At 40.1% G+C, this 72,089-nt stretch overlaps 2 protein-coding genes and 1 long non-coding RNA gene across 5 annotated transcripts in view; 2 read left to right on the forward strand and 1 right to left on the reverse strand.

Annotated features, from left to right (window-relative positions):
• Positions 1-38,440: 38,440 nt before the first annotated feature.
• Positions 38,441-42,906, forward strand: LOC147611995 (uncharacterized). The gene is made up of 7 exons (XM_086783851.1): positions 38,441-38,694; positions 40,912-40,973; positions 41,072-41,145; positions 41,331-41,425; positions 42,042-42,119; positions 42,266-42,362; positions 42,712-42,906. Exons 1-7 carry the CDS (start codon positions 38,581-38,583, stop codon positions 42,759-42,761), a joined length of 570 nt encoding a protein of 189 aa, XP_086639977.1. The 5' UTR covers positions 38,441-38,580; the 3' UTR covers positions 42,762-42,906.
• Positions 42,907-44,748: 1,842 nt separating this feature from the next.
• Positions 44,749-50,874, forward strand: LOC147611996 (uncharacterized). Its single transcript, XR_015263697.1, has 3 exons — positions 44,749-47,137; positions 50,071-50,257; positions 50,651-50,874. It is a non-coding gene; the product is annotated as an uncharacterized LOC147611996 (long non-coding RNA).
• Positions 50,875-71,263: 20,389 nt separating this feature from the next.
• Positions 71,264-72,089, reverse strand: part of PMS1 (DNA mismatch repair protein) — a 76,169-nt gene continuing 75,343 nt past the window's right edge. For 2 of the 3 annotated variants that reach the window (XM_086783853.1, XM_086783854.1), the window contains exons 11-12: positions 71,814-72,031; positions 71,264-71,692 (exon numbers count right to left, since the gene is read on the reverse strand). In XM_086783853.1, coding sequence (XP_086639979.1) covers positions 71,582-71,692; positions 71,814-72,031 — 329 coding nt within the window. In that variant the 3' untranslated portion in view covers positions 71,264-71,581. The remainder of the gene's footprint in view (positions 71,693-71,813; positions 72,032-72,089) is intronic. The other variant, XR_015263620.1, reaches the window with a different exon arrangement.

Genomic DNA, 72,089 nt, shown 5'->3' on the forward strand with positions numbered 1-72,089 from the left:
CAGCTTATGCATAAACCAGTTAATTCGTGAGACTGCTTATTTCATGAAATATCTTGTTTCGTGAAAGTGAAAAATGTAATTTTGGCGTGAAATAGCACAGTCATCATTTTTTGAATTATTTTTTAATTAATTTTTTCTTTTGGATCATCTAGGTCATTACTTGCAAGCAACCGCTTCTTATGCACTTATTTCTCACATCCAGAGGGGTGACAAGAGCATTGTTATTTTGTCCTTGATGCACTCATAAGTCTCCGTTTTGCAGATGTGGGTATTGATTCTGGAATTTATTGCTCAGATGTTGTCGAGGCAATAGGGAAGACTACTGATGAAAGAAAGTAACAGGGGTGGGTTAGTCCCTCACCAAGGGAGTGGCTCATGAAGGAGTCACCACTTAGCATCTCACAGGAGAAGCTCACCATTGATTCTTGGAACAGATAACATTATCATGAATGAGCCATAATCCCATTTACATTGGTATTTATACTCCACCCAAGAGTTCACACCTACTTACTAGTTGTCCATGGCCTTGGGCCCATAATGCTTTCTTACAAACCATCCCTTCCCCAATGGTTTCGTCCTTGAAAACCTCAAATGAATACCCCAAATTCGGAGAAGAATGTTCCATGTGGCTGAATTTACACCAACCCATATTGCTCTATCAATGCTTCATATCCCTCCAATGTTGAAATAGGTTGCCATGAAGCTTCTTCCTTAGGTAAACCTTTCCATTGAACAAGATACTCCACCAAGGTACGAGTGCGAAGTACCTTTTTCCTTGTACCCAAGATAGCTTCTGGAATGTATTCAATCATTCCCTCTTCATTCATTGGAGGTAACTCATCAACCATTTGATCGATCATACCCACATATCCTTTCAAGTGAGAGACATGAAACACATCATGAATCTTTGTTGTAGATGGAAGTAAGAGTTGATATGCAACCTCCCCAACTCTTCGTATCACTTGATAAGGACCATAATAGCGATGAGCTAGCTTGGTGTTGGTGCTTTCCTTCAAAGACGCATATCTTGACTTTGGTATTCTCAAAAGAACCCAATCTCCCACTTTGAATTCCAATGGTCTTCGATGAACATTGGCATATTGTCTCATTTTCTCTTGTGCAACCTTCAAATTACTTTTGCATCGTTGCAACAAAGCTTGCATCCTTTCAGCTTCCTCCTTGGCATTATGGTTAGAAGTCTCATATGTACCCACCAACATAGGCAAATTGACCTTGTAACCATATAAAGCCTCAAAGGGTGACATGCCAATGCTCACATGATATGTTGAGTTGTAAGCAAACTCAGCCAAAGGTAACCAATCATCCCATGTGCTTTGAGTATCATGACAATAGTGGCGTAGATATGTTTCCACCCATTTGTTTACTCTTTCTGTTTGACCATCGGTTTTGGGATGATAGGCGGCGCTTGGAGTAAGCTTGGTTCCCATATATTTAAACAATGTTCTCCAAAAAGTGCTCATGAATTTGACATCACGATCACTCACAATTTGTGATGGCATACCATGCAACTTGAAAACCCCATCAACAAATTGCTTGGCAACATTTTGGGCTGAATATGTGACCTTGGAAGGAATGAAATGGGCCACTTTGGTCAATCTATCCACCACAACATACAAGTTGTCCCACCCTTTCTTTGTGCGCGGAAGGTTAGTAATGGAATCCATTGATATATGACTCCATTTGCCTTCGGGAATGGGCAATGGCTGAAGCAAACCTCCCGGTTTATGTGTAGGATCCTTGTTCAATTGACATGACCGGCACCCACTTACATAAGCATGAATGCTCTTCCACATCCCCTTCCAAAAGAAACTTTTCCTTATTGCATCAAAGGTTTTGTAGACACCCAAATGACCAGCCATAGGAGTACAATGCATCTCTTCCATGATCTTCTTGATAAATGATGAAGTAGGAACCAAGTAGACTTTTCCTTTGTAGTAGAGGAGACCATTTTTCAGCTCATAATGGGGTAACTCTTCACATACACCTTGCTGTAATTTCTGCACTATTTGTGAGGTTTCTTCATCAAACAAGTACTCTTCTTGTATCTCCATGATCCAATCTTTATGCACCTCAGAAATAGCATACAATGAGCAGGCCCACCTACGAGACAAGGAATCGGCAACCACATTTTCTTTGCCCTTTGTGTATGTGATTTCAAAATCATAGTTTTGTAGTGTTGCTACCCACTTTCTTTGCTTAGGAGACAAATTGGGTTGTGTGAGGAAATACTTCAGCACCCTATGATCATTTCTCACATAAAAATGACTCCCATATAAGTAATGGTGCCATTTCTTGATAGCATGGAGTATAGCAATCATCTCTTGCTCATACACATGGAGTTCTCTTTCTTTGTCATTCAGCTTTCTACTTTCATAAGCAATGACTCCATGGTCTTGGTAAAGTACCGCACCAATCCCTCTTCCACTTGCATCCGCCCTTATTGTGAAAGGTTTGGTGAAGTCTGGACATACCAAAATAGGTGCTGATGTGAGCATCTTCTTCATATCTTCAAAGCTTTTGTTGGCAATGGCATCCCAAAAGAAGGTTTCCTTCTTCAATTTGTCCGTCTCATTGGGGCTACAATTTCTGCATAGTGGGCAATAAAGTGCCTATAGAATGAAGATAATGTTACCATATTATAGTAGTGATGTGTGTGAACACACTTAGGACCGCCGGGGCACTTTTTCCCTCACTAGGAGGTTTTTTCCCCCGTGCATTGTATATACGCCCATTATCTTCTAGGGCTTGTTATCTTTCATTTTTGGCACTCATAATACACTACTGTGTTGTGCTCAAGCTTCCTCATCTTCTTGAAGTTGTGTGTGCATTCTTGCAACCCTAATTCCAACAATTGGTATCAGAGCAGGCTTCCTCCTCCCGGGCAGCATCACCGGCACCTGCCGCTTCATCTCCTCCGATTGCGACGAGGTTTCACGAGCGTCTGCAGGTTAGTATATGCCGTGGGTCGTTTCAGAATTTTGATCTGAAGTCATTTCGCCCTCCGTTTTTGCATTCCAAGTACTGCGCAGGCAATATCGTCCTACTGTGCAGATTTTCTGTCAACATTGAAATCTGCAGGACAGGTGCCCATTCGTCTGTTTTGGGCTGTGCTACATAGCACAGGTCGATTTTATACAGGTTTACCTCTTACAGACAGCATTTACATCTAGTAGTACAGTCATTGGCCATGGCTGACAACAATGATGTATTCCGCATGTTGGCTGCTGAGGATAAGTTGGATGGCACCAACTATCCATTGTGGGCATATATGATGCGACATGTATTGGTAGCAAAGGGGTTATGGAACATTGTGCAGGGTATTGATGCATGTCCTATTATGGCTGGGAATGCTGCAAACACATCAGAAACAGGTACTGTTGATGATGGTGCAGGCACAAGTGCTGTAGCAGCTGTTCGAGAACCACCACTTTCAGCAGAGCAGATTCGTTGGGATGGTAGAGATGCGCAGGCTCATGCCTTGATTGCGCTGTCTGTCAAACGTACCATTATCCCACATATTCGCTCCTGCAGGACTTCTAAGAATGCTTGGGATGTACTTGCCACATTGTATCAGGCAAGAAATGAGGCTCGTGTTGCTTACCTCCGAAAACAGTTGGAGAGTGAGCATATGAACGAAGGTGATTCTATGGATAGCTTTTTGACAAAGATCAAGGATTTCAAAGAGCAGCTCATTTCTGCAGATGAAATCCTGTCAGACAGTTCACTTGTGCAGACTGTTTTGAATGGTCTACCAGATTCTTATCAGGGTTTTGCTTCCACTCTTCGCTTGATGATGAAAGGCAATCCCAATGCCTTATCATTTGAGGAGTTAGTTTCTGTTTTGCTGCAAGAAGACCAGTCAAGGCAAAACAGGAATATTATGCGTGTCGCAGATCAAGCTTTCGTTGCTAGTCAGAGAAGCGGGAAAGGTAAAGCTGGCTTTTCTTCTAGTAAGCAGAAATCTGCAAATGCTGCGCAACCAAAGAAGGAAGACAAAGATGAGAAGAAGGGTGACAAACAGAAGACATTTTGCAAGTACTGTAAGGGAAATGATCATGTCATCAAAGCGTGTCCTAAGCTGGCTGCGAAAGAGGCTAAGAAGAAAGAGGCTGGTATGGCTGTTGCAAATGCCTCTCCTTCTAACAATGAATCTGCTAATGTTGTGCTAGATACAGAATGGGCATTCAATGCGCAGTGCAGTTATGACCCATCTTTGCATGACACATGTATGTCTGCAGTAGATTCAGATGTATGGTACTTCGACAGTGGTGCCACTAAGCATATCACCTCGCAGCGCAGTTTATTCACTTTCCTTGAGTCTGCTCCCACAGGGAATACTGTCACTTGTGCCAATAACTCCTCTTAACCCGTTAAAGGAGTTGGACAGATTGTGCTGAATGTTGCAAATGGCAACACCTTTACACTTTTTGATGCATTGTATGTGCCAGGGATCAAAAAGAATCTGCTGTCAGTCTCCGCATTTGCCAAAACAGGTTTGGTTGTAAAATTTGTGGATGACAGATGTACTGTTCATGATCTCTCTTGTGGTGACATCATTGTAGCATCTGGTTCACTATGTCGAGGGCTGTATAAGCTCAATATGGATGGCAAATGTGTAGAGGATTCAGCATGTGCTATTATGGATACGCAGGCTATTTCAAATGCAAAACTGTGGCATGCACGTTTTGGTCATCTGAATTTTGCAAGTTTGCTGCGCCTGCAGAAATCTGAAATGGTGTCTTCTTTGCCTAAGCTTGAGGCACCTGTCAAGCATGTTTGTGAGGGCTGCATATTGGGTAAAATGCAGCGTGCTTCCTTTCCCAAAGATGGATCAGTGAGAGCTGAACGCAGATTGCAGCTTGTTCACAGTGATGTTTGTGGTCCCATGCAAACTCCATCATTTGGAAACTACCTTTACTTCGTGACTTTCATTGATGATTTTACCAGGCATGCATGGGTATATCCTTTGAAGGCAAAGTCCGAAGTGTTTTTGTGCTTCAAGCAGTTTTTGGTTATGGCTGAAAATGTGTCAGAAAGTAAGATGGGCACCCTCCGTTCAGATCGAGGGGGGGAGTATATGTCTTCAGAATTTAATGCATTTCTGGCTGAGCGTGGGATAAAACACCAATGTACAGTGCCGTATACACCACAGCAAAATATGGTGTGGCTGAGAGAAAAAATAGGTCTCTCATGGAAATGGCAAGATGTATGGTAAAGAGTCAAAGTCTACCACATGGTTTTTGGCTTGAGGCTGTCATGTGTGCCACTTATGTACTAAACAGGTGTCCCACCAAAGCATTACAGGTTGTCACTCCATATGAGGCTTGGCATAGCCGCAAGCCATCTGTTGGCCATTTACGTGTTTTTGGTTGCCTGGCATATGCATTAGTGCCTGTGCAACATCACAGAAAATTGGATGACAAAGCTGTCAAATGTATTTTTGTTGGATATAGTGCTGAGAGCAAAGGCTATCGTTTGTATCATCCACAGACAAAGCGCATTTTGGTTAGCCGTGATGTTGTATTTGTGGAAGATGCAGTTCAGCCCTTGGTTTCATGTACTAAGGAGACAGATATCAGCTCACGTGATGTCTATGATACATTGTTGCCTCTTTTCAGTGGTGCACAGTCAAGTGCAATACCTCATGAGGCAGTTTTTCAGCCTATGCAGGTTTTAAATGATGGCACAGATCAGCCTATATCTGATGCAGATGTGCATGATGCACTTGAGGATGAGAGACAAGAGATTGAGGGCTCTAGGAACATGCCTAGATGGCTGGTGCAGACTTTGCGTGACAGCAAGTTGGATGCCCCTTTGTCTAGTCGCACTCGTTCTGGCTCTCATGGTGCCTCTTATGCATCAGATTGTTATGCATTGGCTGTTTCTAGTATGTGCGATGAAAGTGAGCCTGTTTCATTTGATGAGGCACAAAGTTCAGAAAATTGGATGGCTGCTATGCAAGCAGAATACGATGCTATTATGAAGAATGGTACATGGTCTTTATGTGACTTGTCCCCTGGCAAGAAGGCCATTGGCACTAAGTGGGTATACAAATTGAAGCGTAAGCCTGATGGCACAGTGGATCGCCATAAGGCTAGGCTTGTTGCAAAAGGTTATGCTCAAGAGAAGGGCATTGATTTTGATGAGACTTTTGCTCCCACATGTCGTATGACCACTGTTCGTAGCATCTGTGCATTAGCAGCTCATAATGGTTGGAATGTACATCAGCTGGACATAAAGACTGCGTTCTTAAATGGAGATTTGCATGAGGAGGTGTATGTATCGCAGCCTCGTGGTTTTGTTCAAAGAGGGCAGGAAAACAAAGTGTGCAGGTTAAAAAAGGCTTTATATGGTTTAAAGCAAGCTCCACGAGCTTGGTATGAAAAAATACATGCATATTTGACTGCACATGGGTTTCAGAATAGTCCAACAGAAAGCACTTTGTATGTTAAACGTGTGGATGGTGTACATCTAATCATTGCTCTCTATGTCGATGACATGCTGCTCACAGGACCAAATGAGAGTCATATTGCTGATTTTAAGGCTGATTTGAATGCCTCTTTTGAGATGTCAGATTTGGGGCATTTGCATCATTATTTGGGGATACAATTTAAGCAGTGTGATGGAGGTATTGCTTTGTGTCAGACAAAGTATATTGAAACATTGTTGCGGAGATTTGGCCTTGAAGACTGCAAGCCTATTGCTACTCCAATGGAGACAGGTTTGAAGTTGAGTCTTCATGATGCTGGAGATCACTTTGATGTCACACTCTATCAGACAGCTGTTGGTTGCCTCATTTATGTATGCATTACGAGGCCAGACATTCAGTTTGCAGTCTCACAGGTGAGCAGATTTATGCATAGCCCAGGCATTAAGCATTGGCAGGCAGTGAAGCGTATCTTTCGCTATTTGAGTGGTACACGGCATCTTGGGTTGTTTTATCCCAAGGGGGGATCATTGCCGCCAGATTTACATGTTTTTTCAGATTCTGACTGGGCTGGTTGTTATGACACACGCGTGTCCACGAGTGGTTTTTGCTTCATGCTTGGAAGCTCATGCATATCATGGTTGAGCAAGAAGCAGCCTACTGTGGCCACTTCTAGTTGTGAAGCTGAGTACAGGGCAGCTTTCACAGCTACGGTTGAGTCTGTGTGGCTCAGACGCCTTATGGCTGATTTGGGTGTTGGGCAGCCATCTGCCACCACCATCTTCACTGACAGTCAGAGCGCATTGGCAGTTGCGCGGAACCCAGTGTTCCATGCTCGTACGAAGCACATTGAGGTGCACTACCATTATGTCAGGGAGAGACTCTCTGCAAGAGAGATCAGTTTGGCTTATGTGCCAACACAGGATAACCTTGCAGACCTTTTCACAAAGGCTCTGCCTCGTGAGAAGTTCGAAGCTTTTCGCAAAGCTTTGGGCTTACTCCCTTTTGTGGATTCGTCCACATAGCTAGACACTTCCCTATACATGAGTGCTAGCTCTTGTTCACCGCATCACTCCAGGGGGGATTTGTTACCATATTATAGTAGTGATGTGTGTGAACACACTTAGGACCGCCGGGGCACTTTTTCCCTCACTAGGAGGTTTTTTCCCCCGTGCATTGTATATACGCCCATTATCTTCTAGGGCTTGTTATCTTTCATTTTTGGCACTCATAATACACTACTGTGTTGTGCTCAAGCTTCCTCATCTTCTTGAAGTTGTGTGTGCATTCCTGCAACCCTAATTCCAACAGATAACCCCAAAAATCCCCTCAATTGAGTAGTGTTTGAAGGAACCGGCCAATTCCTAATACATTCCACTTTCTTTGGATCCACACAAATGCCATCCTTGCTCACAATGTGACCCAAATATTCCACCTCATGTGCCCTGAAGGTACATTTTGTCTCCTTAACATACAACTTGTTTTGCCTCAAGACCTCCAAAAACTCTTTCACGTGCTTCAATTCACGTGCTTCAAATGCACTTCCTCATCTTTGCTATAGATAAGTATGTCGTCGAAAAAGACCAATACAAACTTGTAGAGGAAAGGTTGAAGCACTTTGTTCATCAATGCTTGAAAAGTTGCCGGTGCATTGCATAATCCAAACGGCATAACCATGAATTGGTAAAGACCCCTTTCCGTACGAAATGCTGTTTTGAACTCATCACCACTTTTCATCCTTATTTGATGGTATCCGGAACGCAAATCAATCTTTGAAAAGCATGTGGCACCCTTCAACTCATCCACTCCTCATCCACCCAAAAGATCATCCACCCTTGGTATTGGAAATCGATTTTTGATGGTGATCTTATTCAAATCACGGTAATCAATGCACATGCGGAAAGTACCATCCTTTTTCTTCATAAGTAGCACCGGAGAAGCAAAAGGAGATTGACTTGGTTCAACCGATCCCATGTCAATGAGTTCTTTGACTTACTTTGCCACCTCTTCCTTTTCAACCTTTGACAAATGATAGGGAGGCTTGTTGATTGGTTTGGCATTTGGTTCCAAATCAATAGCATGATCAACACTCCTCTTTGGCGGCATTGATTTTGCCATGGTAAACATATCTTCATAATCCTTGAGTAGCTTAACCATGTCCACATTTTCGATGCAATCCTTTTTGCTATTATCTTCCTCTTTGCAAAGCTGTAGTACATAAACATAGCCCTCTTTCTTGAACTCTTTCTTCAATTGAGTAGCATTGATCATGAAGAGCTTGGACCCTTGCATTCCATTCAATGTAATAACCCCTCCATGATGCACAAAACTCATGAAACTTTTCTGTAAGTTCATGGTAAAAGAGTTCAAAGTGGACAGCCAATCACATCCAAGTACTATGTCAATTGGTCCCAACTCAATCACCAAAAGATCAACTTTGCAAGAGTAGTTCTTGGACAACTCCAATTCTGTACTTTGACACTTCATATTGCAACCCATTGAATCACCATTGGCCACTTGCACCATGTGCTTGTTTGGTAAAGAAGTTGGTTGCATTTTGAGAGTGTTTAAAGACCTTTTATTGACAAAACTATGCGTGCTTCCAGTATCAATGAGTGCATATGCTGTTCTTCCATTCATCTTGATCTTCAATCTCAATGTGTTGGCACCCTTACTTCCCACATAAGCATCATGAGAGATTGTACACAAGGTAGTATGTGCACTATTGTTTTCATTCCACGCGCATAGAGGCATCCCATCATCCATTTTGTCATGAGCAAACTTTAGTTTCCCACCCGGATCAAAAGGAAACTCGGGATTTTCTTCATCAAAACCATCATCATGAGAACCTCCACCCTCATGAGGATCTCCCCATCCTAAGGCATCATTGCATTCAAGGAATTCCTCCTCCTCATGATTAGCATTGTCCTCAATGATAATGTATCTTATGGAAATATCCTTGGATTTGCATACTTTGAAGTGATCCTTGTTCCATTTTTCTCCACATTTGAAACATAGACCTTTGAGCCTCATTTCATGCAAACGGTCCTCCTTGATAACCTTACTTTTTGAACCCCCATTTGCTAGCTTGGACTCATTGTATGTAGCTTTGTTGGACATAAATGGTGGTTTAAATGGAAATCTATTAGACCCTCTACCATACACGGTAGGAAATCTTGGAAGATTAGGTCTTGTGTTTGCATGAGAACCCATTTCAGTCCTTGTGATCACTTCCCCTTTGATATTCCCTTTGCTAGCCCACTTTGTCAAGTACTTCTCTTCATGGATTTCTGCAAGCATCATCATTGCCTTCTTCAAAGTGGCGGGTTCATGAGACTTGACATCACCACCAATAGGAGCTTTCAAGCCCCTTATATACTTGACAACAAGATAATGCTCATCAAAGTCGTCCAAGTATAATAGAAGCTTTAGAAACTTGTGAGAATATTCCTTCACGGTAGTGATTTGCTCTAGCTTGTCCCATTCCACAATGTGATTGTCCCTTTGCATGCGAGAAGTAAACTCTTCTGCCATGTCATTCTTGAATTCTTCCCAAGTAGTGATGACATAACCATGAGATTGCTTCCTCCTCCACCAAGTGTGAGCAAAACCTTCAAGATGAAGTGAGGCGAAGTAGACTTTGGCAATCTCGCTCCTTGGGCTGATTTCGAAGTAGAGATCCATCTTGTTTGCCCACTCTTCAAAGTCTTCGATAGAATTTGATTCTCCTTTGAGCTTATTAAATATGATTTTGTCCTTCACAGCATTGTCAAAATCACCATGCATTCTTGAACCCCTCTGCCGTGCTCTTGGATCATCAAATCCTTTGAGCTTATTAAATATGATTTTGTCCTTCACAGCATTGTCAAAATCACCATGCATTCTTGAACCCCTCTGCCGTGCTCTTGGATCATCAAATCCTCTTCCTTCACCCAAGTGTCTATGCATTTGCTCATCTTCCAATTGCCAATCACCTGCATCTTTAAATCCCTTCTTTTCATACCCTCTTCTTGCATCTTGCATAAAGGATGAAGTTCTTGGAATACTGGCATTTGATCTCTCATAAGAAGCATCACCCATAGGTCTCTTGCCCTTGTCCATGTAAGAAGATTGTGGCATCATTTGAGGTGGCATCATTTGTCTTACTTTGTTCTCTTCTGGCATAGAAGGCTTTCCATCATGTTTGGCATCATAATGTACACCATCCATTGCATTCATATTGGCTTCTTGGTTGAGCTTGTTGAGAGGAGCCAATTCACTAATCATGGCTTTCTCCAAGTCTTTTAACCCTCTTTGCATCACGTCATCTAGGTAGTGGTGTCGCTTGTCGAACCGTTCCATGAGGTGTTCACCAAATTGTTGTTGCCGATTTGTTTGGTTATTTTCAATCCTTTGAAACATACTCTCCATAGCCATTAACATCATATCCACTGTTAGCAGAGTAGTTCCCAAAGATTGAGGCATTTCCACTGGCTGAGATTCATTTGGAGATGGTGCTTTTATGGTTGAACTTTCTTCATTCCTCGTTGATGAACTCGTTGCCATCATTGCTTCCGGTTGTCTTTGATCATTTTCATTCCGGGCTCCCTTGTTTTGACCTCCTCTAGTCATTTCCATGCGCGTAATTGATCCCTCCTTGCAAAGACCACTTATTTGATTTTTTTTTTTCTCTATTCAAACGGTATCCGATTTGGGTGATCTTTATATCGACGCGAAGCTCTCATCGAGACGAATAAGAATCCCCAAAAACAGATCTGAAAAAGTCAACAGCCTTTGACCAATCAACTGTACCGACTGTCAACTCTTGATGTTAACCACTCAATTCTTATCCGATTTGGGTGATCTTTATATCGATGCGAAGCTCTTGACGAGACGAGTAAAGATCCCCAAAAACAAATTTGAAAAAGTCAACAGCCTTTGGCCAGTCAACTGTTCTAACTGAAAGTCAACTCTTGACTTTGACCGCTCAATACTACTCCAATTTGAGTGATCTTTAGCTTGTTTGAAAGAGGTTTTCGGGTAGATTGAAGGGCTTTCAGGACAGATTTGAAAAGCTTTTGAAAAGCCCTAGAAATTCAAGGATTTGTCCTGGTTGCTGCAAGTAGGCAAGTTTTGCAAAAATTTTGCCATAGTCTCCCCTCTTTTTGCTCAATCAAATCAAAGCATCTCAATCAAGTATTAAAATCCTTATGCATTTGACCACTGTAATCAAATCAATCCTCAATCATTTTTCCATCTGAGCATGTGACCTTATGGCATCAAAGCATCTCAATCAAGTATTAAAATCCTTATGCATTTGACCACTGTAATCAAATCAATCCTCAATCATTTTTCCATCTGAGCATGTGACCTTATGGCATCAATTTTGTCCTTTTGCATAAGAAGTCGATGTAGAGGATTTGCTTGTTTGCTCAAGTCGAATGAAGTGGTCGATGAAGCGCGTCGATGCTTGCCGATCTCCCGGCCAAGCACTTCTCACCCCTTCACCACATCCAAGGTGAAGGTTGAGGCCATTTCTTTACCACCAAGTACCTAATCCTCTTCCTTATCGCGTTACCCGGCACTAACAGTAAGGAAGATTCAAGACATTCTCCCCTTGGCCTCTCCTCCAAATGCCAAGGTACCCTTACTTCATTCTAGATTCTAGGAATAAAGTGGGGTACAATCATGAGTGGAATGTGGTTACAAGCTCAAATGAATGAGTAGAGATGACTTACAATTGATTTATAGCATGACTCATGCTCATTCATATCATAATACATGGTTCATAGTGCTTCCTTCATCACATCCACTCATGGCAATGTCAATACATTTCCACATACATCAACAACATCCAAATCATGTGAAGTATGTATTCAATCCCCCAAATGTGCCAAAAGCTATGCTCACTTATGCCAATATGCAAGACATAGCATTGAATGGCTATGTGTAGCATTCAAGCATTCATAATGCATAAAGAAGAGCATGAATGGCCATGATTAAAGTCCAATTTCTGAAAATTAGGGTTTTATGTGTAATAAAACCCTAATTCACTCCATATCTTGAAAGAATGCTTCAAAATTGTAAGGAAGTGATGGAGCAACTCACCAATGTCACCCGGGAAGCCTTAATTCTTGAATTTGTTGAAGGAGATGAAGATTAGGGTCACTTTGGTGAAAAACGTGGGCAGCTTTGGTAGTGATTTTCAGCCACATTGGGAGCCCCATTGCTCATGGAAAATAGGTGAAATACTTCATAAAACATTGCTACATACATGAGAGAACATACCCAAGCTTCAATGGGGAGCTTGGCTTAGTAAGTCAAGCTCTTTGTGAGCTTGAAAAATGGCGTTTTCTGAGGCGGGCTGCTGCAGTTAGCCGCCCCTCTTCTGGTGCTCTTTGGTGTGCTTGAAAAGTTGCTTTCACTCCCAATTGACTTGGAGACTCAATGCCCTTTGCTCATGTTGAGATTCCATGGCTAGGGTTTGCAAGAAAGCTCCCAAACAGAAAAACATTTTTGATTAACAACTGCTAATCAAGATTAGTGAATTTTCTCCAATTTGGTCCACTCATTCAAAAAAATTAGGTCCATGTGCTCAGATTTGAACCACAAACTCTACCTTAGCCATATCCCCTTCCCCCATGAATCAAATGAAGCAGAAATTTCACGAAATGTGAAGAAGAAAAGAAAAATTAAAAATCATGGATCAAAAGCCATGCTCTGATACCAATGAAAGAAAGTAACAGGGGTGGGTTAGTCCCTCACCAAGGGAGTGACTCATGAAGGAGTCACCACTTAGCATCTCACGGGAGAAGCTCACCATTGATTCTTGGAAACAGATAACATTATCATGAATGAGCCATATCCCATTTACATTGGTATTTATACTCCACCCAAGAGTTCACACCTACTTACTAGTTGTCCATGGCCTTGGGCCCATAATGCTTTCTTACAAAACTGATTGTTTGGTTGAACACACAAGCTCTTATGTTGGTGCTGATGAATGCATGAGAGTTGTTGAGTGATTTGCTGGTCATTGCTTGGGCCTCCATTCTTATCGAACTTTAGGTGAAGTTGTTGGGGTTGAATTCGGTGGTGAGGTTTTCTTCACATTGTTTGATTTTGGCAACCATATGATGGAATTACCATCATAGTATCCTTGTTGTTGAAGTACATGCACAAGCACCCATCTTTGATGAACACTGTAAATTGGTGTCCGATGTGCTTGGTGTTGAGGCTTTCTTCTTTGTGCAAGCTTGGGGGACTTTGTGATGTAGATGGGGACCCAAGCTTTGGTATTTCTTTGGTAGTACCCTTGTGCATACATCAATGTTTTTGGTACCCACACTTGTTGCATTGGTGGAGTTCTTTGAGGAACTCGCATAGGCTTTTGTGGACTATGTTGTGGAGTACTTTTCTTTTTCCTTGGCCTCAGAGTGCTGCGTTGAGGAAGAGGTTTTGACTGTCGAGGCACCCAAATTTGATTGGCACCTTCATAGTAGCCTTGTAGCCTTGAGCTACAAGTAGTTGCTTCTCCAGCCACATTTTGATACTAGTAAGATATCATGATTGTAGGAGTCTTGGTGGAGTTTTCTTTAGGGTTGATGTGGAAGGTTTGGGACCCTCCTTGAATTTGGTTGGAGCTGAGGCTGCAAGTTTGAGACTCATGGGCATTGTTGATGATGAGGTTAGAGTCTCTTATGGAGTGGCTATTGAGATGACGAGGCCTTTGAGCATGTGTCTCCTTTGGTGAGGTTTGTCGATGAAGATGCATAGGCTTTGGAGTCTTTCCTTTGAGATCCTTGTTAGAGATAGATGGTTTGTTTGGCTATGGGAACTTCGTCAGGAATAGACATTGATTGCAAGGTCTTGGCACATCGAATGTCATAGGTGAGGATGGGGTTGAAGGAGTAGATGCTTTATCGGAGTCGATCGTTGATGCACATGGTAGGTCATTGTGTAGAGGGGCTTTTGTGGAAGAGGCTTGTATCATTTTGCGTTCAGCATCATAGATATCCATTAAGGTTGGATCCTCTTCCTTGCAATGTGGTATTGTCAACTTTTTGTCATTGACTATCAGGATGACTCTATTGCTAGCAAAGCAATAGTGGTGCTTGGGTAGCAATAGTCCATTTATGCCCCAAGATCAAATCTGCTTCCAACACATACTCAACCACAAAAAACTTGCAAGTGAGAGGGTTAGTTTCAATATATATTGTATGTTTAAAGTACCCCAAACATGGCATGTTCAAGTCTTGTGTAATGTATATTCTTTCAGGATGTGCCATGAGTGTTGTTAACCTAACAAATCCCATAGCTTGAGGGCCATGAGATTGTGTTCTCGTGTTGGATAAATCTTTGCTTGAGCTGTGGTGATTTTATTTGCAATTTCCCATCCAACCAGAATCATAGGGATCTTTTTAGTAAGATATTTTGGTAGTTCCAGCTCTTGCAAGGTTTCTTCCTCCCATAATAGCAATTGTACATTGCTTGCTGCCTGCAATTTCCCATCCAATTTCCCATCCAACCAGAATCATAGGGATCTTTTTAGTAAGATATTTTGGTAGTTCCAGCTCTTGAAAGGTTTCTTCCTCCCATAATAGCAATTGTACATTGCCTGGCTGCTGCCTGCAGGAGTGTTCAAGAAGGTGACTATTTGCATGGATTCATCTAGTGAATACAACGATTCACCTATCCAAGTGCCACCACCAAGGACGACATCATACTAAAGGGAATCTAGGGTAACATGGAATGTAAATTCCATATCGCCATCGATTGTTTGAGTAGTGTATCTAAAGTAACCTCGAACTTTAATATTTTGTCCATTGGCTCCTTTTGCAAGACTATTGCTTGTAGGGATGAGTTTAGGTTGTCCCAACAATGACACCCAAGTGTCTATTGTCACGATGTTATGACTAGCTCGAGGGCTAATAAATGCATGTTTGCGCTTAACATCATTGCCTATAGGGAAATCCAACCATACCATGATTGAATCTTTCCAAAGGAACCATGGATGTTTTAGTTATTGACTCGGCTTCAGATCCCGTTTCTATTTCATACTCCCATTCACTTTCATCCTCTGTTTAGGTTTCAGCTTTTTCAAGAGAGTACCCAATGCGTAACTGGCACACTTGGCCCTCTAACAATTCTTAATGAGTGTTGTTTGGAAACTTGCAAATCCTAACATTCCTATTTTATGGAGTTTGTTATGTCCTTGTATAACTGAGGTTGAGCCCTTAAAGGTGCAAGTGCTGATCTGATGTTGGCTTTATCACATGAGAGAAGAGAATTCCTCCGAATGAGGTTTTGAGAGATTGTTTTAATCTTGTAAGGGAATTATCGAATTCCTCACGTGCTTTCTCAAGCGTATAGTTCGTGTACAATCTATCCCAAATGAATCTTCTGTAAAGAGTATGTCTTCCTCTTGAAAGGGAAAGCAGTACTCCTCTAGGCTTTGTATCTTGGTTGCTATTTTATGTTTGGCATTATGAGGCTCAATGACAACCGGTGACCCTATAAGACATTCAACAAAGCTAAGCATGCTCTCCTGAGCTTGCTTTTTGTGTTTCGCATATGTCATGTGATCATTATTATCCATTTGGGGTGGTTGGGTGGGTTCTAGTTTCTTGATTGTGGTATATGTGGTGCACTGAGCGAAGAGTAAGAACTTGTTTCATTCTCACTTAGTGATGTACTAGAACTTGTTTCATTTTCTCACTTTCTTTGGTTTGTCAGTTTTTCATTATGTTTACCCATGCGATGAGGTCGAATTTTCTTTTGGGATTTTGTATCTTGTGTCGCACATGTGTGTTGTGGTTTGTGTGGTGGTTGCTTCTACATCATGTATAGCTTTTGGCTCTTTTGTGTTTATGTCTCCTTTTGGGTTTATGTCCTCTACAGGCTCCTTTTCCTTGTCTTTTAATTCGACCTTGGTTTTGACAATTTGTTCCTTTGTTTTTTTTGGTTTTAGAAGGTTTTGCTCCTTCTTTTGGGTTCTGTTTTCAAGCATGTTCTTCTACCCATGTTGAGGTATTGACTTTTCCGTTCCTTTTGACTGTTTCTCATGCCTTGGCTTATAAGCGTGTAAGCACATTCAAGGGCACCATGGATAATTGCCCGTTTTTTATACTTATTAAGAAGTTAAGAGTTATATTTTGTGAGACAAGTTGCATTGAAGCAACTCGTCTTGGGCAATCTTGGAACATGTGATTAATGCCACATCGTTCACACATTGGTCAGTGACTATGGGCATGGAAGTATTCCAAACTGTGCATTCTGCCACCTTGTGATGAGGTCCACGACAATAGAAACACTGAAGTGTTCGATTAACTATGCTTCCTGAGCAGTTTCTACCCTTTGGACTGTTTCTGTTTTGTGCATGGGAGTTGGAAGTTTTAAGTCCATTGTGGATGAAGTGGGACAATTAAACAACAGACAATTGATTAATACATACTACAAATGAAGATGACATTGCACAAACAATGTGAAGACAAAAAGTAGACTCAAAGCTCTTCTCCTTCTTGATTATCCATTCATCCATTCCCAATTACAATGAGCGCTTGTGCGTGGGCTTGTGAGTGGGTATATAGTTATTAGCTTTGAGAATTAAAATGACACATATGACTAGTGGAATCCTATTTCTAACTACCCCTAAGCTAAGGTTATAAGATTAAAATCCATATCTATGTGATGGCTATCTAAAATCTATATCTATAACATGAGCTAAAGGATGAACGTGTTTATAAGAATGAAATATAGAAAGTAAATAATCTAAAAAATTTATTTGCTTTTCTTAATATCCTAAGTGAGGATTTTATTCACTCTGTTCAATATCATCTAGATGGGTACTCTGACCATGTAGTGAGGTAATGACACCCCTTCTTCATGATGAACAAGTTGGAGAGCTAATGAAGATCCTCTATTAGCTGCAGGTCTTAACTTTGAAGCACGATATGGATTTTGTTGATGACCTTCCAGAGCATTCGGAGACGGTTATTGTTTTGCTGGTCCAAAAACTTTTCTTAATTATTCATTACATTTCGTAAGAAAAGCTTGATTTGCATTATAAACACTTAATTAGAAACTTCTCAAGCTTGAGAGGGGTTGAGAAGTGAAAACATTGAGAATAGTAGAGAAAAACCATAAAATTACACTTTACCTCTTGTTTTTGCTTGCTTCTCTATCTTAGAAGAAGCCCCCAACCAATCAATTGGTTGGGGGCTTCTTTTAAGACCATAAAATTACACTTTACCTCTTGTTTTTGCTTGCTTCTCTATCTTAGAAGAAGCCCCCAACCAATCAATTGGTTGATGTGTTGAGACAGGAAAGCTCCAAGGATGGTTGAAGAGAGAGAGAAGCTCCACTCTCTCCAAAAGTAGAGGATTTTTAAGGGATAATAGAAAATATGAGTATTTTAATGTAATACTGGCATGGTATAGCTCTCAAAGATGAGAATACAAAAGAATGAGGGTCTATTTATAAGTGAGAGAGGCCACTAACTGAGTCCAACTAAGTTCTAGAATTTTTCAGCTTCAATTTGGTTGAAGCTAGAAAATTCTATTTATAAGTGAGGGAGGCCACTAACTGAGTCCAACTAAGTTCTAGAATTTTCCAGCTTCAGTTTGGCTGAATTTGGATAAGATATGGACCAATTTAGCTCCCTTTTTGATTTGGTTTGATCCAGGAGAGAGGAGAGATAAAAATATCATAATTATTTTGAATTAAAAACTCATCCACATGTGTGAAATATGCACCTACCTTAAAGGTCTCCCCTTCCTTACCAAGGTGTCAAAAATTCATCATTCCTCCAAAATATCTCTTTTTTTTTAGTAATATCTCATAGTTTTTAACTAATAAACCTTGTACTTAGTCAACTCTTTATCTTATGTGAGCATTTACTCATTTTTGGGTATTTTCTTTTATTCTTTGGATTCATCTCATCCAAACACTTGGATTAATCTTATTGGCTCATAGGAACCTTAATTGGACCATAATCCAAAATTTTCAGAAAATCTTGACCCTTAGGCTAAGGACCTTTATACACATGTACACACACACACACACATATGACACTCCAAACAGAACCACAGCATGATGTTCCCGATAGCACTTCTCATCCTTAGAGTGCTTTCTATCATTGTGCAAGTCATAGAGAGCGTCTCCATAGCTTCGTTCTCGCTTGTCTCTTATATAGCCCCGAGAACATGAGCGAGACCTCCTCGAGCGATGCTCATGGCCATGAGAATGTGACTGTTCCCTACGTCTCCCTCTTTCCGGGCTTTCATCTCTATCCTTGCTCCTCCGTTTCTCTTTGTCCTTTTTTCGCGGCTTCCGCCAACTCCAATCCCTCTTCTCCTTCTCATGATTTGAGTCATATTCATCATCATATCTTGAATGAGCATAATCCCTATCCCAGCTTCCCTCTCTACTGCTCTTGAGTGACTGCTGACTGTTTAAGACTATAGTCATCACCATCAAAGACGTGCCTTTCTGGGTCCAAAAATCTGCCCCCTCTCTCAAACTCATGATCTCTGAAATTGTCCTGATCACAAGCTAGATGATTTGATCTAAGGATAGATGATTTGACTCTTCGCTATACAATTTGACTCTTGTCTAGACAATATGACTCTTGGCTAGATGATTTGTCTCAGGTGATTAATCTTGTTTTTATACTCACAAGTTACATGATTCCATCCAAGGATAGATGATTCAACCCAAGGCTAGATGATTCAATCCAAGGATTGGGACATTCAATTGATTAAGCAATTTGTCTTAAGTGATCAAGTGACTACTAATGTGTGCAACAGAAAAGTTGAGTATTCTTGGGCCAATGATCCGATTTTTATGCTAGGCGAGATCAAAGATTCTTATTGTGCGTAGCTAATCTTTCTATATAGGATCCAATATTTCTACTAGGTGATCCGGCTTTTGTTCTTTGGCATGATTCTTCTTTAGATAATATCAATTGATCCAATTCTTATGTAGGTGGGTATGTGCCTTACTCTCAACATAGGTCTGTTAGGCTATGCCACAAATTTTGTAATAGGCTACCATAAGCCATATCAAAGGTTGTCTCGAACTTGCACCTAGCGTAGGTCTCTTATGCATAACCACAATGAGGGAAAGAGGTCACCATAGAGCCATAGCCATATCAAGGGTTACACCTAGCAGAGGTCTCTTTGGCATAAATACAACACAAAGGTAATAGGTTGCATAGAGCCATATCCATATCACGCATACAGGCAAGGTGTCACTTGCCATATCCAAGGATAGATGATCCAACCCTTAGCTAGATAATCCAACTCTAGGCTAGATGATCCAAACTCTAGGTGATTGGCCTCAAATGACTCTTATTTTAGTGCTGAACAATCTGATCACAAGTTAGATCATTTGATCTAAGGATAGGTAATTTGATCCAAGATTTGACTCTTGTATAGATGATTCAACTCTTAGATACTAGATGATCTGACTCTAGGTGATTTATGCAATTAGTCTTAAGTGATTACTCTTTTTGGGCTAATGAGTGATCTGATAAGCTAGAGGATTCAATCTAAGGATAGATAATTCAATCCAAGGAAATAGGAAATTTGATCCAATGATTGGGAGATTAAGCCGATTAAATAAGTAATAAAGTAATTATTGATGTATGTAGATGGTTGCTGATTGTTCTTAGGCAATCTAATTCTTACAAATGATTGTTGATGTGTACAACTGATAGACATATCCAAGGATAGACAATTTGACTCTTGGCTAGATGATCCGGCTCTAGGTGATTCATCTTAGGCGATTGGTCTCATGCAATTCTTCTTTTTGTACTGAGTGATTTGATCACAAGTTAGATGATTTGATCCAAGGATATACAATTCAATCCAAGGATATACAATTCAATCCAAGGATATACAATTCGATCCAAGGATAGATGATTTGACTCTTGGCTAGATGATCCAACTCTGGGTGATTGGTCTTAGGCAATTCTTCTTTTTATGCTAAGCAATTCAGTCATAGGTTATATGGTTCAATCCAAAGAGAGATGATTCGATATCAAAGGATAAACAATTTGATCCAAGGATTGGGAGATTCAGTCGATTAAGCAATTCGTCTTAAGGATGATTGTTGATGTGTGTACCCGATTGTTCTTGGGTAATCTAATCCTTGCACTAGGTGATCCAATTTTTTTAAGGTGATTAATGATTCTTGATTTGTGCACTTGATATTTTTGTATTGGATCCGATCTTTATGCTAGTAGATGATTCAACTTTTGTGCAAGATACGATCTTTGTATTAGATGATCCAACTTTTGTGCCTGTGATTCTTCTTTGGACAATTCTTCTCCACAACAATTATTCTCAACCAATAAGATTCTTCTATAGGTTGCCTTGCCCTCATGGGCATGTTCTTAATGTAGGTCTATTAGGATCTACCACAAATTTGGTAATATGTTTTCTCAAGCCTACACATGGCATAGGTCTTGTAAGCATAACCACAACAAGAGCAAGAGGTCACCATAGAGCCCTAGCCATAGCCATATCAAGGGTTGTGCCCACCAGTGTAGGTCTCTTTGGCATAACCATATCACGCATATAGGCAAGGAGTAGCCATATGCAAGGATAGATGATATGACTCTTAGCTAGACAATCCAACTCTTGGCTAGATGATCTGACTGGGTGATTGGTCTCATGCAATTCTTCTTTTTGTGCTAAGCGATCAAATCACAAGTTAGATCATTCAATCCAAGGATATACAATTCGACTCTCGGCTAGATAATCCAACTCTTGTCTAGATGATCTAACTCTAGGAAAACCATCTAGTCTCACGCAGTTCTTCTTTTTATGCCCAGGTTCCCAACCGAGGCCTATGGATGGTGGTGATCATAAGGATATCCTGCTAGGTGAAATAAAAAGAATGAAAAGAGGTTGGTTTCTTCTTTGTCTCTTCAATAATGAAAAGAAATGGTAGCTCCACCATGAAAGCTCATCACCAAAAATGCCAATTTGAAGGCCAAAGTGCACTTAGACAAAACCCACAAAAGATAGATCTTTGAATAACACCCTCACAAAAGATTGAAATTTTGAAGAACTCCACTCATGTGACTCCCACCTCTTTGGTTTCAATTGAAAAATAAAATCTAACAACAACCTCAATATTTTATTGAGCTTAGTGTGTATATAAAGATTGGACATTAACCTCGGCCAAGATGACCTTCCTTTTGTCCCTTTAGGTAACCAAAAAATAGGAGAAAATTATGGGTATATGAAAGGCCTCTTACATAGGACATTCACACCGTTATTTTCATTTTAACTTTTAATGTTAAGGTTTAAAACCTTATCCCTGTAGATTTAAGGAGTGGTGGTGGTGGCCACTAGCCATTGGACTCTGCGAAGGCGACTTGTGTGAGCATTTATGAGGATGACGTTGTGAGATTTGGCCTTTAAACTCAAAAGCCTCTATAGCTTGGTTCACTATAAATCACAAGTGGAACAACACTAAAAAACCATCAACACGAGATAATTCTTTCTCCTCAATCTTAAAGCAATTTCCTTTGGCATTCAATGATAGCTATATAAGTGAAACCTTGTGACGGTGGGTGAAAGCATGAGAGTTTTCAATTACACTTGATTTAACACTAAAAGTAAACTATTTAAGTTGAAGTTGACATTATTAATATTTCAAAGTTGCAATGGCTAGAAAGACACAATTTGGATTTACAAGTGGATCGATTGAGATCTTCTTCTTCACAAAATTCAGCACATGTAGGATCTCCTTTGGTAGATGTGGGGGTAGGTGAAGGTTATATGGATGTGAATAGATGGAGGTGATGTGATGTGAAATGGATAGATGTGAGTGAATGAGATGTGATTTGAATTGGGATGTGCATGAATGAGATGTGATGTCATGTGAATCGGGATGTGAATGAATGATAGGGGATGAGAATGGATGAGATGTGAATCGGGATGTGAATGAATCTGATGTGATGAGATGTGGATATGGGTAGATGCGAGTGGATGAGATCTAATAAATGAGAAAAGATGTGATGAGATGAAAAATGATATGATTGAATGAGAATGGGAATACATATGAAATGGATGTAAATTAAATAATGTGGAAAGACGAGAGTTCATTATAGAAAGTGTATTTATGACCTGTTTTTAAATGACTGTTTTATGTCAAGAATGCTGGGGAAGCACTTTGACTGTCTTGTGAATGAGGTCGAGGAGACCTAACTGTTAAAGTTGCAACAACTGAACGAAGAGTCAATGGAGGACGTCTTGCATAGCAAGGTCGGCCAAGGTCTTAACCAACCTTGGTGTTCGGACTGATGGATCCCTAAAATGAGACTCAATTCTGGTATGGTACGATAGATGAAGTAAATCCTGGATAAAAATTATTCTATGGAAAAGAATCAACGGTTGTGCCTCTCAATGAGGAAAAAAGCATTGGTCTCTATGATCCAAGTGCAAGTCTTTTCCTTGATCTGACTATGGGACTTACGGGTTCGGTCAGATCAATTCAGTTAGTTAAGACTCTTGATTACGTTAGAGTAAAAATGTTCTGGAGGTATCGCTCGAGCTTTTCGGGCGAGGGAAGTTTTTTCGAGTTTGGTTTTGGAAGAACCGAGGGTTTAGTCTCCTGTCCGGATATATGTGGGCGATGCCCCAAGTGAGGGACCCTGCCCCGCGCAAGAAGTGCTACTTCCGCTACTAGCACCCCAGAATTCCTTGCGCAGTGGGGACAGGGATCTTTCAGCTGGTATCAGAGCGAATTGGCTAAAGTGGATCAACCAAGAAACCAAAAATGTCAAAAATTTATGAAGTAACAGTAAAAAGTTAGAAATGTGTGATGAAATTCATACAAATTGATATTCAGATTGAAATTCATAAATTAGTAATTGGGTCTTCAGATGGAAGTATCACAATTACAAGGAATCCTTGACTTGCTTGAGGCCTAGACATGATGGTATTTACCTTATAATTCCAAGGACCCTGACTACCCGTATATACTGAGGATATAACTGTAGCTCTTTACTGGCAGTATATATAAGTAAATCTAAGACCTTGAAATTATAAGCAAAAATGCTATTCAGATGATGAATTTGAATGTGGTTGATATGATTTTAAAACTCTAGTTGAGAACTGATGAGTTCCGCTTCTGTCCCTGAGCCATCTACATTGATTTTCTTAATAATTCAATTGTTTTTGGCCTAATCCTCTCCAAAGTGAATTGGTGGCCACTCTTGCTTCAAACAAAAGGAGAACCCTCAATCCCTCACAAGCTCCATGTAAGCTAATTTTCTTACTTGTTTAATGAAAAAACAATTTTTATGCTTTGCAAATGTTTGAATTAAATTCAAATGCTATGCCTTTGATAAAAAGGCCACCCCCTTCTCTTCTTTACATTCCAATCTTTCTCAATCCTAGAAAGGTTAACTAAGGGATTAATTAAACCCTTCTTATTGTTTACTCTCTTGAATTTAGAAAATTATGTAGATTAGAGTTCTATAAATCTAATTTGGGTTAATTTAAGTTAAATAAAGAATGATAAAAATGAGAAATGGTCAGCCATACAAAGGAGGTTATGGCAAAATTTTCCAAAATTTTGTGGAAAAGAAAGTTTGTTTTTATGTTATTCCAAAAGAGCAATTCCCACCATTTTTGCATTTAAAAGAAATATTCTAATTACTCCATGTACATATTCACCTATGAATATGCATGGATATTAATTATTAAAATTGATTTCTATGCATAGAAAGATGCATAATGGAATTTTTTTAATAAAAGTGTTATTCTTATTAAATTTAATTTCTATGCATAGAAAGATGCATAAAGAAATTTCTTTTATTATAAAAGTGTTATTCTTATTAAAATTGATTTTTATGCATAGAAAGATGCATAAAGGAATTTCTTTTATTATAAAAGTGTTATTCTTATTAAAATTGATTTTTATGCATAGAAAGATGCATAAAGGATTTTTTTATTACAAAAGTGTTATTCTTATTAAATTTGATTTTTATGCATAGAAAGATGCATAAAGGAATTTTTTTTACAAAAGTGTTATTCTTATTAAATTTGATTTTTATGCATAGAAAGATGCATAAAGGAAAATTTTTTATTATAAAAGTGTTATTCCTATTAAATTTGATTTTATGCATAAAAGGATTTTTTTATAAAAGTGTTATTCCCATTAAAGTTGATTTTTATGCATAAATAGATGCATAAAGAATTTTTATATCAAAATCAGAATTCTCTTAAATTTTATATGAGCATTTGATAAATGAATAATTAAATACTCTAAGTGGGAATGGTATCAAAAGGTGGGTGGAGAAGAAGCTACTACGAAGATGCTAAATCAAATTTGGGTGCCTCGACAGTCAAAGCCTCTTCCTCAACACAGCACTCAAAGGCCAAGGAAAAATAAAAGTACTCCACAACACCGTCCATGAAAGACTACAAGTTCCTAAAAGAACTCCACCAAGTCAACAAGTGTGGGTACCAAAAAGATTACTACAAGCACAAGGGTACTACCAAGATAATACCAAATCTTGGATTCCCAAGTGAATCAAAAAGTCTCCTCAACCTATTCAAAGAAACCTACACAAGAGCTTATGTGTTCGAACAACCCCAATGGTAACCAACTAGCAGTCTTACCTACCGCCTCAAAAACATTTGAGCCAAAAATTCAAGAATCAATTCCCACATCTGCAACAACAACAGAGACTTATGAGTGCATCAAAGACAAACTCACAATGCTCTTTTCAGCCCTCTGGATGTGAAGGCTGGATGTGAAGGGTAAGTGCAGAAGCTATGCAGTATACATAAGAACCTCTTCTCTCAAAAAGGAGAATAGCTACAAGAACCTGTTGCTCGCAAGGTGGTAACCAAAACACACACACACACACACACACAAACGCAAGGGAGTCACACATATGGCCTATCAAGCAACTCCCAAGAATATTCAATAGCCATTATATTTTGTTAAGCTTATAGCTTAATATTCTTTTGGCTATGTTAATGTAGCAGCTGCTGCATGAGTACATATCCATACTCATGCACTGGAGGACATTTGCACCAAAGCCTCAGCATCAACAACTTTCAGGTACATTTCTAGATGGGGCGGCCATGGTGGGCAAAAGCCTGGTCAATGGTACAACCCATTGCTTGGAATTTCCTTCAAATTACAAACCTCTCCAAACGACGCTACCATCTTCACAAATCAATGATCTTTAATCCTTAGTGAAGATATCTATATTAGCCTCACAAGTCGACGTAATTCTTTCAATCCTCGCCAACAAGTGGCTATTTCAACACAAAGTAGTTCAATAAGAGTCTATATGACTCACTTCTTGTACTTCATGTACATCTACTTCATAAGAGCACTTTAATATACATAAAAACATAAAAAGCACATGGGAAGAAGCATGCAGAAACAAGTCATACTCAACAACATTTGACAAGAATCTTGCCACACAAAGGGACATCATCGAAGGCCAATCAAATGATGAATGATGCTTCAAAGAATCAAATGCAGAATTAAGAATCACCATCTTGTTTCTGATGATTAAGTCTACATTCCCCCTCTGGATCCTTCTCTCCCATTATTAACATCTCTTAGCATCCCCACTAACACACATCACATGTAACCTTGCTTATTATTGCAAAAACAAAGTGAGCAAAAAATCCCCAAAAAAAATGCTCACACACATATAAAAATGCAATCATTCACAAAAAACCCCACCCCCTATCCCGTTAGGAATTCCCAATAAACCACTGACCTTTTAATTCACTAACTAGCTTTTGTTATTCCTTTCGCAAAGGACAAAGACCATTGAGTGTCAATCAACATCAAAGCCATAGACAAAGCTTATCCATTCTCCCCACACAAAGGTCTTCAACGCGATCATGAGGACGTGATCGCCATAGACAAAGCTTATCCATTCTCTCCACACAAAGGTCTTCAACGGGAAGGGGGGGGATGTTAACCCATTCCTAGGGTTAACAAGAGCTACCGCCATTATCTTACATCAAGGAGTCACACGGTAGATACACCAAAGGGTCATACATTCAGTTACAACTTGGACGACACGTGTAATGGTGTAACGGAGTATTTATGGCAATTCCCGCTTCAAGAGCGTGTGGTAGCAAGTTAGGATGAAGTCCTAAGTGATGTACTTCATGGATATATTATGAGAGTAGTCATTTTAATAGCATTAGGCCTCTTATAAGCCTAGAGTGCCCGACCGGCCACAGTTGTGAGTGTGAACACTTATGGCCATGTATCTAAGTGAATACCTCTCATAATACAATATACTCTCCCATTATGCAATTGAGCCTTGCTCTTGCTAATCTCTCTCCCGAGTACCTGTAGTGCAACGTGGCGGTGTGACAACGCTCGTGGTGGGGGAGGCGCGGTGGAATTGCTTCTCAAGGAGTTGTAGAGCTTGGAGACCTCAAGGGTTACAAGCTCAGCCATTGGAAAGATCCTCATGGCAGTTGAGGCTCACTAGGTAATCTCTTGTTGGATGTGTTTCAAGGGGGGTTAGGGTGAGCCATAACAAAGGGCCAAAGGGAGGGAAGAAGAGATTATGCATAGGGAGGGTGGGACAAGGAGAGAGAGAGAGAGAGAGAGAGGGTGGGTGGGAGAGTGAAAGGGAGGGAGAGGAGAGGAGAGAGGAAGGGAGGGAGAGTGAAAGGGAGGGAGGGAGAGGAGAGAGGGAGGGTGGGTGAGTGGGAGAAGGAGAGAGTTGGAGGGAGGGAGGGAGGAGAGAGAGGGGGGAGGATAGAGAGAGATACCAAAGAGAGTGAAGGATAGAGAGAGTTAGGAAAGATAAGGATAGAGAGAGTGGGATAGGGAGGATACAGAGAGTAAGAAAAGAGAAGTGGGATAGGGAGGATACAGAGAGTAAGAAAAGAGAAGGATAGAGAGAGTGACAGGGGGAGAAAAGAGAGAGTTAGCAAAGAGAGACAAGGATAGAGAGAGTGAGAGAGAGAGGGTGGGAGAGTGAAAGGGAGGGAAGAGAGAGGGGGAGGGAAGAGGGTGGGAGAAGAAGAGAGAGGGTGGTGTGGTGGGTTGGGTTTTGGGCTGGGCAGTGGTGGGACAAGGAGAGAGAGAGAGAGAGAGAGAGAGAGAAGGATGAGGGTGGGAGAGGAGAGAGAGGGAGGGTGCAAGAGTGAAAGGGAGGGAAAGAGAGGGGGAGGGAAGAGGGTGGGAGAAGGGCACCTAGTTGGGTCTTCATCCTCCAACATATTAGGAAAGATAACACTATGAATTTATTCATAGGATCATCTTTTCTTTAGTTTAATAATGCTACATTGATCATCTAGAACTAACCTATTCATGTCTTTCTCCTTCTCTTCCCACCTAGAACACCAAATATAAAGATGAAAATATTTTAAATTCGTAATTTGAAATAATTATATAGCATACCTTCTCTTGTGGAACAATTGTGAATCCTTGAGAGTACACCTATAAAGAAGCCATCATCCTTATTTTGTTGATGAGACCAATGGTTGAATCCTTGACATTACACCTTCAAACAAGCCACCATCCATGAGGTGACTATACTATCAAGAGATTCTCATATTAGGATCTCATCAAAGTCAAGACTTTAGAACTGCTTGTTGCATGTAGCTAGATCTAGAAATCGTGTGCAATCCGCTTGCACTTTAATCTTTCTCTCCGTATCCTCAATATCATGTGCTGATGTTTCAATCAATGCCGTTGCTAAATGGACGGTTATTATTTAAACATAAATACACACATGATGTGTATAGTAATCCTTCCAACTTCAAAATGTAGTAGTAGATTGTTGCAAAACAAGTGCAAACCAAGAGCCTCCACTACTCCACTAATAGCTCTTCCTTCCCATTGAGATTCATTTTTCTCACTAGTTTGAATGAAATAGCGACAATGTCTCACACACAATATAGACCACACATAATGATTTTCTTACCACTCTTGGAAAAGCGTGTGTGTTGTCGCATTTGCTACTAGTAATGCTCACCTCTGATGTCTCCATTCCCTCTCTCTGCCCTCAACAAATCCACCACCCACTCCCACATCTTCCCAACCTCTACAACACCTGATTCAGACGGCCTTCCACCATCAAGACCATGCTATGCCCACCTCCACAAATATCTCAAGGATGCCATAGATTAGTCTCTAAATGGACCATCTTATCCCATAATACCTAGCCCATATATGACCTTTTGGATCCCCCAAGCACTTTGGAAAATTGACCCTCAACACCAGTGGTTTAAGCTTATTGACCATGAAGCTGAGACATCCAAGTGGCACATCCTCCACCAACAACATGAGCTCAAGTGTGCTGGGATGATTCTATCCAAGAAGAGCACCGAAAGCTTAATCACGCCAAACTAGAAGCTGAGCTCAAGGAAGCAAAACGAGAAGTCCATAAGCTTCAAAAATAAGCTTGTTGCCTACAAGGATTAGGAGAAGCTAGTCAACACTCATAAACAAGACATGGATGTCCTCCCACAAAAAATACCAAGAATTGGAAATAGCCAAGATTGTGACACCATCCCAAGCACACGAAGCCCAAAGGGACCAAGTCTTAGATGAGGTCAAGCAAGCTAAAGCCAAAGAATTCCAAGTTTTCAAAGAATGAAGACACCCTCGCAGGTAACCAAAGAGTCAACCAAAACCCTGACCATATTTCATGAGGAGATAACCAAACCATGGCGGCCAAGTAGTAGGTAGCTTAAGATGTAGCCTACCAAGAGCTCCTCCACCATTAAGAACCCCTCATCACCCAAGCACACATCAAAATTCATAAGATGGAAACGATTGTCTGAGATGATACCCCTCTGGAAGGGTGTGGGCAAAAGAAATTAGACATGCTTCTCTCATAGGCCACCAACCTCGATGCCTTACCAACCATGAGTTGGTCCCCCTATGAATACCCTTACCCTCATTAATCGTGCCTTGTCCCTTTACTTGCTTCAATTCAATATCTTTTTATCTGGCCTTATCTCAACCTCCATCTTCCACACCATCTTATCTGGCCTTATCTCAACCTCCATCTTCCACACCATCTTATCCCGCACACTAACACCATACCCTCACCACCCTTTTCTTCTTTGGACAAGTTATCTCCTTCTTGGACCCACACTTTTGTACTCCATTGAATTCCACCCAATTGTGTCCAACCTTGCCACGTGGTGCCACTCATTTCTACACTCTTTACCAAGGAAGATCACTTCCTCAAACTCATGGCACCACCACTCAGCCTCAACTATCTCATCAATAAAGATCTGCTTCACTCATCCATGATTCTAGCCATGAAGACCCTTGTTCATCAAGGAGTGTCAACCTTCCACCCTTTTGTCACATGCCTAACAACCAATACAACCCACAAGGCAACCTCTAACTCTATCAAATAGTCTACACTTACCTCAACCACTAGAGATGCCACCATTCACACCATCCATGTGGCTTACCTGCAATACATCTCTATAGATGAGGCACAAGAAGCCTATGTTTTTTTCCCAGGCCATAATCATGTTGATGTGAAGAGGATGACCTTGAATATTCCTTTACGGTGGGAGAGAAGAAGGTCCCCAAGACAATGAGGCACACTCTTTTGGCAGATTAGGTGACAAAGGAATACCCAAGAGCCAAACTCAACCCCCAGCCATTAACGATCCCAAAGCTACCCTACCCACCACATGTAAATTAAATTCCAATATGATAGATCAAACCCATTTCATAGTTACAAGAACATGAGAGAGACAAACTAAGGTACTACATCGCCATGGTAGACAGTTTCATTACAAAATATCCTAAAGATGAGAAGCCTAGGATGAAAAGTACTTCATTGCAAGCCTTAATCTAAAGACAGCAAGGATGAAAAGGTACTTCATTGCACACCTCAATATAAAGAGAGAAAGGATGAAGGAAGTTGAAGCATTGTGTGATAGTGGAATGATGAAGGAACTTAAAGCCTTGAAGTTGAAGGATCATGTGGCATAGAGGACAACATGCTAGAATATGATGTGATCGAGACATCGATGATGAGAATTCACCCTCTACATGAGTAAATGGTTTCAAGCACATACAATAAAAAGAGGAAACACCATAGAAGTGGTAGCAAAAGCCATGAAGAAGATAGTGACAATGTTAAAGGAGCACCTAAAGCTTAGTAATCCTAATCCTACTCAAGGTTAGTGGCAATGTTATAGAAGCACATCAATGTGAGTAATACTAATCCACCCAAGTTATAACCTCGTTATATCTTTGTGTGGTGTTTTATTTGTAGTGGAAAAACCATATGAAAAATGAGTTCCCCCACTCCAAGACTAGAAGGAGATACTATTGTAGTGAAAAACATATGACACGTGAGTTCTAGAAGATAATATTGTTAAATTTATGACACAATGGGGAATCATGGCATGAGGTCATAAGAGAAAGCTCAAGGAAGGGGGTGGATGAGACCATAAAACCTAGCATGGTTGGGACATCTATCACAAGTCATGTGCCTCCCCAGGGGAGAAACTTATCCATCATGGTGGTTAAAAGCCCAATGAGAAAACAAAATCACAATAGCATTACTCTCACTCATCAACTATCCAATATCCCTCATGGTAAGAGGTCTAATGAGAAAATAAAAGTAGCATTGCTCTCTCTCATCATCAGTTGTGTCCAATGAAGATTTCACTAGGAGTGTTACTCAAGAACAACCAAGATTTTTGAAGAAACTTATCCATCATGGTAAAAAGTCCAATGAGAAAATAAAATCACAACTCATCAGGTGTCTAATATCCATTATGGTAAGGGTTTAAATGAGAAAATAAAAGCGGCATTGCTCTCACCATCATCACTCATCAGTTGTGTCCAATGAACATTTCACTAGGAGTGTTACTCAAGAACAACCTAGATTTTTGGGGATTGCTAAAACATGGACAGATAGGGAAACCTTCCCAATGGAGAGTGAGGTTGGGGTAATGGCTTACTTTTAGGGGTTAATGTCTTACAAGGTGAAGACAGAGGTAATGAAAGAATAATGCATATGCAACTCTCCAAGTGGAATATAAGCAGATTCCATGTGTTTCAACCATCTTAGATTTTTATTTTATTTTTTTGGGGGGGGGGGTCTATGTGACTGTAACTACTAAAACCTTGTATAAAAAGTGGTGCAGTCTATAAATTTTGTGATTAAGGTAGAAACCAAGAAAGTCGAGCAATGGGTAGATAGTAGACATATTGCTAGCAAGGATAGCAAGCCTCAAGTTTTGTGATTAAGCTAGAAAACCAAGCAAGAGTCAAGACAATGGGGTAGATAAGAGACATACTAGTTGTTGAAATAATACACCAAAATATCATGTGACATTAGAGATATGGGCATATTGTTCTATGGTCTAAAGACCTTAACTAGCATAAGGTTTCTGGGTAGCATGATCACACCTCCAAGATAACCATAGTTTGTGTGGAAGGGATCTTACGTTGCACTCCAATTTAGGCAATGGGTGCCCTAGCCTATTTATAGATTGCCATCTAACAAATATTTATAGATTGCCATCTAACAAATATTTACAAGTCTTTCTCCACTCTCTACATTGTCATTATGTTGAGCATCATGTGTGCTTAACCCTAATCATTGTTGATTAATCATGTGTGCTTAACCCTAATCACTCTTCAACTCCATACATCATGCTTAATCCTCTTTATTATGATCTTACTTAAGACACCATGAAATCTAACATGGTATCAAAACCTTGTTCTTCATTGCTAAACCTCTACCTAATCATTTCTTAGCACATCCCATAGGTTTGATTAGTGTTTAAGTAGCAAAACCCTAATCACAAGCCTTGTGGCTTTTCTACTTCTTTACCCCTTGTTAATGGAGGAGTGATTGCCCTCCACATATAGCATCATTAGCTAAGCCATCACTTGGGCCTTCTCTACACCTCAAAGCCACAGTGGCCTTGGCCTACAACACCAATGGTGCAAAAACACAAGCGAGTAAGTTGACTTTTGCATATCATCAACATTCGCTTGTGTTTTTTGGGAAAATCAATCTGGTGTTTCAGAATTGGTCTAATTCCCTGCATCCTCAAGGGTTTTCGATGATGGAAAATCTACTGGTAGCGTCCTTTTTGCATTTGCTAGCCGGTTAGTAGCCATGCTCCAACACTATAGTGCTGAATCAACTTTTACATATCATCAATAGTTGCCTGTGTTTTTTGGGAAAATCAATCCAGCACTATAGTGCTGAATCAACTTTTACATATCATCAATAGTTGCCTATGTTTTTTGGGAAAATCAATCTAGCACTTCAAGGAAGGAGAATTGATCTAATTCCTTGCATTCCCAAGGATCCTTTTTGCATTTGGTGACCTGTAGCAACAATAGGCCTCTATAGTGCCCGTAGAGTAAGCTCTTCTAGTGTTACCGAGATTAATACTTTATTAATTGAATTAATCTGAACACATAGAGCTAACAATTTCTTGAAGGATTTCACTTTTGGTTCAGTGGAAGGGCTTCAATTTGATGCTCTAAAGGGCCTCCATTATTTGATGCTCTAATGGGCCTTCAATTTAATGCTCTAAAGGGCCTCCATTATTTGCCTCCAAAAACATTGAATTTTCCTCACTAACATGTGGATTAATGGTGGATTAATCTCTTAAGCTCTCAATTAATCAATGCTTATTAATCATGCCTTCATCATGTGAGTCATCTAATACACAATATATTAAACCAAGGAAGAAAATTAGAAAGTCCAATGCCAAATCCAAACCCCACTATTACTCTCATGCAAAGAAATTGGGGGTTTCAGAAATTTCCTTGCTACACATGCATATGTATGGAGAAGGTGGTTTTTAACGTTTTTTTTCTCTTATTGTGAGGGTTTAGACATTGCCCTTGGATTTGTTTTCCAAGCGCTAAGACCTACCCAAAGTCATGGTCAATCCCAAGGTTGAAAAATTTAAAGGTTACAACTTTCATAGTTGGCAAACAAAGATCAAGTTTATCCTAATGAGAAAGGGGTTGTGGAGCGTTCCAATGGCAAGGATAAAATCTCGGGGGGTTCACTATATGTAAATCCTCCATATCATGTGCGTTCAAGGCCTAATTTAAAACCCCCTTATCTGTAAATTTTTCATGAATAAAACACACCCTATGTCTATTCAATCTATAAATACCCTCTTTAAGTGGTACCCTTCTGTATGTAAAAAATGTGTAAAAATGGTAATTTAAAAACTCCTGTTGAACCCACGTGCTTTGCTTACATTTTTATGAGTGACCCCCCCTCCCCCCACCCCCAAGGATAAAATGCCTACCACAAGGGATAATAAGGCCACTTGGATAAGCAAATATGAGAACGCTTTGGAAATAATTGCTTTGGGCCTCAATGATACTTATATCCATCATATAGATGGGAGGGATACCTCCCATGAAGCTTGGAGCACCTTGGACACTTTATTTTAAGTTCAATCAAATAATTCTAAGGTCAGTCTTCTCATAAAGTTCTTTGAGCTAAAAATGACCCTAGGTGACTTTCTTCCGACTCATCTTAATTACAATAAAAATATTCTTACACAGATTGCAGAGGTATCAAGAAGACCATTGAGGAAGATGTAATCATAGGTGTTCTCTTGAAGAGCCTACCCCAGGAGGAGTTTAGTAACATCGTTACTACACTCATCAACTTGCCAAGTCCAAAGCTGATAGATGTGGAAGCATTATTACTTGATAAGGGCAACAAAGTCACATAGTGACAAGGGCTTATAGAAGAAGCCTTCTTCAACAAAGGGGGGTTCAAGAAGACAAAGGTACCCTTCAAGGTTTCACAGCAGAAGAAAGAGTTTCCAAAGAAGTCTTACAACTTCTGTGGAAAGTCAAATCATGAAGAGAAGGATTGCTTCTATTGAAACAAAGCATAAAAAGCGTGTCTTACAGATTCCAGCAGAAGAAAGAGTTTCCAAAGAAGTCTTACAACTTCTGTGGAAAGTCAAATCATGAAGAGAAGGACTGCTTCTATTGAAACAAAGCGTGTCTTACAGATTCCAGTGAAGAAGAAGAAGAAGAGAGTAATGAAGCAGAGGCCTTAGCTAAGGCTAATTTTATTGAGGATTGTTGGGCTTTCTAGACCACCTTACCTGTTAGGATCACTCCTCTATCTCCTAAGTGACTGGCATTGTATACCTCCATAAGTAAGACCTATGGGCATTTGAATAGTCATTATATATAGTAACTAGAGCTAGCATTAACATCATAGTAGCTACAAGTATTTTGTTGAGGGAGGGTGTTAAAATAATACACCAAAATATCATGTGACATTGGGGATATGGGGCATATGATTCTATGGTCTAAAGGCCTTGATTGGTACAAGGTTTCTGGGCATAACTACACCTCTAGGATAGCCATAATTTGTGTGGAAGGAATCTTAGGTTGCACTCCATTTAGGCAATGGGTGCTCTTTTTTATTGGATTAGGTGGATGTGATTATCTCTTAATCACTTTTATTGGATTAGGTGGATGTGATTATCTCTTAATCACTTTTATGCACAACTTATTTACAGGCTGCCATCTAATGAATATTTATAAATCTTTCTCCACTCTCTACAAATTTGTCATTATACTGAGCTCTTGATTAATCATGCATGCTTAACCCTAATCACTCTTCATCTCCATTCATCATGATTAATCCTCTTGATTAGGATCTTGCTCAATCCACCATGAAATCTAACATTAGTAAGGATAACAAGCCTCAAATTCACTATTCTCATTGTGGTACCACGTTCCAAGCTCCCTCCAACTTTGATAAACAACCTTGATGCAATTCTAGGAAGGCCTTGGTTTAGGACTATAATGGTGATTCATGCCTAGGATAAAAATTTGGTCTAACTTTAAAACCATGAGAGGGCCATCACGGTCAATCCTAATACATAGGGCACAATATATATGGCAATTTTCAACATAGCTTAAACACCACAGCTAGGACACAAAGTAGTGTAAGTAGTGATGATGAAAAAAAATTGAAGAGTGATGAGTGATGAGCACATAGACTAGATGCATGAGCAAACAATCATTGATAACTTGAGCATCTAGTACCATCATATGGATGTAGTGGACGAGGTGAAAACTATAGGGATAAAGTAGGTGAGTATGCCATGGTAGAGGGATGACTCTTCTTCATTTGATTTCACATTTTCCTTACTAGATTCTAAGCTAGCTTGGGAGCTAACTTGGGGGAGGACGTATCAAGGTAATTCTATCCGTACTAGCATCTACTGGAGAAATTTGAAGAGTTGTCATAGCCTTTTAGGCAACTACTAACACATTATTAGTTTGTGTGGATGCAGCAAACTTGACATTGAAATGAACTTAAGGTTCCCAAACTTGACATGCTCCACCCGATCCGGCTAAAGATGATGTGACCATAAATTCTATGGGAAAATGGCAAGGATTCCTAGGCATAATCCACATAGCTCTAAGTACCTAGAATTTTGGACGACAACATAAAATTTCAGTCAAGGATTTGATTTACTATAAGCAAGTAGCTCATGGTCCCTACAAAACCAACCAAAAGTATAATAAAGATACAAAAAACTACTTGATGTGATATTTTTATATGAAATTGAGTATACCAATTGGGTGTTGCCAATTGTCATAGTTCCCTTCGACTTAGAGAAGCTCAATGCATACACCAAGTGTTAAGCATACAAGCTAAGAGAGAGAACTAATAACCAAAACTCACTGAGACAAACAAATGATGGGGACTCTGAAAACTTGAAGAAGGCAAGGTAAGGCTATCTCTATTATGTACAAAAGGAAGCTCTTTTATATGCATGAGATCCTAAGATATCAACCTCTAAAAGCACAGAATTTGTGCTATATATGTGAGATAAGAAAAAACTTGCTTTTCAACACTCCCCCTCAAGCTAAAGTACATCTCATTCACACCAAGATGAGATCATAAATCTTCAAATGTATCCTTCAATAATGCCTTTATATAGATATCTACAACTTGTTTTTTTGTCTTCACAAACTTGAGACAAACTTTAAGTTCATGATGCAATCCCTTAGATGATGAAGTGATAATGTGCCTCCACACCCTTTATTCTAGCATGAAAAGTTGGATTATGATCCAACAAGATAGACCACATATAATGCAATCAGATTGTGTGGAAAGTAATAGAAAAATCATCACACAATTTTTCCAAACACATAATCTCACAAGTTTCCATGGCTATATCTCTATATTCTTATTATGTACTTGACAAAGCAATTGTGTATTGCTTCTTAGAAATCTAAGAAAATACTACACTAGAAGATCCAAAGGTGGACATAAAGTTGCAAGTAGATCTTCTATCATTGGAATTGCTTGCTCCACATCTACATAACCTTATATATCCAATGTACCATCTCTTTTGTAATGTAAGACATTCTTCTATAACAGTGGATTTCTTCTTAGAATTCTAAGAAACTATCCATTAGAAGATACAAAAGAGAACATAAAACCCTAAGTAGATCTTCTATCATCCGCATCATTTACATAACCTTAGATGTCTAAAGTAAATCTTCGATCATTGGAATTTCCTACCCATTCCGCAAGAAGACGCAAAAGAGAATATAAAACCCGAAGTAGATCTTCTATCATCCGCATCATTTACATAACCTTGGATATCCAAAGTAAAGCTAATGTAGCATCTCTTTTGTAGTGTAAGCCTACCTTTGACATACCCTAAGATCCTTCTCACAGTATCCATATGTCACTTTCTTAGACTATGCATAAATGGAAGCCTTTCTTGCTTACCAAATTGGCATGCCTCACATACATATGACAAAGCTCATAAACTTTGAAGTGTGAGCCAAGTTGATCACAACTTCACCAATAGAGCCAAGTTGATCTCACTGTAAAATCTTTGATAAACTTTGATTTTCAAGATGTAACATACTTCCCTTTTGACATCATAAAGCTCCTACATTAATTGCAATTTCCTTGCCTTTGTGCTAGTTTCATAAATACTAGCCAAAACATTCCATGCTTCCATTGGCATATCTATAACTTGAATATAACCAATCATCGAGTTGCGGTTCGGGCAAACTGGGGCAGCACAAAATTTAACAACCTCGATGTTGTTTTTCATCCACTATGATAAACGATGGCCTAGCTTCACCTGTATTAAGCTCTCAAACCTCCCTTTAGTAGAAAATTCCACGATAGATAATTATGCTAGTCCTTTTTTTGCAATAGAGAGGTGGGACATGATCTCTGATGCCATCGGGTCGAGTACGAGAAACTTGAGAAATCTCTACCACCCATGAACATTTACTTGCTAAGTGCCCCCCCAAATATGGGTGCCAAATTCTTTTCATTAATTAATTAATTAGTGAGTGCTCGAACCTTTGATTAAGGTCTTTTTTTTATAACGTTCTTGCATAAAGTGACTTCCATGCAGGCTATAAAAGCCTAGTGCGTCCCATTTTTAGACTGGGCACACTAGCCCCAGAGCGATCGAGCAAAGAGAGAGAGAGGGAATGTGATGAAAGAGAGAGATAATTTATGCGTGCTTGTGATTTGATCTGAGAGCAGAGAGAGATAACTTATGTGTTACGTTTTGAACCTCTGCGTAAGAGAGAAAGGGAGAGAGAGGAAGACATATCGTGCTAAGGAATCCAAGTTTTTTTTTTGCGATGAGAGAGAGGATGAACATTTTTAATTTAAAAAAATCCATCTTTTTTTTTTGCTGTGCGTGTGTTCGATGTAGTCTACATCTGTAAAAACGAGAGAAGAAAACCTTAGGGCCACAATAATTAAATTAATTATTGTTAGCACTAGCGTGAATGGCATTATTGTTAGCAATATACACACACACACACACACACACAAAAATGATCCAAAGTCTCGATAAAGGGTTTTACATTTTTTGAGGCCGAGCCTTAAGGATACAATTTTGAGGCTGAGCCTTAAGGTACTAGTGGCAGCAAGGGTTTAAGTCCCCACCGAGCACTCACTGTCTGCCACACGTTTACTATTCCTTGTATTCGCGACCCATTTAACCCCATTTCTATGCACCTTGCGAAGCTTTTTCTCTGTGAATTCTAGGGCAAAATTCTCTGCATTCAAGCTTGTGGGTGCGCGACTTGAGGGCCTATTGTCAAGCTGAAGGAAACCCAATCAATCCTTCTCGCGCACGATGATCAAAGCACGCGAGAACGACTTGAATCGAGCAGCCCTGCAGCAGTCCCTTCAGTTCTGGCGCGGGGAGCCCCAACCTTCACCGTCGCGTTCGCCTTCTTCAACATCATCTGTAAGTCTCTCTCTATCTCTCCCTCTCGCTCACTGTGTGTGTGTGTGTGTGTGTGTGTGTGTACATTGCTACAGAATTTGATTCATCAGAAATCAATGTGCAAGAAAGAAATACATAATTCAAAGCTTCATCAGAAATTCTGAAACATGGGGTCCTAGTACAGTTTAATTCCAAATCTTCACAACCAGTAGGCATCCACACGTATAAGCTAAATTCTTTAACAGTGCTAATAAACCCAATGCATTGCTAGAATCTGGAAATTTGCACTGCCCCACACACACACACACACAAGAACCTTAGGGTAGGGGAAGACTACCCACAATTTTGAGAGAGAGAGAGAGAGAGAGAGAGAGAGAGATTTATCAACATGCTAAAGGGAAAAGTGATCCATAAGACCATGAGGTCTTAAAACTCCAAAAACCCTCTTGATCAACTTGTGAGGCTGTGTTTTCAGGTGGAATATCTGTTACCACAAGTGAAGGCTTGACAGATTTTGGCCTTCAAAAACCCTTAAGGAGGGCTTGTCCATCACAGAACGTTACCCATTTGTCTTCTTTGTGAACTGCCTAGACCCTTCTGCTAACCATGGTTTTGTGCCCATGAGTTTGTTTCACTGCTTAAGAACTTCAATCTTGTTAGCTTTTGTTTTGTAAATGATCAAAGCATTATTACCTCTTTGTTCAAGCCTTGCTGTAGCTGTCATGTTCCACTCAATTGTTGATGTGGCCTTCGCTACACTATCCTCGTCCTCCTTGTATCATCCATCCGGTAATCCTCCTACTAGTAATTCTCAGGTAGTTTTCTCTCACTCCACTTACTCCATTGTGGTGCTGCTCTGCTGCGTTGAGCACTGCACCTCTGTTCCTACCTTTGCTACTACCACACGGCCTTTCTGCTAGCAGTAGGGATCATGTGTGCAAGAGCTGCCACTGAGCTGAATGGGTCAGGCTTGGGTAGGAAATTGTCTATGCTGTGGGCACAAGCCAACGTTAAGCAGCACTAGGGTGTCAAGGTTGAGGTGTAATACAGGCGAGAGGTGTTCAGCTAACTGCCACTGCCCACGTGACATATGTGTATTGAACTGACTTGCTGAGCAGCACTAGGGTGCCAAGGTTGAGGTGTAATACAGGCGAGAGGTGTTCAGCTAACTGCCACTGCCCACGTGACAGATGTGTATTGAACTGAGTTGCTGCTTCTGCTGGGGATTGACATGGGATGTTGAATTTCATTGTGTAGATAGAGAGAGAGAAGGGGGAGAGATAGATGGGAATAGGGGTTTCACACCTGTCACCATGCTGAGCGGGGAACAGGCCCTGTCCCCTCTTCAGGAATTTATTTCAGGAACAATCCACGGGCTTTTTCAAGTCAGGACGAATACACAAATGAATACAATATCAAACAAAAGTGTCGACGTCGAGATCGGGCCGAGTCGATGTCGAGGCACAAGATAAGTGATGCCGAGCTCACCACGAGGATGACCCACAAGAGACTTACACTGGGCTGGTACCAAAATCCAATGAATCGAACTGATGTTCCCAAATTTCCACAAGGCTCTTTGCACTCAATCCGGACAAAAGCAATCCCAAGGGGTGGTTCACACCAAGGTGGTAAATATATATATAGTTTCACACGGCAACCCCTCCTTCTGACAGCGTCAATGACTAAAATGCTGGAGCTGATGGCTTAGTGCTGGTGCTGGCGGCGGCTGAGATTCTGTTCAGCAGAACCACCTACACCTGCAGCAGCGCTGCCTCTGCCCACAGCTGCGCCGCCTCCTTGCCTATCGTCTGGCTGTGCTACCTCACCCATCTCTGCTCTGTGAACAGCCTGCAGTGCTCTGCCCAGCAGCACCTCCTGCATAATGCCGCTTCTGCCCTCTTTGTTGCCCTGAAGAGCCTGCGCCGTTTCAGTCTGCAGCGCCCCTTTTAAGTATAGGAGCCGCCTCTGCCCCGTGTACGGCCTGAGCACTGTTCCCCGCACAATGTGGTGTACTGTGCAAGATCCGTATTCCCTTCTCTCCTCCCCTCTCTCTCTATAACTTTATCTCTTGGACACATGGTTGAGTCTGTCACTGCACGCCCGGCTGGGCCTACACATTGACCCTAGGCTGTGGATATTTTCCCCCCCAAGGTGGGCATTGCGTCTGGACTAGAGAGAGAGAGAGATACGTGTGGACTCCATATATATAGCTGACATCTACTTTGCCTTCTTTCACAGGGTTCAGCTGTTTCAGAGCCCTCTAAAGCTACAAAGCAAACAGCCATGGAGTTGGATACCAAGTAAGATAGCGGGCAACATTTTTTACTTTGTCGGTATGCTGATGCCACACTACCTTAATCAGGTTATTTATATTTAATACATTATTTGAGCTACACAGGCCCCACCCTTGGCGTTATGTGAGATGGAGAAAAGCCCATGAAAAGCTTCTACAACCAGTCAAAGAAAAGAAAGGCATGTTTGGAATCTCAAAATCTCAGCCCTCCATTTGTTATAATCTAAGTCCTTCACATGTAATTAATCTCCACCTTAATGTGGCATTGATCTTGGCCCTCCTCTTTTCATACATCCTAAATTTATGCTGTGGATGTCTTTTGAGAATGTATCTTCACAATGGTGTCTATGTCCGTGTGGAACAGAGGCTAGAGGAAACTTTTACCATAAAGTGCTACCTGATGAGGACTTGTTTGAAGTTGCCGACAAATATGCAACATATCCAGAAGTTCTGATGGAGGTAGCCTTCATCTTCAATTTTGCGTTTTGATAAGCATACCTGGCTTCCTCCACAGTAGAAATTATCCTTTATATGCCATGAAATCTGTGCATCCAGTGCCCTGTTGACGTCTAGGATGGTTTTGTATCCAACCTCAGGGTAGAGGGGCCAGTAAAACAAGGCAATCGGAATCCTGACATCTCACCCTCACATTGTCTCACCCACACTCTCAAAATTTCAAGCTTCCACTCCAGTAATGTTGCATTTTTGCAGCTGTGTTGCAACATCATCATCAAAAACCCATCACATTATTGGCTCTTTGCTGCTGCAAAATTACCCCCGTGGTGTGACTTTATGGGGTCACTGGGTTTTAGTAGTTCCAATTATTTTTAGATTTTGACTTTTCAAATTTACATTCTAGCCATCTTGCAAAAACACGCACAGCAAAAAAAGAAATAATTTGTCAAGAGTACGTAGATGTCACTAAGTTGGCCCCCCACCCTAGTAGAAATTGATCCCTTATGTCATGAAAACATTTGCATCCAGTGACAGTCAGGTATGATGTATCTTTCTTATGTTGCCTCATACAAGCAGCCACTTCATCCTATAACTATGGTGTGTATGCGCTTGCTTCCAGGCCAACAGCATACTTAATCCAGTTAACATTGCTACTGGGCAGGTCCTATGGATACCGCGTACGCATCCGATTCAATGGGTATGTGATATGTGTAAAATCAAGTTTATGGATGCTTGTTGTGTCATGGGTGCATGGTATCCTATGAGCTCATGATGGCAAATGCTGTCCAAATTAAGGATGAATCATAGTTTCACACCTGATTTTGTATTGACCATCTGTTTCAGGGAAATACACTATGGTCACTTTCGCGGAAGTATGGTGTTCCAATTCGCACTATCCAGAATGCAAATGGAATTGCAAATCCGGACCTGATATATGCTGGTAAACATGAAATTTGACCAGCTGGCTGCTGTTTGATGTGTTTGTCATTAAACCGGTTGTGGATTGTTATTGCACTTAATACAGCTTTTGTTGCGAGCACGCTGCAAAGTGCTGTGGGCAAAACCCATCGAGTGGGTTTGTGTGTAGTGTTACATGTGGCCTGGCATTTAGATAATCATGCCACATGCCTTGTGGGTTGGGCACAACAAGCTTATGAATAAGTGTTACTCCTCCGTCTCCACTTGGTACCATGTTGGAGCAGCCCAGGGCCAGACATTGCTGGGTTGCCTGTGGTGTCGTTTTCACACAGCATTCCTCTCTTGACATCAGTAATTTTGTCTCTTGGCAGGTGACATTCTGGTCGTTCCTGAAGAACCTGACAACAGGAATGCTTGGTAATTTTCACGTATAGAGCACTACTGTACATGGCCTATGATGGGTGTTTTGCATCTCTGTCTCTTTTCAAAAAGCATTGTAGCAAAATTATGTACAGTTAAGAGGTTCCTAGAAAACCTTCTTGTAATGAATTTTGTTACATGTATCACAGAATGGGATGAGCATGTCCATCAACCACTATGTGTAGTGGAAGTGCCCCATGAGATCATAAGTGGAACGCTAACTTGCACACACCAGTCGATTCAAATGAATGTATTTGTTCACTTTGTCAACCCTACCTCAATGCTAATGAACAAATCCGTAGTATATCATATACTTGGATTTAGAGGTGTCTAAGGCTATCAAAGCTGGTAGGAGAATAGTAATACAAAGGTCTCTACACATCTTATGGGTCCCCACATAGTTGTCAGGTATGATACCGTACGGTTCGTATGATACGATACCGTACGGTTCGTATGATACGACACCGTACGGGAAAATATGGTACAATATAAATTTTTTTCTTATCGTACGATAAAATACGGTGTTTTAAAAAAATACTTATAAACTTAGGTATTTCCAAGTCCAGATATGGAGTATTTTAGAAAGGAGGGAAGCATCATAGTACAGAGGAAGCTCAAACAGCCATAGATAAGCAAAAAAAAGACCATTACCTACCAAAAATAATAATTTTTTTGGGAAAAATTTTATTTTTGAAAAAAAAAATTCTCTAAAAAAATCTGTACGAGTATGTACGGTATTGTGTCGTACGGTATTCTGTATGATAAGTCGTCGTACGTCATACAAAAACAACCTTGGGTCCCGTGCACAGAGAGAATGTGCAGGTTGTAGCTAGGCAATCTAGCATGTCCATTGCTTGCCCTTTACCAACATGCATGCTTGTATCTACAAGAGCGTTGTCTACTTCTTAGATCTCCACTGAAGGAGGTTGATTTGGGAAAATTACCATATCTCCATGGAAAGAGGTGGAGGCTCGACCATGATCTTAGTTGTTTGGTTGATTAGGTTGGTAGTGGGTTATGCAGAGTGTGAAAATGACCCTCTAAAAATGGTGGAAAACCTTCACTTGGCAAAAGTGAAGGTTCTTGAGTATTCTAAAAATTTACAAGTTCAATAACTAAAAATCTCAAGTGCAAAAGTGGAAGATTGGGTTATGCAATATGTGAAAATGACCCTCTAAAAATGGTGGAAAACCTTCACTTGGCAAAAGTGAAGGTTCTTGAGTATTCTAAAAATTTACAAGTTCAATAACTAAAAATCTCAAGTGCAAAAGTGGAAGATACTTTTCAAAATGTAAAGGTGTAGAATGCAATAAGGCTGGTTTATTTTCTCATTGCTACATAGGTTTATGGGTCCTTAAAGCATCTAGAATGTTGCTTCATACATTCATATGTACCATACCTAGATACCTATCTACATACATGCGCACTCGTACTACATAATACATATGCACACACACCTATGTACGCTCTCTCTCACACACACACAATTTTTTGAGATTCTAATAGGCTTAGCTTGACGATGCATTGCATTCTTGAATTTATGATTCCATTTTCTTCTTGTGTATGTCTCATTGTATCGAAGAGCTCATGTCGTGGGCACCATGTTTCTGTAAAAGTTTTGGCATAGTTAGGAGATAATCGAAAATAAAGCCAATGCACGAGAAAATCACTATTGAGTTGTCCACCTCTAGATTGCTATATTCAAAAAAGAACTTCCTAGTGCACTGCTCCTTGCTCCATATAAGTGAGGCCATACAAGTTGAATCTAAATATAAGTGAGGCCATACAAGAATCTAAAGGGCTTTGACTTTAGAAGTTAGGCATGGGGGTTCAATAGCACCCCCCCCTTGCGTTCTCTTCACCTTTTTCTCCCAACCTCTCGCACTCTATAAGGTGTGGAATATAAAGAAATGAACCTCCTCGCAATACCCAAAAAAAAAAAGATGAATCTTTACACCCTACCTTTTATTTGGTTGATGAGACCAAATTTGGCAACTCTTCTAATTAATGGGTCAAGGAACATGTTAAGGAGATGACACATGACATATAAATCGTTCAACATCACACAATTCTCAATACTTTGAATGGATTAAAGATTTTGCTCTAGCTTATCCCAAGGAAAGTGCTTGATGGCTCATTATAGTTCATGTCAAAGAACCTTCATAGGATAGCGAAAACCACTTATCTTGGATTGTGGAAGTTCCAATAGGAGAGACAAAAGGGAGGGGTGTCCATTTCTCTTCCTTTCTCTACTCTCAATCTTCCATGACAACCCTTCTTACGGTAATTCTTAAGCTAGCAAGCTTGAACCATCCTCCACTCTACTCTACCTCAATCACTCTCTCACTCAAGCTATCTAGCATGCACACTCAACACACCACAATCACTCACACAAGTATGCAAGAAGGGGAAAATGTTAACCCATTTTGGGGTTAAGAGGAGTTATCACAATAATTTTGCATCAAATAGCAAAGACACAGGCACCAAAAGAATGTATGATCAATCTATAAAACAATGATATATCCAAAAGTCTATAACTTGGACGGGCAATGGTCCGACATAATAATTATGGTAATTTCGCTTCAAGAGTCTGTGGCAATAAGCTAGAATGAATTCCCTATGAATGAAATTCATGCATGTAATATGATGTTAAGCATTGTATAAGCAATGGACCACTTATAAGTCTTGGGTGTATTCATGATCATGAATATCTACTAGTTTTTCACATTTAAAAAAACATTTGAATTTCATGTCTTTGAGCTGATTTTTTGAAGTACCTGATCATTGTAAAGACCTTGATATGATTTACATTGCCTTTGAACCACCTTTTTTGGATGTAAAAAACTCCAAATACTCGACTGTGAACTTTGATTGGTTATTCACATCAGAACTTCTCAATTTTCTTCTTTTGAGGTTATCTTGTGGTTCAAGTGATTTTTGGATAGGCTAGGTATGATATCCGTTACTTTTAGGAAGAAAAAAAAATCAGTGTGAAAAACTCGAGATACTGTCACAATTGTGAGTTTTCACTCATTTTTCACGTTGAATGAACTTTTGCATTTCCCGCTTGTGAGGTGATTTTATGATTCACCTAATCATTGTGAAGATCTAGAAATGATACCTAATGTTGTTTGAGCCAACTTTGTGGGCATGAAAGAGTTTTTCACGACGTGAATATGTGCACTGGTTTTCCACGCCAACTGATTTTCTGAATATCATGCTTTGGAGTGTCCTTGATTTTTCCCCTCACTTGTGTGAAGTTATTCATGATCCTTTTTTAGTGACTCTATTGGGCGTGAAAAACCTGAGATACTCACGGTATGACTATATGAGGAAAACCTGAGATACTCACTGTGTGACTATATAGGAAAAATCACTGTGAATATTCCTACCTATTTTGTGACTATATATGAGAAAAACCAGAGATACTCACAGTGTGACTATATAATAAAAATCACCGTGAACATTCCTACCTATTTTGTGACTATATGAGAAAAACCCGAGATACTCACAGTGTGACTATATAAGAAAAATCACCGTGAACATTCCTTCCTATTTTGTTCATCTTGCCTTTCATGAGTGTTGGTGCCCTTCCTTATGCCTGTTGCTAAGCCTCAAGGACCTCTGGCAATGACTCCCAAAGTAGATTGGAAAATAGTTTGAATTGTGTGAGTGAGCATTCTGTTGATTCTGTCGTGGGGTGGCTAGAGCAATTGTTAAAGCTAAAGCTTTGTCTAGTAGCTCGTTAGATGAAGCTCAAGCTTTGTCCGGTAGCTCGCCAGATGTTGATACATCTGGTGATGTGACTTGGTGCATCCCCTTATTACTCATAATACAAGTAGGTTCTTATGGCTTCACCATTTTTAGGAGAGGGTTCTTGTGGTCTAGTTGTTCTTTCTCACACCATTCCAGAAGGCGTGGGTGTGCTTCTAACACAAAGGTTGGTGGCAAGGCTATTCTTTTTTCATGGCCTTGGGCACCCAAATGGTGGAATTACCATTATAATACCCTTGAGCAATGAGTAGGCATGTAGGCACTCATTTGTGATGGAAGAGAGGGTTGGTGCCCTCATTGACAAAGATGATGAGGATGGTGACATTGCATCAGAGTACAACGATAGCGATTCCGAGAATGACATTTAGCCCATTGAGACAACACCAAAAAATGAGGAAGCGGATCATGCTACAACACAGGTAAGCCACTCTTGTAATCGTATAATTGATTACTTTCATTAATAAATAGTTGGACTACTAACTTACAATATTTGGTTATGGGTGCAGATAAGCGTGGCTAAAGGTAAAGTGCCAAATATACCATTACCCCAAAATAATCCACCTACTCTTGGTGTTTTGACATCAATCCAAATGAATTTGCTAGGTATGATCTTAATAAATAATAACGACTATGTAATATATATGTGAAATGAATGTGCTTAAAAAATGTATGCTTTGTAGGAGTGTCTCATGGTACGATAAGTACATTGTCTTGTGGTACAACAAATATACTACATGCACCTATAACTATTGGTTAGTATGGATTTGTGCCTTTATTGCATTACTTTAAAATCTGTGTTGGAATTAGGGTTGCAGGAATGCACACTCAACTTCAAGAAGATGAGGAAGCTTGAGCAACCCTAATTCCAACAATTGGTATCAGAGCAGGCTTCCTCCTTCCGGGCAGCATCACTGGCACCTGCCGCTTCATCTCCTCCGATTGCGACGAGGTTTCACGAGCGTCTGCAGGTTAGTATATGCCGTGGGAAAGCCCTCCGTTTCAGAATTTTGATCTGAAGTCATTTCGCCCTCCGTTTTTGCATTCCAAGTACTGCGCAGGCAAAATCGTCCTGCTGTGCAGATTTTCTGTCAAGATTAAAATCTGCAGGACAGGTGCCCATTCGTCTGTTTTGGGCTGTGCTACATAGCACAGGTCGATTTTATACAGGTTTACCTCTTACAGATAGCATTTACATCTAGTAGTACAGTCATTGGCCATGGCTGACAACAATGATGTATTCCGCATGTTGGCTGCTGAGGATAAGTTGGATGGCACCAACTATCCATTGTGGGCATATATGATGCGACATGTATTGGTAGCAAAGGGGTTATGGAACATTGTGCAGGGTATTGATGCACGTCCTATTGTGGCTGGGAATGCTGCAAACACATCAGAAACAGGTACTGTTGATGATGGTGCAGGCACAAGTGCTGTAGCAGCTGTTCGAGAACCACCACTTTCAGCAGAGCAGATTCGTTGGGATGGTAGAGATGCGCAGGCTCATGCCTTGATTGCGCTGTCTGTCAAACGTACCATTATCCCACATATTCGCTCCTGCAGGACTTCTAAGGATGCTTGGGATGTACTTGCCACATTGTATCAGGCAAGAAATGAGGCTCGTGTTGCTTACCTCCGAAAACAGTTGGAGAGTGAGCATATGAACGAAGGTGATTCTATGGATAGCTTTTTGACAAAGATCAAGGATTTCAAAGAGCAACTCATTTCTGCAGATGAAATCCTGTCAGACAGTTCACTTGTGCAGACTGTTTTGAATGGTCTACCAGATTCTTATCAGGGTTTTGCTTCCACTCTTCGCTTGATGATGAAAGGCAATCCCAATGCCTTATCATTTGAGGAGTTAGTTTCTGTTTTGCTGCAAGAAGACCAGTCAAGGCAAAACAGGAATATTATGCGTGTCGCAGATCAAGCTTTCGTTGCTAGTCAGAGAAGCGGGAAAGGTAAAGCTGGCTTTTCTTTTAGTAAGCAGAAATCTGCAAATGCTGCGCAACCAAAGAAGGAAGACAAAGATGAGAAGAAGGGTGAAAAACAGAAGACATTTTGCAAGTACTGTAAGGGAAATGATCATGTCATCAAAGCGTGTCCTAAGCTGGCTGCGAAAGAGGCTAAGAAGAAAGAGGCTGGTATGGCTGTTGCAGATGCCTCTCCTTCTAACAATGAATCTGCTAATGTTGTGCAAGATACAGAATGGGCATTCAATGCGCAGTGCAGTTATGACCCATCTTTGCATGACACATGTATGTCTGCCGTAGATTCAGATGTATGGTACTTTGACAGTGGTGCCACTAAGCATATCACCTCGCAGCGCAGTTTATTCACTTTCCTTGAGTCTGCTCCCACAGGGAATACTGTCACTTGTGCCAATAACTCCTCTTATCCCGTTAAAGGAGTTGGACAGATTGTGCTGAATGTTGCAAATTGCAACACCTTTACACTTTTTGATGCATTGTATGTGCCAGGGATCAAAAAGAATCTGCTGTCAGTCTCCGCATTTGCCAAAACAGGTTTGGTTGTAAAATTTGTGGATGACAGATGTACTGTTCATGATCTCTCTTGTGGTGACATCATTGTAGCATCTGGTTCACTATGTCGAGGGCTGTATAAGCTCAATATGGATGGCAAATGTGTAGAGGATTCAGCATGTGCTATTATGGATACGCAGGCTATTTCAAATGCAAAACTGTGGCATGCACGTTTTGGTCATCTGAATTTTGCAAGTTTGCTGCGCCTGCAGAAATCTGAAATGGTGTCTTCTTCCCGTGCATTGTATATACGCCCATTATCTTCTAGGGCTTGTCATCTTTCATTTTTGGCACTCATAATACACTACTGTGTTGTGCTCAAGCTTCCTCATCTTCTTGAAGTTGAGTGTGCATTCCTGCAACCCTAATTCCAACAATCTGTAAGATGATTTTTTTTTTTTACTAATAAAAATATGTGCTACACATTAGTCCTTGTTGTTGTTCCAAGTATATTGTAACATCAAAGTGCAAGTTCCTCTATTGTTGTAGGAACACAAGCATACTAATCAATTGTACATCACATGTATAATGACATGTAATGTTTGTCTTTTATATCGTTCTTAACAAAATTTTATCAACATGGTGTAGCAAATACTTTACAAAGGTAAGAGCATTTATAGGGGATCCTATGAAGATAGAACATGGTGTAGCAAATACTTTACAAAGGTAAGAGCATTTATAGGGGATCCTATGAAGATAGAACATGCAATTCAAAACTAAGAGAGTCTAGAGGAGCTAGCACGTCTTCAAGAAATGTTACATTGTGAAAGAGGCAAATCAAACTTTCAATATTAAAGGTATCAATAAGAATAGGATGTGATTGCATTATAGTGAGGTTTTCCACAACAGGTTCCATTTATGGTTTCCCCGATGATGTAATCCCACCATGGAATCTCTATATATGTGAGTGATTAAGAGGAATCAACAATAAAACCTTATGTGTTACTGTGTAAGCTAAGGCATAAAGTCTCATGTTTTCACGTCAATGTTACGTAGATGGAGACGAGCCTTTATTGCTCAAGATTTGTGAGACCATCCTTGACAACAATTAGCTCCCTTATTGTCATTGATATAGTGTATCAAGTGAACCATGATATGCAAGGCCGAGAAATATGGCTTCGTATTGGACACCCTATTATATCTTCAGTGTACAACAACGATTGGAAAAGCTTTTGGACATGAGGTGAGTAACACTAATCATAGAGGTAATTATGATTCTCATAAAAGGTTACCATTGAGCAACACTTTCTATTACAATAAATCTTTTAATACTTTTACAATAAACCTTTTATGATTCTCATAAAAGGTTACCATTGAGCAACACTTTCTATTACAATAAATCTTTTAATACTTTTGTATAGACGCATACCCTCATCGCTGCTACCTTCTTGAGCATAGTTAAAACAAACCATGCACAACCATTTTCACCTAATTATATCATTGATCCTTGCTCCACTATGCACTAGGGAAGATGCCAAGATGGGACTACATGGTGAGCTAAGGCATAAACATATGAGTACTCCAAATTATGGGTGTTATACATTATGTGGAATTTAGAGAAATGTTTTTTTTGTAGGTGGATGTCAACATGGAAAAGAGTTTTGGGATAGCCTCTTGAAGCACCATGGAAAAGAAGGGCAAGTGATTGTAGAGCTTTATGCAGGATGTGGAGATTGTACTATGGTAGCCCGCAAATTAAGAATGAACATATTTGGAAGAGGAGGTTGTGAAGGCTATCTTGACGAACATGTCATTCTAGTTCAATGAACATATTTGTTTACAAATATTCAAGTGATTGGATTTAACAATTGTTTGTGTTTATTTCATGATCTTATTTTACATATGAATATATATATATATATATATATATATATATATATATATATATATATATATATATATATAGAGAGAGAGAGAGAGAGAGAGAGAGAGAGATGCGTGATGGGGTTTAAAATAAAATAAGAATGAGAGTTTAAACAATGTTTATGCTCAACATGTCAAATAAACTAATAAAGTAATGACATTGTGTGTATTGTGTAGATGAATAAGGAAGTGTTAGGTTTGTAGACTCAAAGGACTTGTAGGGGATAATTGAATTATAGGTTAAATGAAGTTATGTGTACTGTAAATAAATGAATGATAAGTTTGTAGACTCAAATGATCAGGAGGACAAGAGAGAGAGAACATAAAGAGCAAGAGAGACACAAGAGGTGACATGGAAGTTCTTCTCATTGTGGTTATTTCTACCTTAAATTTTACACGGGTTCTTCTTGTAACAATCCTTCTCTACATGGTTATTTCTACCACAAATAGAATATTTTTTACCTAAGAACTTCTTTGTGAAGAAGGAGCTATCCCCTTCGGCTTTATTCTTCATCTTCTTCTCCTCTTCCTTGAAGGAGGTTTAGGTACGTTCTTCAATGTCATGATGAGGTTTCCATCAAGGTCATATAGCATTGATTTTTCAAACCCTTTTGAGCTGCATCTTATCTTCACCATTCAATGAAAGGCCAAAGAATTTCTCTCATGAGGCAAATTTCAGTTTTTTCTGCCATGTGTGAAAGTTTTCTCCATCAAACTTCTCAATGAGTATAGGAGAAGCCATATTTAGCAAAATGATGGGAATGTCTAAACAAAGGATGGAGTCCAATGTCAATGTCTAGTCTCTTACAGATTATGCCCAAAAATAGGGTTTTTGGGATTTGGATTATAGAATATAGGGTTTTTGATGAGACTTGGAGCTTGCAAATGATTGTACTTACCAACTCAATGTAGGACATGTTTGTAAATAGAGTGAGAAACTCTAATCTCAGAGGAGATTTATCCTAGTTCCCCTACAAGAAGAAGGGAGAAGAACATTCATCATCCTTTGCCTGAGTTTGATGGTTGTAGTCCTTGCCATCTAATCTTGCAATCATGTTTGACAATCCATCCTCTTCCAAAGGATGATTTCCTCTGAGAGGAGATTTGTCATAGTTCCCCTTCTACGACCAATGAGAAGAACAATGAGAAGAACAATCATCATCCTTTGCTCAAGTTTGATGATCCCAGTCCGTGCCCTCTAGTCAATGTTGAAGTCATGTCATCCTCTTCCAAGGATGATTTCCTCTGGCACATTGTTCTGTAATCATGACAAAGAAACTACCTTCCATGGGATAGGAGTTGATGTGAAAATTAATCTTTACTAGTCCTTCACATTCATTATATATTCCTAAACTACTAAAGCCTTTGTAGGCACAAGGATTGGTTTGCCTAATGAGATGCAATTCTTGTAGGACATCAAGTTCCTTCTTGCTCTATAAAACATAGCAAGTTTGGCTATATTCTTTTAATTTATCTTAAAGTCCAAGAAACCACTATAGCCATATGGATAAGCATGATAACCTATCCTCAGTTTTGATTTTTCTTCATGAGCCTTGGCTTCTCATTGAACTTGTTTCCTTTCCATCTCTTTTTTATTGTTTTCTCCTCAGCAAGTTGGATGGCTTCTAGTTGCTTGTAGTAGGGAAGAGGCCCACAAAACTTCCTAATTTTGCTTCCATTGAGGAATCCTTCCATTTGAACTCCATCTAGTGTTTTTAGATGGATCCTTCCATTTAGACTCCATCTAGTATTTCTAGGCAAATAGCTCCTCATGTGGTCATTTCATCCATCCTAAAAGGACCCATTCCTTTTAGCTTGAGTTTTATTTTTCTTTTCTTGAGGTTGTAGAGTAGGACCAGACCCCTTTCGTAAACCTCTTGGTTTCGATGTTCACGTCGAACCACATTTTCCTCCTCCTCTTTTCTACATACATACCTACTAGAGAGTGTAAGCTTCTTCTGATTTCTCAACCTGAATGAATCGTTTAGACAACTCATGGCCTATTCATTCCATTTTCTTTGGCTAATCTTAAAGTTAAGATCATGAATTATACATGAAGAATTGCATCAAGTCCAAAGACTTTATAAAGTGTCATCCCTGTTGAAGCTTTGTAGAAAGTTCGGTATGCCCATAATGTTGATGCAAGTTTTTATTCCCATTCAGTCCTAGAAGCTTCTACTATTTTAAGAGCATCATGCATAAGACTTTGTTCGTGATCTATGCTTGTCCATTTATATGTGCAGTTTGGACAACCATAAATTCTTCTAATAAAAATTCCACCCCTTCATTTAACAAACGAGTCCCTCAATCATTGATGAGTTCAAGGGCATATCTAAAACTTGTGATTGAGTGATGACATTTTCATAGAGGAACTTGGCAGTCATCCTAGCTCAGAGCTTTGATTGTGGTTTTAACATCATCCCATTTAGTTACATAATACATAGCCACAATAATGTATTGCACTAGCATGCTTTTAGCTACAAGGATAATGAGTCCTACTAAATCCATTACCCATTTTGCAAAATGGTTTGACACACTTTTAGTTGTAAAGGCGTTATATCTCTTTGTTGCAATATTTTGAAGGATTCGCAGTCGTCACATCTTTTGATATATTCCATAGTGTCTCCAAACAGTGTCAAGCCACCATAAGCTGACATAACAGAGGACTTTTAGAGTAGTGTTTCCACCTTGAAAATGTCCTCCAGTGTCTCTTACAAGAGCTTAGTTGAGAATATCACCGTAGTCATCCTCGAACACAAAGAGTTTTAAGACATCTTCTTCTCAATTATTACTATAGAGCTAACATCCCACCTCAGCGCCTCAGTGCTCTCAAAAATAAAAATGAGATCAAAGCTTATTTTAGTTTATGGAATGCTTCCTTGTATTCTTCAATCCATATGAAACATAACAACAATGCATATAGAGGTCTTGCAATCTCCGCATACATGAATATGAATCTTATATAATACCTCGTGTCTCCCATAAATCTTTGGACATGCTTCTTGCTTTCTAGTCTCTCGAGTTCTAAAATAACTGCGATCTTCCCTTCATCCTATTTCCGGACATCACATGTACTAATATTGTCACGTAGGCTGTAACGCCAGACCGGATGGCCATGTCTGGGGTTCAGTGGGAGAGGACGCCCATGCGGAGTCATGGGCGGCCAGGCTAGTGTGGACGGCAGGCCACACACTATATAGCCTTGGGAATGAGGGGCAATCCTCATTCTTCCTCTATGGCTGGGTGGTGAGCCAGAGGCCGTCCCCTCTTGTGGTAACGCCTGTAGCGGCGTTACGGATATCTAACACTGGTATCAGAGCGTGGTTCGATGAGGTCGTCAGGGTCCGCGCGTGACCGGCACTCGATGGTTTTCGACCATTCATCTCCTCATCCTTATCTCGAATGGAGTGTGTGGAGGGAGGCGGCCAAGAGATTTTTGAAGGGAAGAACTCTCTCTCTCTCTCTCTCTCTCTCTCTCTCTCTCTCTCTCTCTCTCTCTCTCTCTCTCTCTCTCTCTCTCTCTCCCCCCGTCACACACAGCAAGCAAAAACGCAGGTAAGCAAAAGAAATTTTCGTTTTGTTTTTTTTCTTTCTCTGCATTGAAATTGTCTGCAAAAATTTGTTGAAGCTTGTGTGTGGGGGGGGGCGAACACCAGCCCCACTGTCTACGAAAGAGATTCGTTGAAGATTGTAAGGCGGGGGGGTGAAGGCCAGCCCAGGCCCGTTGTTGCTGAAATGCGACGTGTGTAGAGAGAGGGGACGTAGCATTTGCGACGTGTGTAGAGAGAGGGAACGTAGCATTTGCGACCTGTGTAGAGAGAGGGGGGGCGCCTTTGCCTGTGAGACCTGGCCTGCGTGGCCAGCCAGGCCATACCCGGCCTACGTAGCCAGCCAGGCGGCGGCAAGCCCCATGGGGGCGGCCAGCCAGGCGCAACGCCGGCCAGCCAACGGCGGCGGCCAGCCAGGGCGACGGCGGCCAAAGCAGCCACAACGCCAGCCAAGCCAGGGGGCCGGCCAGCCATCAGCGGCCACCAGCGAGAGAGGAGAAAAAAAAAGAAAAAAGAAAGAAAAATATATTTATTTTTTTAATACATATTTCATTATTCATTTTTAATGAAATTAAAAATGAACTAAATTCAAACAAATCCTCTCTCTCGGCTGGGGAGGAGGGATAATCCCCGCAAGAAATAATCACGGCAAGGCACAGCCTCTCGATCATTTTTATTTTTGTTATGAAGACTCTGGGAGCGTAGTCTCGCCAGATTTCAATTTCCACTTTTGCGAACGTCGTCTTGCTAGAGTTAAAGTTTTTGTTCGGACAAATTTGTGTTTGTTTTGTAGTGACAAACAAATGTGTTCTTCTGTAGACACACCTTCTCTGCAGTGTCACCACTCAGGTCTAGTCCGGAGTGACTTGGTCCTAGTTCGAAGTGAATTGAGGGTAGCACATGTGGTGATCACACATTTGGTTCAAAGAGACTAAATTTAAGCTGAGCATAGACTTAGTATTGACCATCAAAGTCACGTAGTTTGGCTATAGTGTAAATCTAAAACTGCGGTGTGTTTTACTTGGGCTAAGAGGACCGGCAATGGCGTCAGTTGTGCCCAAATTAGACGAAGTGCTTTATCACGAGAAATCAAGGTAAGCCTAATTGAGCCGTAGTGCTCATAACCCTTCACAATCTTTTAACAGTTGCTAGAAGATTGTGATAAACTTTGGCAAATGAGAACCATGTACAAGCGTAGTCTTGATGTGGTTATGCCTTGTGTCCAAATGAGAACCATGTACAAGCGTAGTCTTGATGTGGTTATGCCTTGTGTCCAAACAAGTTGCTTACTGTTTGTAGCAACAAGAGAGCCTTGGCCCGTAGAGGCAAGCTGGCCCTTGTTGGTAGTAACAAAATAGTGTCACTACTTGGGCCTAGAGAGTAGTGACTAGTTTGATTTAGTCACGTAGATTACCTTGTAAAAGTAATCCCTAAAGTGTGTATTACTTGGGATAAAGGGGCTAGCAGTGCTGCTAGCAGTACTCAATTGAATGGTTTATCTAGGAGTACTAATCTGAGGGATTAGCATACGCCTAGATAATAATAGTAGATTTAGGATTGATTTGTAGAAATCAAAGGTAAAGCTGAAGGGGTATAGTCTTGAGATGTAATGCTCAATGCCCTTATAGAAGTTGATCGAAGAGAACTGTTCCTAAACTTACTAGCATGGTTTTCTCTTCTTTTTATTGCCATGCGTCGACATCCCACTGCTCGAGAGTTTGTGGTGATCTTTCGAGGGGGGAAAGAGCCTTTTTATATGTCACATCAATTGGTTTAGTGGTAATTTGATGGTATGGGACATCAAATTCTCACGGAATCGATTGTAGTCTTGGTGGAATGGGATGCCAAGACTTGTGCATGTAACTTGACTCTTTGGCAGGTCTGTATGTACACTTGTCTATAGTGATAAAGTGTGCAAGATAAAATTTAAACTTTGAAAATTACCAAATATAGCCATAAGTTGGGATAAAACCCAGTACAGAGTTCGGAGAAGCTCTAGGTAGCAAGACCATGATGGTGTACTAGTGCTAACAAAGTGATTTAGTTTCGGAGTGATCTAAATCTAGAGGTTAGCAGTAAGACTAGTTTGGTTGGACAGTTTCATGCATGGGGGACGCCCTATAGCATTTTGCAAGCGTAGTCTTGCCTATGTTCAACATAAGTGTGCGATTGTGAGCACATTTTAGTTGCTACCATATGAATTTGGAAAATATATTACTTTCCTACATAAGCAATTGTAATATTGCATGACAGGCTATTTTGCTTACAAAGTTCATGTGCGTGTAAACCCTATAAGTCTTATGACCCCTGGGGAATGAGTGGAGCATTTCTAGGATTTAATAAGGTTTTACATGGCAATAGTGAGTAGTATCTCACTCCAGATGAGCCTGGTTGTTGTTAGTATCGAAAACGACATATGTAGTGTACATAAAATCGGGCTGAGTTAGGATAGGAGGCTAAGCCGGAGAGCTTAGCGGTAAATCCTACTGTATCTGGTGAGTTTTGACTTAACCGGAGTGTTAAGAAGTAAACTCAAAGTCTGGGGCTGAACTGGAGTGTTCGAAGGCAGACATATCTTTTGTTAAATCGGAGAATTTAGCAACAGATGAACCATGGTACCCAGGAAAAAAGCTCTTCACACTAAAATAGTGCACAATAATTTTAGGGTGATAAAAATCCATCGCAGGAATGTTTTACAACTTCCCATAGATGATAGATGAAGACCATGTACTTTACGGAGTTAAAGTACATAGGTGGTGACTTCGGCGCCACATTTTTTGTAGGAAGTCACCAGTGGTGTGGTTAGGTCAGCCGAGACTCCACAAGACCTATGCACTAGTTTTTAAGTTGACCTCTATGATAAGGACGTCCAAAAATTCATGTTGTAATACCAGAGATTGTACTGCAATGTGCAATGGAGGGGTCAATTTGTGTAGTCACTTCTTAGCAGCAAGTGACTTAAGCATCTTGTTATAGATGGTTGTATATGGTACTCCCACTCGGGGGAGTACTCCCACTCGGGGGAGGTACGCCATTGGGTACGGAGTTACTCACAGACTAGTATGGAGCTACTAGTGTGATGATAGTGGGTACGTAGTTACTCACTACTAATACATAGCTGCTAATAAAATTAAGATCCTCGAGTGAAAGATACTCTAGATCAACATTTTAAATTACCGAACCACAATCCATGAGTATCGAGGTACTCATAAATATGTTGACATTGCTCAAATCGAGGGACCGATTTGTTCGATGGTATGGAATAAGCAAGGAGAGTGAAGTAACTTAAAAGTTGCACATCACTAGTCCTAGTGAGTTGTCAAGGTCATCCGTAGTTTGATGATCCCCTCTACCTATCAGACAACATTCAATTTTGCAAGCCCTGACATTTAATCCGTAGTGATTATGAGTTTGGTGTGAGATATGGTTATGAAGTTCTTACAAGATTACTCGTTTATTTGCTTGTCATTGGTTACAACTTGGTAGAGATTGCCACCTGTGATGGGTAGGTAGCTTTGCCGCTATAATGAGGAGGCAGCAAATAATGTTCTCATAGTTATGCTTCATACCAACACCAAACAGGGATAGGATGAAATTCCTAAGTTCATCATCTCACGAAGTACTGTGATGTTTGCATTTATATTGAATGTATGATGTAATGAGACATTGGGCTTGTGTAATTACCATCAATTATCTAGCAACCTATGGCTTCGCAGCAAGCTCAGTCATTATCTGTGGATTGATAATGTGGTTATTAGTAGTTTGGAATTTTTCTTGATAGATGGTACAACCCACCCAAATAATTCATAAGTGTGTAACCGCTTATGAAGGGTAATAATATGCAACAATGAAGCACTTTGTTACAAGTGTGAAACCACTGATCTGTTGCAAAGCAGTTTATCAATAGTACCACCATATGTGCGTTGACACTATACCACATCTTCGTTGCAAGATGTTTAAAAGTTTCTTGGAAGGACTCAAGAATATAACATATGATATTAAACACGGTCTAGATTTGTTCTTGGACCTATGACACTAGCGCGTAGTCCGCTTGAGAGTAGAGTTTTTGAGGACAAAAACCTTGCTTGAGGGAAAGGAGGGATATCCTCCTTTCTTGAGGGAAAGGAGGGATACCCTCAGGATCGCGCTAAAACTTATGCGGATAAAGGACGTAGAAAGGTGACCTTTGCAGAAGGTGATATGAATGATATGCTCAGAGCCGCATGTGAGAGCATTTGTAGCCCTCAGGATCGCGCTAAAACTTATGCGGATAAAGGACGCAGAAAGGTGACCTTTGCAGAAGGTGACTTTGTATTCCTCAAGGTTCCTGCGCAGTCAGAAACCATGAAAACGGGAAAGTGTGATAAACTTTCTCCGAGATATTGTGGTCCTTTTAAAATCCTTAAGAAGATTGGGGACGTAGCATATAAACTTGAGTTACCGGAGAGTTCTCAAGTCCATCCTGTCTTCCATGTCAGTAAACTGAAGAAATCAGTTCACGGGTTAGAGAAGCAGTTTCTCCAGAGATTTTGGTGGACTTGATAGAGCCACCAAAGATACCACATGAACCTGAAAAGATTCTAGAGTATCGTGACAGACAAACCCGACATAAAGTGTACCAGGAAGTACTTGTTAAATGGATAGATAGGGATGAGGAGGTAGCTACCTGGGAACGCCGTAGTGCAATTTCCAAAAGGTTTCCCCAGTTTGTTTTCGAGGACGAAAACTCTTCTTAAGGGGAGGTAATGTCACGTAGGCTGTAACGTCTGTGATCGACGGCAAACCAGATGGCCATGTCCGGGGTTCAGTGGGAGAGGACGCCCATGCGGAGTCATGGGCGGCGGCCAGGCTAGTGTGGACGGTAGGCCACACACTATATAGCCTGGGGAATGAGGGGCAATCCTCATCCTTCCTCTATGGCTGTGAGCCAGAGGCCGTCCCCTCTTGTGGTAATGCCCGTAGTAGCGGCGTTACGGATATCTAACAAATATTCTCCCATTCCTAACCATGAATTTACACTTATCTAGGTTCAAGCATAGCCTATAGTATCGTCGTCTTTTAATTGCTTGTCTCGTCAGGGTGACAGATGAGGGATATGCTCTCTTCTCAACTTTGAGTTCACACAAAGGTCGTCCATGAAGACCTCTAGAATTTTTGTAATAAATCCTTATAATGGTGGGGACATCAATCCATTGGAACATAGCTGATGCATTTGTGAGTCCAAAGGTATTGTTCTATATGCAAACATCTCCCACTCTACTATTGCGAATGTGGTCTTGTATTAGTCCTTTAGATCTATGGATGATTGTATCCTGAAAATCCATCTAAGAAGCTATAAGGTTCTTTACTTGCTACTCTTTTGATCACTTATTCAGTGGATAGCAAGGATAATGGTCTCTCATCGTGGTAGTGTTTACTTTTTTCAAGTTCATGCATACATAGATCTTGCCATTCTTATTTGGTACAACTATAACCACTAGTGACACCTAGTCAATTCTCAGTGTGAACAATCTCATATACAAAACCTCCATAGATAAGTATGTTAACTTCTTCCTTAATGGTTTTGGAATAGGTTTCAATATAAGTATACTGGTATTACACCATCCACAAGTAGAATTGTATGCTGGAAAACTTCTAGAGGGAATCCCTTCAAATCTGAACGACTCCAAGCAAACACATCTTTGTATTCCTTAAGTAACTCCAAGAAAACACATCTTTGTATTCCTTGAGTAACTCTATTAATTTGGTTTCCTCCTCAAGGGTCGTCTCTGTAGAGATCCAAAACTTTTTGGGCTCTTCCCTAGGTTTTGCTAGGTCAATTCGTTTAGCATCCTTAGGTCCATCATAAGACACACCTAGTTCTTTCGCTGCCCATTCTCACATGACACATGTTTGTGATTTTTGAATGTGTTGTTACACTAACCCTAATTTGACGATAAGTGTCCTGGTGGTCACATATTTATATGAATGGTTCTTTTAGGTTCACCTTGATGGTACAATCATCTTGTCGGAGGTAGATGTCATCTCTGCTCCAACATTATTATTTGATGCATGAATGGGTGTCCAAGAGCCATACATCGTAATTTATAGGCCTTCCAAAGTCAATAATGGCAAATGTATGCTCATAAGCTAGGCCACATGACATTACTTCTACCCCTTTCATCCTATAGGTGTTCCTAGATTGCCACCATTAGCTAGATTTAGGATGATTTTGAAGGTTTGAGAGGTTTGCTTCCCCATCTTCACCACGTCTTTAGTTGTTGTTCTCTCACTCCTCCTCCCCCATCTAGGATTACAGTTGTGGTCATGCCATATAGTTTGATTAGATTGGTGGCATTCATGTCATCACGTTTGAAATATTTATCCACTACACTAAGTGGTACATCTTTGTATAACTTTCATGGGTTCTCCTTGTTATCCTGGTAAGTGTAATCTATGACCCCTAAGGGCTTGAGTTGATTTCTCATCCATTCATGGACTTCCTTCTAGGCTTTTGGTTTTCGCATTAAGTATTCAGCCATAGTGAGTCACAAGGGCTAAGAGGATTGTTGTCAGTCCATGTGACTATAATAATAGTCACAAGGGAGATGAGAGAATTGTTCTCAAAGCTCATGTTTCTTCCTTCAACCAGTGATGGTCATTAAAGGCTAAGAGTATTGCTCTCACAGTTCCCATTTCTTCCTTGGTCTCTAGCCTTATCAAAGGCACATTGGCTATGGTCATTGACTCGTTGTCTGCTCTACTAGTGAACCAATGTATAAAGTCATGGTCTGTATAATGAGTCTCTTTGGAATTGTGTGGCACCCACACACACCCATTCAGGCACATTCTTTTCTGAGTTCTCTCCTAGCATTGATTCTCTGAGTGCAAGTTTCCTCTCATTAAGCATCCATTCTCTCAGGATATACTCATGTAATTCTCTCAAGTTCTCCACATCTTTTGACTCTAAAGGCTCTTTTAGAGTTTCCTTCAATGGTTGCCTTGAGTGGTTATTCAATGGTGGATCCCTTCGTGATTTCTCGCTTGAGACACTACCTTCATGAGATGGTTCTAATACTTTCTCTAATGGTCTTAGTTTAGGAATTTTGTGCGAAAACAATGAGATTGGTCTCCCAGGTCCCTCTATTTCTAGTTGGATCTACGCACCTATGTGCTTCATTTAACGTCACCAGTAAAGCTGGCACTCCTACCATTCTCCTACCCATAGCATTGATCCAGTCTCTTCCACCGTAAAGGATTCCTCTTGGTCTACTTCCAAGCTAGTGAGCAACTAGCAAGGTTAACTCTACATGTGGTCCAATACTACTCCCTAGTGTCAGAGCATGAGACAAAGTCTTGTATTCAAAAGTCAAGTTTGAATAGGACTGAGCAATGCAAATACATAAGCACCTAATTCAATGTCAAAATCACTTGGATGAGGTTTTTTAATTTAAAAAAATCAAATTTTTAATGTTTTTGGATTTTTTTCTATTGCTTTTGCAATGTTTTTGGCTTTTTGAGTTTTCTTATATTTGTGACTTTTTTAAGTTTTGGAAGGTTTTATAGGATTTTATGGTTTTTTTTTATGTTTTTGGTATTTTTCAAGAGCTTTGAACACCAAACTTTCAACATCAAAAACTATAAACAAACAAACACAGCAAATTAATAAAAAAGTGAATGAAAAAGTGCAAGGTGCATATCAATAATAATGCAAATATGAACTTTTTGTTTTGACAGGTTTCTCTACTTTTGAGAACTGAAGTCGGATTCAGCGATCCGGATCTGAAGTTTTTGGATCAACGACCTGGATCACCACAAGCGATCTGAAATTGGAACGATTCGGAATTAGGAACGACCTGAATCATGAACGATCTGACAATTGTATCGATTTGGATCACACAATCCAAAGACGGGATGATCTAGTTTTGGGATCGGCAATCCAGATTTGTGGACTTGGAATCTGGATCGGCAATCTGAATCTACTAGTGATCGGTGATCGGATTTCGGGATCTGCGATCTGAAAAATGCAGTAGGTAGTTGGCATTGGTATTAGTGTACTTTCTAGGTATAATAGGGGCCTTCACTCCTCTTTATAAGGTGTTGCTATATATCACTATTATGCTAGATAGGCCAAAAAACATAAAGAAAAAACCATGAAAAGCCAAAAACATCAAAAAATTGTATTTCTGCGCTTTGGTATTTTTGGATCGTCGACCAATTTTCGAATTCGGATCATCAATTCTAAATTCGGATCATTGACCATTTGTGAGCTAATGGAGATACTCCACCCTCCCACCACAAGAAAGAGGTGACTATGGGATAATAAGTGGTAATTTCACACACTTGAGGTGAAAAAAGGAGGTATCAATGATACTCTTATAAAGAGTTTATAAAGAGGTATCAATGATACTCTTAGGGAATGATTAATAGTAGAAGACTTTAAGGGCTTATTTATTTTTTCATAGCCCAAGGCTATAAAATGGGATGTATCATGAGAGCTTGATCATGAAATGCAATGCAACGCATTTGAGTAATTTGTGAGTATATCTTGCCATAGATTTTTAGTTATCTAAACTATAATTAGTGGAGATAATTCGTGTGTTTAAGCCTCCTTGGATCTAACTTTTAAGTGGCAACGACTATCAATCAAGCTACTAACCCTTTAAACTAAACAACCATCTTCTAGTAACTGCAAAACCATCCACTAAGACTCCTCATTAGGATCCCACAACCTATATCTAGCATCGGGAATAGTGCAAGATTCTATCATGAAAATAAGTAAGCAAGGTGAAAGATCAACCAAGCCATTTGTGGAGAGCATGTCTCCCAATATTGAAAGAGCTACATATGTAATAAGAAGGAAAATGACCACAACGAGTGTAAGAGAGACCCTAAGTCCATCATATGTTACAAATGGCTCCAACATGTCCATCATATGTTATAATGGCTCTAGACTTTGGAATACCTAGAGGCAAATACATATCACCAACTTTACCAACACCCCCAACCAGTCATAGACATGTTGAGCTTAGCATAGCAAATAGGAAGGTGGGTGGCAAGGGAATTTGGAAGGGGAAGCCAAATCAAGTCAAATTAAGTGGCTAAATTAATGCATGAATTCTAAGGTGACACGGGTCCCAAGAAACATTAGAGATTTTTATAGAGATGTGTGAAACCTTTGGAAAGCTAGGTGACTTGACCTATATTAGGGTGTTTTGCTCGATGGCATGGCAGACCAGTGGTTTAGTCATTAAATCCTAACACATTAAATTACCTGACTTGAATTGGGGTGTTTAGCTTAATGCTAGAGCAGGTCATAGATTCTGATCATTAAATCCTTTGAAAATGAATTTTAAAACCTTGAGGCTCTATTCATGGCTAGTTTTGCTAAAAATGGAGCAAAATAGAATACGGCTACATAGTTAAACAACATGAATCGAAATGAAGGGGATCTTATCGCCATGAAGCACCCAAATTTGAGGTGTGAGGAAATCAAGAAAGATTGATTGATGATGATCAATCAATGTCACACTTTCTTTTGGGATTGTGTAGCACTAAGTTACATGATCACTTGATCATGAGTGTATTACAGACTTTGGAAGCTTGTTGGGCTAAATGATAACATGATAAAGAAGACTTAGAAGGATTCCACCATAAAATGGCCCCTTAATTGTCTCTAAAGTAACTAAAGCTACAGCACCTAGTCCAATAGCTAACAAAATAACAATCATGTAGATGTCGGGAATCAACAAGCTTAGTGTAGCATTGTTCCAAAATAGGTGGGACCTAAACTTAAGATCAAAGAAGCTCAATATACTATTGGGTGTTCACATTTGTATCCTCGAAGGGATCTAGTGTTGTGTTATATACCACTAAAACCATTTGAGTGTACACAAGGTACTATTGGGTGTGTACATTTGTATCCTCAAAGGATGTAGTGTGTGCTATATACCACCAAAACCATTTGAGCAGGTAAATGAGTACTAAATGCCCTTAACTAGTACATTGTGTGGAATGAGATAACCATGACACCAATTAGTGTCATTATCCATGAGTAACAAATGCCCTACTATACCAACAAAGAACCCTAGTTGCTTTATATGTGTCCCCAAGACCAACCATAAAAACTAACCTAACTCACATGCCAATTGTTGCGTTTAGGAACACCCAAAGGGGAGTATATAGGCTACCATAAGTTCCCTTGCCTTCCTCCTATGTTACAAGTGTAAGGAAATTATTGATGATGATGGTACCGCTTATGAGTTGCTTTTAGAGCCTGAATTTTGAGAGAATCAAATGCACTTATTAGTAACTATCAATGTGATGCCCCATGTAGGTACCAATACAAGGAACATCTTTGCAAATTCCTTGAGATCTTCATTGATGATTTTTTGTGTTTACTCATTCCAAAAATAACATTTGGATTGCCTAAGAAAGTTGTTACTAGGAGTGTGACAAAAATCAATGAATCCTCTTAAGTGTGACTTTTAGACTAAGCACGAGGTGATTATTGGTCACATTGTGCCCAAGAGTGGAATCTCCACATATGAGAAGTAAGCTAAATAAAGAAATCTCCACATGCAAGAAGTAAGCTTAAGCTAATCTTGGAATCGCCACCCCAACAAATTATAAAGGAATATAATGCTTCATGGAGGGGATGCATAGGATATTATCAAAGATTCATTGTAAAGAGCACCCAATTATTATAACTTTGTTGGCCACCAAAACCATTGTTCTTTGTTTTTTTTGTTGATCATCAAGAGTTACTATACCTTGTAAACAACCCATGTGCAACTAGAAAAATTACTATAGCTTGTTTTTTTTTGTTGATCATCAAGAGTTACTATACCTTGTAAACAAATCATGTGCAACTGGGAAAATTATGCATTAATTACTCATTCTCATGGAATTTCAATTTACTATTATGATGACAATGGTGTCACAACATGTACTTGCCAACATACGTTGAGAATCTCAAATAGTGCACCAACAATTGGAATGGAGGATGATCTTTGTGACGCTCCCTTGTTTCAGACTTGACTTGTTTGATGAATGCAACAAGGATGTCTCTACTTCGTGGCTTATGGATTTTTCGATGACATACCCTTGAACATAGAATGAGGCGCTTGATTAAACAAGCTGTTGATATCAATGCAACTATATAAATGGGAAAGGATGATGTCTTACATCGACAAACTCAGTCGTGTGTGGAAGGAGTGCAGTTTTTAGCAATTTCACCTACCTTCACTAAAATAGTAATTATCCAAGTTTTTATATGGCCATGAAGCTCTTTCCTATATAGTTAAGTCTTCAATCCCATTGGATAAGTAAAGAATAACAATTAGGATGATGTCTTACATCGACAAATTGAGTCTCATGCATGGAAGCTCTTTCCTATATAGTTAAGTCTTCAATCCCATTGGATAAGTAAAGAATAACAATTAGGATGATGTCTTACATCGACAAATTGAGTCTCATGCATGGAAGGTAATTATCCGAGTTTTTATATGGCCGTGAAGCTCTTTCCTATATAGTTAAGTCTTCAATCCCATTGGTTAAGTAAAGAATAGCAATTAGGATGATGTCTTCCATCGACAAATTGAGTCTCATGCATGGAAGGAGTGCTGTTTTTGGCAATTTCACAAGTCCCATGCATCTTCTTCCTCCAAACCACCCTATATGCATGGATGAACCCTATCAACACTCACCTTATGTCTCCATTTACATAGTCTTGAGCCAAAAGATTTTCTTCCCAAAAAAACCCTCTTGTTTGGACCAGAAAGACTAGCTAGATCCTTACTTCTCCTGATCATTCCAATAAAGAATTACCCTCTTGTTTGGAACGGAGATATTAACTGAGATCCTTGCTTCTTTTTTGATCCTTCATCTTTCCTTCTATGAATTACAATCTCACATTTGATGTCTTTATCTTCATCCTAATTTAGGGAGAGAGACAAAGGTGAAAAAGTGGGGTAGTAGTTTGTGCTTTTGTTGACCATTAGAAGTGGCGACGTCACATCCAATCTACCATTAGAAGTTGTACATCAAACATGCCATGTCATCTAGTGTACCATTAAAAATTTGGACCGATAGAGTTGTACAATTGATCATTAATGCTGTTCCTCATGCCACTTGAGTTTTGGACCATTCAGGATGCACACGTCATACCATTGATGGAGTGATAACCTAGACCATTGTAATGTTACGTCATACCATTGGTGGACCGATACCTTGGACCATTGTAATGGTACGTCGAACCATTGGTGAACTTGTACATTGGACCATTATAATGGTACATCGAACTAGGAAGAATGTTAACCCGAACCATTGGTTCTCGGGGCAACTTACCATTTTTGGGCAAGCGCTCTTGTGGGGTTTCTCATAGGGCATGGTGATGAAAGGTGCTTCATTGTGATGGTGTCTAAATGGGCACTTGAGTCAATTCACTAAAAGCTTTATTTTTTTCTTATTTGGGTATCCGTGTGGTGGTTTCCTCGATATAGAAACCCTGATCTTGCCTCAGCACTATCTCCCATGAGGTCTTAAAGACCCTTGTCATGTGGCATCAATGGATAGCGTTGATCAAAATCGCGATACCTTTTTTCGACCGTCAAATAAAGTAAACTAGGAAAAGTAAAGCAAACTACAAAAAACTAGGAAAAAATCATCTTCATAGTTTACTTTCTAGTTTAATAGGCGGGCATAGTTTACTTCCTAGTTTACTTTCTAGTTTAATAGGCGGGCATAGTTTACTTCCTAGTTTACTCAGCACTCCTAGTTTACTTCGTAGTTTACATCATGGGATGAGGATGAATTTGGGTTTGGGACTTAGAAAAATTTGGAGCAAGATGTTATGTGCAAAAGAGGATTTGAACTTGAGAACTTGGGTCACCATTGGAAACATCTTAGCACTACACTATACCTTCAAGCAACGAAACCATGTGGTGTCAAGCCATTATATCCTGTGTTTTCACCCTGAGTTTACTTTATCCCAAGGCCCCAAAAAGGCGTCGCGATTTTGATCAATGCCATCCATCGATGCCATCTGACAAGGGTCTTTAAGACCTCGTGGGAGATAGTGTTGAGGCTTATCTTGGAGAATATGCTTTATTACCAGTCTACTTCTTCCCGCTCAAAGGCTAGGTTATAATACAAATTTCCATTGATTTTTAGCCAACCATAACTATTACCATGTATGTTTACCCACCATGGAAAGGGTTGCTCTCACAAGCTCACTCATAAAAATCCCTTTTGATCGATAGCCTCAAGTTGTGGAAGTTTTTAAAGGAGTGGATGAACATGGATACATTTTCATTTTAAATCAATGGGTGTTATAACATGATTTGGAGATCTGGAAGTGAATGTGCCTTGAAAATTAAGCAAAAGACTTGGGGAAGTGACTTGGGAAAGTGATACCACTAATGCAACACTTCCGCAAGAGTACAAGCAAGTTGGCTAACTAGGTAAGGATGAAGCCCCAATGTGTTTGATATGGGATATGCCCATATGGAGAGAAAGATAAGATTCACACTTCCCATTGTGGTTCTTCCTTGATTTAACTTACTCTCATCCTTTGTTTGGTGTAATCTTAAGGAGTCCCTAGCTTAAAATTGTGTGTAGGGGCAAGAGTGATACGTTGTGGCCGAGATGGCACTTACTGCTGCCAATGGCAACAAGTAATTGGGTGCTTGGCTACACCTCACATCCCTAGCTTAAAACTACAATGGTGATTCATGATAAAACATAGAAATAGCTATAAGGATTGGTGTGCACACTTAGGCCACTATGCCAATGGTCGCCACTTTGATGCTACATTAGACACCATATAAAGAACCAAGGAGAGTTATCAAATAGGGATATGGTGTTGCATTTTGGAGCTGCTCAGTGATGAGCACATCAATTGGATGTACAAACTAGCACTGCTTGTTGATGCTCTAGGCATCTGTTATCATGGGATAGGAGGTTCAAAGCATCACAAGTATTATCCACCATTGGATCTAACAAAGGGTAGATGGTAAATGTAAAGGAGTTTTTCTACTCACCTCCTTGTTGGTTTGGCCTCGTATGCTATGATGCAACCACCACATGTGAGTAGGTTTACCACTCCTCTCAAGTGTAGGAAAATCACCAATGGGTGCTTCCTTAAACTTTCTTCCATCACTAGCAATAGACATTGGGATTGGATGTTTGAGTCCATGTCCTTCAAGATTTAATCCTTTAACTAATATACTATGTTTTTCAACATTCTATTTTTGGTAATCATCATTGCTTGTTTCCATTCTTGGAGTCTCCTCGAACGTGTTGAGTAGTTTGGCATACTCTTCTTCTTCCAAGTTGGTCTTTAAGTGCTTTCCTAGCTTGCCTTCTTTGTCTTCTTTGCCTTTTGTATTTTCGGGGGAATCTAGCACATATTAACGAAACCATTTGCTTGGGCTTGTCATGCTTTCATATGGTCCAGAGAAGCTTACTCGTCCTACAGTTTAGGAGCTCTTGCCATCTTTGGTTTCACCGCTTGTTGCTTCATCTGGTTCAACAACACAGCATATCCTAGCGATTTCTATGGTCCCACTAGCCCAAAAGCTTCTCAGGCTCAAGCTTTTACCTTTCTTGTGTCAAGGACCAAGGTCTCAGTGCCAACATAGGTTCCGCTCAAGGACCTACTGGTTTGGGTAAGTATCTGATGCGTTCCCCTACAAGAGAAATCATATTTGGAGTCGAAACCATGCGTTTTTGGGACCTTCGCTCTGCTTGGTTGGAACCCTTAAGGGGTCCTAATGGTTTAGATCTAAGTAAGCTAAAGAGAGATATACAACCGTGGGCCAATCAACATATTATGAAACTCCCTCCCTGGAAGGGAATATCGATCGCATTTATGGCCAAGAGGGCGGCTAGAAAGGCGGGCATCTCCCCATTCAAGGACCCCAAATCCCCTACTACCTTGTCTTGAATTTTGGAGCTTGTGCATGCCACAATCCTAACCTAACACAAGGGAGAAAATAGTCATGTTTGATCTTATTCAGGCATTCAACAATATGATGGCAACAATCCCAAGCATTCTATTGGTTTCCTTGACACGTACTAGGTAGCCACTTACACTAGGAAACATCCTCCTCTTTCATCTTCATGTAATATAAGTCTAGGCTAGAATGAGATTGTAATTATGGTTGAGAACATATCGTTACTAACATGAGACATGCTCCAAAGTGTAACCTTCATTTGGTCACTCCTCTCCTCCATTCGCTCCAACAATGTCACTTACCACTGTTGCTCTGCCTCAAGAGATGGTTGATTCTTTCACTCAAACTATTTCACACATGCGAGACAATGAGATACAATGCACAATCTAATCCTCTCAAGCTCACTCTCTTTCTCTCTCACACATTCACATGAGTTAGGCAAGAGCATTTTATTTATCTTTGATAGGTGAAGCCATTTAGATTGATGTCCTCATGGTTAATCTTGTAAAGCTTCATTGGGCCTAAGATTTTGTGTAGCCCCTTGAAATAGGTTTAGAATGCACCAAGCTTTGGAATGAGGTAGCCCAAAGGCCTTAGCCATGGTGTAACTCTTGATGTTGATCTCCTTCCCCTTGACAACAGATTGCTACTTTACTACGTTGTATGTGTGAATTCTTTCAGTAGATAGATGTTGCTTCCCCTAGTTGAGGTCAACTAGCTACTCAACTTCAACCATTTTGCTTGCAGAGAAATGCTCACCTAAACACACCTTATGTAAGGACATGTGAATAACTTGTACATACTCACTTCCCAATCACTATAATGAAGTGATCCCAAATCACATTGTGAATAAGGCAATTTATCAACCTTTTGCACTACAATATCTATGTTGAGGTTTCTGAAGGAATAGACTTTAAAGCCATTTTATTATGTTGAAGGAACATCTATTATCGTGTACTTTACTCGAAAAGATTTTTTTTTGCTAAGAATGATAAATCTAGTTTTTTTGCCTATCTCACGAGTCTTAAATACTGTCATTTTCACCCTGGTTTATGCATTTACCCAAAGCATCTTCCAAGAGTAAACACGATTACCATTTTTTCTTTATAACCAAATGCAAGGCTTTAACTCTTCCCAGCAAGTTCCAAACTTCAAAGAGGCCTCTCCATGAAACTTCAAAGGGACCTCTTCAAGGCATAGCGAATTCATCACCAAGAGTTCTTGATACTTTTTTCAAGGTTTCTCTTGTTGATTGGCTTTCGCACGTATGCATTTTTAAGGGTCAACAAGTAAAGCAATAGATTGCCAAGAGTTCTTGATCCTATATCTGTAAGAGGTTTTTTTGTTGGCTGTCCTTTGTCAATGTGCACTTGGAAGGCAAGGTAAATGAAATATGCCCTTGTAAGGTCGACTTTTAAGAATGGCCCTACATATGAGGTGAACATACACATCACATGTCTAGTCTTGGGTATTAAGGACTTTCAAGAAGTGGATACATGACAATCATAGGTGGTCACATGCCATGTGTTCTCTGAAACCCATGACTCCTACACTTACTCTAGGCCTCTGGTACTAGCCTACAGTCAAACCCATGACTCCTAACACTTACTCTAGGCCTCTGGTACTAGCCTACAGTCACAATATTGGTCCCACTGTCTTATGCCGTGGTTTGCTTGAGGCCCCTACCCTTGCCCTACAGTCATGCAATCACAATATTTAATCACGTGAACTCAGTTCGCTCAAATATTGTGCAAGAGAAGTACCTCAAATGTGTGGCCCTACTAGCTAGGACTTGATAACTCTGAACATTAGCACCCTAACAAAGCTTTGGAGCTCTCCTGAATGAAGCAATAATATTATAAGGAGCCATCTGTTGCATGTGGGTGGCTTCACATTACATGGTATTGGTATGCCTTGTCAGCATCACACCATCTCTATCAATTACCCACTCTTCTAGTAAAAAATATTCTCATCACTAAAGTAGACCTGCTTTGAAAGCCTGCAGCAACCTCGCATCTTCATGGATATTTTATCCCAAAGTTGCCAGCAGTCACAAAATTTGCATATCGTTTGCCATCCATCCACACCTTACAATGCTGCACCATTCCATGTCCAAACCCTGAAGCAAATCTAGTGCTTGTTCAGTTTCAACAAGTTGCTTTAACTCATACGGCCCTGTTTTATGTTCGTGAGATCTGCCAAATGGCGCATAGTTGGTCTGCCATGTGGGCAGTTCCACGGAGAATCTAGCTCAGCAAGATGGCTTAAGACCTGCAACAAAAACTTTCAAACCTTTAGGAAAAATGATAACTTCTTTTCACACAAGCATGCACAAAGTTAGCTTGGGAGGTGCACACAACTAGAATATATGACAAGGTGCACCTGATCTTACCTTTTGCATTTCCTTTTTGCTAAGAGCATCCCCTATCATTATAGAGCTGCGACAAGCCCGTGAAGCTAGCATTGCTCGCACTCTTGATGGACGTATGAATGATTTGATGCAGGTTTCTTGCTTCTCATCAGCACAATCAGGCTGGACACTTGTCTGCCCATAACCGGATCCGTCAATTGTGGGCTCCTCTGCAAGTAAAGATACCATCTCCTGCACATCTGAAAGGGTTTGTGATTAGTTACTCATAGACAGGATGAGTTGAACAAAAATTACTGA

This window comes from Cibotium barometz, chromosome 46 (assembly GCF_041138505.1).
Source record: "Cibotium barometz isolate CiBa-2024 chromosome 46, ASM4113850v1, whole genome shotgun sequence".
In the NCBI taxonomy this organism is placed as follows: domain Eukaryota; kingdom Viridiplantae; phylum Streptophyta; class Polypodiopsida; order Cyatheales; family Cibotiaceae; genus Cibotium; species Cibotium barometz.

Bases quoted from the DNA above. Each gene is read 5' to 3' on its own strand.
- LOC147611995 (XM_086783851.1), top strand. From the start codon at position 38,581: ATGATCAAAGCACGCGAGAACGACTTGAATCGAGCAGCCCTGCAGCAG. The intron at 38,695-40,911 runs GTAAGTCTCTCT...CTTCTTTCACAG, and splicing joins CGCCTTCTTCAACATCATCT to GGTTCAGCTGTTTCAGAGCC. The intron at 41,146-41,330 runs GCATGTTTGGAA...CGTGTGGAACAG, and splicing joins ACCAGTCAAAGAAAAGAAAG to AGGCTAGAGGAAACTTTTAC.